Source organism: Anser brachyrhynchus (genome assembly GCF_964034855.1).
Source record: "Anser brachyrhynchus genome assembly, chromosome: 16".
NCBI lineage: Eukaryota > Metazoa > Chordata > Aves > Anseriformes > Anatidae > Anser > Anser brachyrhynchus.
This window is the reverse complement of record NC_137734.1, coordinates 2580113-2650055: the sequence shown is the minus strand read 5'-3', so window position 1 is coordinate 2650055 and position 69943 is coordinate 2580113. Positions and strand designations below refer to the sequence as shown.

At 45.4% G+C, this 69943-nt stretch overlaps 2 protein-coding genes across 7 annotated transcripts in view; one reads left to right on the top strand and one right to left on the bottom strand.

The window, feature by feature from the left end:
* COL20A1 (collagen type XX alpha 1 chain) overlaps positions 1-34532 on the top strand; it is a 45810-nt gene extending 11278 nt beyond the window's left edge. For 5 of the 6 annotated variants that reach the window (XM_080557830.1, XM_080557827.1, XM_080557828.1 and 2 more), the window contains 34 exons: positions 1-28; positions 720-839; positions 968-1132; positions 2184-2345; positions 3505-3677; positions 4438-4567; positions 5104-5249; positions 6543-6666; positions 7113-7252; positions 7421-7550; positions 8067-8209; positions 9283-9415; positions 12053-12195; positions 12836-12965; positions 13261-13317; positions 16212-16250; positions 17942-18080; positions 19824-19966; positions 20378-20487; positions 21320-21478; positions 23492-23569; positions 24210-24296; positions 26221-26274; positions 26800-26895; positions 27406-27459; positions 27813-27866; positions 28207-28260; positions 28986-29057; positions 29515-29550; positions 30917-30983; positions 31561-31749; positions 32635-32712; positions 33482-33637; positions 34147-34532. The exon at positions 1-28 is cut by the window's left edge and continues 128 nt beyond it. In XM_080557830.1, the coding sequence (XP_080413956.1) occupies positions 1-28; positions 720-839; positions 968-1132; positions 2184-2345; positions 3505-3677; positions 4438-4567; positions 5104-5249; positions 6543-6666; positions 7113-7252; positions 7421-7550; positions 8067-8209; positions 9283-9415; positions 12053-12195; positions 12836-12965; positions 13261-13317; positions 16212-16250; positions 17942-18080; positions 19824-19966; positions 20378-20487; positions 21320-21478; positions 23492-23569; positions 24210-24296; positions 26221-26274; positions 26800-26895; positions 27406-27459; positions 27813-27866; positions 28207-28260; positions 28986-29057; positions 29515-29550; positions 30917-30983; positions 31561-31749; positions 32635-32712; positions 33482-33637; positions 34147-34160 (3603 nt within the window). In that variant the 3' untranslated portion in view covers positions 34161-34532. The remainder of the gene's footprint in view (positions 29-719; positions 840-967; positions 1133-2183; positions 2346-3504; positions 3678-4437; positions 4568-5103; positions 5250-6542; positions 6667-7112; positions 7253-7420; positions 7551-8066; positions 8210-9282; positions 9416-12052; positions 12196-12835; positions 12966-13260; positions 13318-16211; positions 16251-17941; positions 18081-19823; positions 19967-20377; positions 20488-21319; positions 21479-23491; positions 23570-24209; positions 24297-26220; positions 26275-26799; positions 26896-27405; positions 27460-27812; positions 27867-28206; positions 28261-28985; positions 29058-29514; positions 29551-30916; positions 30984-31560; positions 31750-32634; positions 32713-33481; positions 33638-34146) is intronic. The other variant, XM_080557831.1, reaches the window with a different exon arrangement.
* A 6133-nt stretch (positions 34533-40665) lies between these two features.
* On the bottom strand, positions 40666-62646 carry CHRNA4 (cholinergic receptor nicotinic alpha 4 subunit). Its single transcript, XM_080557834.1, has 6 exons — positions 61837-62646; positions 60425-60576; positions 56752-56796; positions 56551-56660; positions 47624-49004; positions 40666-41255 (listed from the first exon to the last, which is right to left on the bottom strand). The coding sequence occupies exons 1-6, from the start codon at positions 61895-61897 to the stop codon at positions 41130-41132; spliced, it is 1875 nt and encodes a 624-aa protein (XP_080413960.1). The 5' UTR covers positions 61898-62646; the 3' UTR covers positions 40666-41129.
* Between the last annotated feature and the right edge of the window lie 7297 nt (positions 62647-69943).

The following is a 69943-nucleotide window of genomic DNA, read 5'->3' as shown; positions in this document are numbered from 1 at the left end:
AGCATTGCCCAAGACAAGATAAGAGTAGGTAGGACACTTCCCTGTTTCCTGACCTTGGGAAATCCCTCCATAAATACAGTCTGTGTTTGAAGGGACCTTGCTTTCCATTCCTGTGTTATTGTGCTGCTCTGATGAGCTTTTATTCCTTTAGGCTGGGGTCCTACATGCCGCTCTTGACACTTCCCCACCCTGTAGCATGCAAGAAACAGCTGCACAGTGAGCAGAAGTGAAGTTGTATGGGCAGCACCCAGCTGGGTGCTCAGGGAGGGCTTGATGCTGAGATACATTTGGGGTTTGCTGCCCATCTCTGATGAAATGATCAGCCTACGGAGCACGGCACAGAAAGATGTGGTGGCAATGCCACGCTGGAATTGCTTTGGGCTCAGCTGATAATGGTGCCGCTTCCAGTTCTGAGGGATGCTAAACCCAGTGGATGGCACTGGCCAGGCTGTGTGTGAAACTGGTCAGCATAAATCCTTCCTACTGGCTAGTTTGACCCTGAATAACACTGAAGCCTTGCCAAATGCTTCAGAGTAGCGCCACAAGGGTAAGTACCACCGTGGAGAGAAGTGGAGCTAGTAGCCAGGTCTGCTCACCCCAGTCCAATTCATCATTTTGTGTCACTCTCCCAAGGCAAGCTGTCACCTCTTACCCAAAACAGGTCTCCTCTTGCAGCTTACCTTGACTTGCATGATGCCAATAGCTCTTGCCTTCCCCAGGGCTGTCCCAGTACAGCAGCGACCCCCGCACGGAGTGGGACCTGGGTGCTTACACCACGAGGGACCAGGTGCTGGAGGCAGTGAGGAATTTGCGGTACAAGGGTGGCAACACCTTTACAGGTAACCCCCACCTCTCAGATCTCCGCTAGACGGGATGCTAGACAAGGAAACTGAGGGCAGGGAGAAGAATAAGGGCTGGGGGTTGTCTGTCAGGCTGTGGCTCCCCATCCCTCTGTCCTCCTCCCCAGGCCTGGCGCTGACACACGTCCTGGAACAAAACCTGAAACCAGATGCTGGCGCCCGGCTGGAGGCCGAGAAATTGGTAATCCTCCTGACTGACGGAAAATCCCAGGATGATGCCAACCTGGCTGCTCAGACCTTGAAAAACATGGGCGTAGAGATATTTGCCATCGGTAAGATCACAGCCATCGATCGGCTGTAGGACAGAACCAACCTGCTTCCACTCTTCTTCATCCTGAGGGCTATGTTCCCTCAGCTTGGATAAGAGCATCCCGACACTGTAAAGGTAGTGAGCAGGACCCTGTTACGTTGTGCCTGAGAAGAAAATTAAGCCGTTTATTCAGCACAAGCAGTGTCTTCAAAGGGGATTTAGTTAGTTTAGAAAAACAAACAAAAAGTTGTTCACATGAGAGATTTTTCACCTCCCATCCGTAAAGCCTTTTGCCAGTCTCAGAAACCTGTGCCATGAGAACAATGTTCTCAGCTGTGGAATGAAATGAGAACATTGTACTGGGGAGGACAGGAGAGCTCCTTTGTAATTACTGCCTCTCAAAACTTTCCATTTCTCTGAATAATAATGTTATCTGCTCTTCACTGGCTGCCAGTAATAATGAGACAGAAAATGGTCTTGAGCAGCTCTGTCCTTGATGACTAAAGTCTGCTAAAGAGTAATATGTAGACAATAAAGTTACATAGAAAACTCTCCTAAAATTGCAATCCGCAACACTTTACGTGCTAATTTAAGTTGGGAACACAGAAGCAAGGGTTTATTATATGGGGCTATGGACCTAAATGGCTGGCACTGGGATTTCTTTCGCGGACTGAGTGTAGCTGCTGAGCCTCAGCTGTGTCGGGCAGCATGATGGATTAACAGCTGTACACCTGAAATCTCTTGGAGGTCTGGTCTTGTCTGGGCTCCGTGGTTTTCCTCTCTGGCTAGAGGAAGAAACGTTGCTTGGTCCTTAGACATCAGGACTTGAGTTATCTCAAAAGCACTGCAAGAGCAAAGAGGGGAAGGAAACTAGCAAAGCTCTAAAGGTTTGGACGCAGACAAGCAGGTGGATCCCTGGGCAATGCTCAGATGACCTTAACGCTAGCGGTGGAAGCAAAATCAACTGTCTGCTGCAGGCCTTGGTAGGCCGAGCAGGCCAATGTGCAGGCCAGAGGCAGGAGCTGCTCCCGGCTGAGGCCTGTGCTCAGCGTGGTGCTGTGCTCTGCTCGCAGGGGTGAAGAACGCGGACGAGGCCGAGCTGAAGCAGGTGGCCTCGGAGCCGCTGGAGCTCACGGTGTACAACGTGCTGGATTTCCCCCTGCTCAGCAACCTGGTCAGCAGGCTCACGCGGGTCCTGTGCGCCAGGATCAAGGAGAAGAGCAAGGAAAGCGCAGGTGAAGTGAAACCTCTCAGCGAGGGCTGAGCTTTCTCCCCCTTGCCAGCCTCGTTCCTTGCTAAATCCTCTCTCATACCTATCCATCCATGAGCTCCACCACCTTCTCAGCACCATCTAGCTCTTCTCCTCCCATGCTGATCTCCTTTCTCTGCCCTATTGCTGCCTGAAAATGGGCATGCCGTGTCAGCATGTTGGCCATTGTCTTTTACAAGACCCTCTGGGTGCAGCTCTTCCAATAACTAGCACTGCAGGGAACAGGGGGCTTCTGTTCAGTTCCAGTTATCCTTTTATGTGATAAATACGTTGTGACCATCTTCTTCCCCAAGTTTCTTCCAACTAACAGGAGGAAGAAAAGCCAAATGACTAATATTAGGGAGAGTGTACTCCCCTAAGAAAATAGGAAGAGATAGCAAAATATCTAATCATGATTTTTCCCACCCTTTACTTTAATTAATCTCCAAGACATTTTCAAGTTAAAACCAAACAGTCTGTTATTTATATATATATATATATATATATATATATATTGCTGGAGGGTAGCTTGCGTGATGAACAAAAGAGTGAAGAACTACTCCAGATGTTAGCTTAGATTCCTCAGGAGGAATATCATGTACATATTTCCATCTCTCTCTGCTCTAAGATTTGCCTAAGGAGAATGAGAAAGCCAAACTTTCAAGCATACTTTTATTTTAACACCCTGGAGATTCATAGAAATAATTTGATTTGTTCTTATTAATTTGTACTTTGATTTTTTTTTTTGAAAATATGTTTTGACATATTTTCACAGATGCAGGTTAGCCTGAAGAAAGATGTGTTGCATTAAAAAAAATAAATCAAGATAAAGTCTTATAGTTAATTTTAACGGACCTTCATAACTGAAAAGTCATCTTTTGAATACAGGCAAAAATACAGATTTCTGTTGAAAAAATATTCCCAGCTCCCAGCAAAATGCACAGCCTGTTCTCTGTGGAGTATTTATGTTCTGGGTGCCCAGTTTTAAAATATTTATTTAACAGCAGTTTGGAACAGTTTCTGTGCTCTGTAGGAAAGGGTACTGCAACTTGATTTGAAAAATGTTACTCATATTTATGAGCTAGGAAGTATGTTTGGTATGAGAAGTCTGAATATGAGAAAGTAATTGTGTTTTTAATTACTAGGTAGCACTGTGAAAGATATCCCCACAGATATGGGTCCCCAGCTGAGCCCAACTGACCTTAAAATATCAGCTGTGACCTCTAAGAGCATGCACTTGACCTGGAGTCCTCCTCTGAGACCACCAAAGAAATACCGGATTGTGTATTACCCATCGAAGGGTGGCACCCCCAAGGAGGTGAGGGGCCTTTTTGGCCATCCGAGGCTGCAGTGCCTTCCAGGCAGTGGCTGGGGGTTTAGGTAGGTGAGTAGACAGAGAGACGAGGGTAGGAGTGCAGTTATCATAGGGCATCAGCGAAAACCAGAGATGAAATTAAACAAGCACTGAATGCGTAAGTAAAAAGCTGATAGGATGGCAAGACAGAGGAGGAAATGGGATAAACATCATGTTTCTAGAACTACTGCAAACTATGTCGATGCGGAGTTTTCTCTTGCACAGTGTTATCCCCTCCCTAAAGCATCTGTTTTGACTCAGAACATATGGGAATATAGATTTATCCAAGGACGCTGATCTGCGAAGGATATAAAAATTTGGAAAAGCAAATCCAAATACTTGATGGATTTCCCTTAATAATATACTTTAACTTTTGGTTAGGCCTGATGTGATAAGACAATTGGTCTTGATTAGATTTGTAGGTCCCTTCCAGCTGAACTGTTCCATTCATTTCAGAGCATGTTTAGGGGCTTGTGCTCGGTGTTTGTACAGATCCAATCCTTAGAGGACAGGAAAGTTTACAGCCTCCTATCTTCTCATTTTGGGGAGGGCAAGAGAGCCTCCCCAGAGATATGAGCTGTCAGAAAATTCGGAGGGCAATCAGACTTCATGTTTCTGGGCACAGGTGTGCTACAGAGAAACCATGCTGGCCAAGGAAGGCTGTTCTTTTGCTAGAGGGCAGCTGACACATCCCTGTCCTGACAGCCCTCCTTTGTGCTTTCAGGTGATTTTAGATGGAGCAGTCTCCTCTCTGAGGCTTTCCAACTTGACCTCGCACACGGAGTATCTGGTGTCGGTGTTTCCTATTTATGACACCGCTGTTGGGGATGGCCTGAGAGGCGTCACCTTCACACGTAGGTCGTGAGTAGGGAGGATTACTCCAACGCATGGTTGTGATGGGTGAGCAAAGCTCTGTCTTTGCAACCACCTCAGTCTGCAGCCTGGCATTGTATTTCCCCTCCTCCCTCAAGTTCAGATGGTCCATCTACAGCTATCTCTATCCTTGGAGATGTTCAGAGCTTGACTGGACAAGGCCCTGAGCATCCTTCTGTAATCTGGCCCTGCTTTGAGCAGCAAAGTTGGGCCAGAGACCTTCAGGCGTCCCTTTCCACTCATGTCATTCTGTACCACCATTCACCTCCGCTGTACTCAGCTCACCTTGTCACAGCAGTAACACACCATGCTAAAAATGTCTTGCAACACCTTGCCCCTTTGCTGTCGCTGGGCTGCAGATGAATTAACCCTATTCCTTGCAAAGCGATCATCCCACTGTGTCAGACACGGGATGGATGTCCACCAGTTTGCAGTAGCTGTCGTAAACCCAGCTCTCCTGCGGGGTTTGAGCTGTCTCAGACCTCACGCGCTGAAGTTGTCCTTTCTTTTCCCCCAGTGCCTCTGTCTTCCCCCCGCTCCCTGCGCGTCTCTGAGCTGAGCCACAACAGTATGAGGCTGAGCTGGAAGGCAGCCCCAGGAGCCACGCAGTACCTGGTGCTCTGCTCTGCAGCCCCTGATGGAGCAGAGGACTATACGATGGAGGTAGGGCTCATGAGAATAACAACAATATTGGTTTTGCTCTGCCTGGACTCTTCTCAGTTACTTTAGGCCAAAATGAAACCCTGCCTCTATGTGGGATTTAAGTAGTGACCGTTTTATATAGAGCAGATCTGAAACACAGAAATCTTTGGGACTCCAGGGACAGAGCTCATATCTTTTCAGCTTCCAGAGTAATTTCTGTATCCTCGAGGCTATACAGAAATGCCTTTGTTTTGTTTATCTTAAAATGTTAATTGAAAATTTGTTAGGGCAATTTTCACCAACCTTTTGAGAGAGAATTATGACACCATATAAAATCAAAACAGTGCTCAAAGAGTGGAAAATCCTAAAACACTTCTAAGGTCCCTCCTGATGGCACAGTAATAGCTGAAATTAAGGCTTGTACTCTGCTTTAAATGTATATTCACATTTTTTAAAACTTTCAGAACATTTGAATAGAAAACACCATTTAAAATTTTATTTGAGCTTATAGAATATTTCTGCAGTTACCTACCTATGGGATGTCTGATAAACCAACATTAAAATGTTCCCAGCCCTGTGCAGACTCCTGTAAGTCCTCAAGGTGGATTTCTGCAGCCAGCAGGCTGTGGCTGTGCTGTGTTAGCGGCAGGTGGCAGCAACCCAGCCGCTATCGCCCTGCTTGCAGCAGGCAGCTCTTCTGCAAGCCTGGCTTTCCAGGCCCCCGAGGAAAATGGGATTCTCATCTTTCACTTAAAACCTCAACTTCTTTGCTCCGCGTCCATCCTCTCTCACTGTGTGTGACTCAGGGATGTTTGGTACCTCAGTGTCCTCTGGGCCGTGCTCTGTCCTGGGGGGTGTCACTGCAGGATGTCTACAAACAGAGAGATCTATGCTAGCTTCCTGCTATGTTGCCTTCCTTCTGGGGGAGATTTTCACTAAGAACTCACTAAGAATAGGGGTTTGTGATACTCCAAGCTTAATATTTTCAGTGATGAAAGCTGCTCTGCTTTCTACTTTCCAGTTCATTCTGATTTAGTGAATTTCCCAGGAAAATCACAGTGAGATTTTTCCTTAGAAGCAATGAATCACTTTCCGCTCACTGCAGATAACTCCAGATCCACCCAAAACAATAACACCTCTGTATAAGACATTGATACCTCTGCAGACCATGGTGGGAGAAAGTCCGAGTGTGCAGGTGTCACTAGTGATACAAAAGGGACCTTGGCCTGTGCCTCTGTAAGGTTTTGCTCTGCTGATGGTATCAGAGGGTGCCCCAGAGCTGAAGGGTGCCCCAAGGCGGCTCTCTGTTGGCAGGTGAAGGTGGCCCAGCCTGAGGTCCTGCTGGGTGGGCTGTCGCCCAGCACGGAGTACTCTGTTGCCGTGTATGCGATGTACGGGGAAGATGCAAGCGATCCTGCCAGCATCCAGGAAACCACCTGTAAGTTTAAGCTGTTATTAAATCGTTCAAGCAGGATAAATTTGTTAGATGAGGTGCTTCTCGTATTGGGCATGTGGCTTGTATGTAAACCCTGCCTTATATTAAGCAAATCTCAGTCCCTGCGGGGACCTTTAATCCCTTGGTGAGCTGTGAAAAGGAACGATTTTCCCCTGGTAAAAGAGGACTCCTGAAAGAGCTGTTCCCTGAGGTCTTTTATGGGGGGAGAAAAGGGGAATTACTTGGCTGTTTCTCCACCTAAAGCCCAGGTAGCCTTTCACTACACCCCAGAGGCACCTACAGCAGTGACATGGAGAATATTTTCCTCCGTGGTGAAAGAGTTTTTTAGTTCAAGGTGGAGTCCTCTAAGCGCAGCAGGAGGCAACCAGCGGGGTTGCCTTCGTGCAGCCTTTGAAACCCTGGGGTGCCGTCACCAACTGTTGTTGCAGTGCCCTTGAGTCCCCCCCGGTACCTGAGCTTCTCCGAGCTCAGCCATGCGTCCGTCCGCGTCAGCTGGGAGGCCGCGTCTCGGGCGGTGAAGGCCCACCACGTCACCTACGAGGCGAGCGGAGGGAGCAACACCGGGGAGGTGAGTCCCCGAGGTGGGAGGCCAGACACCGCCCTCTTCTCAGGGAGCACTGTCTGCTGGCAGGATTTTAACTCTGAAATGGGTGTTTTTTGAGGCAGTTGCCAGCTGTGTGCCCTCTGCAGCCTCCTCCACGCTTCTCTCCTAACTCCTCCTCCTCCTCCTTCACAGGTCGAGGTTCCTGGCACTGCAACATCCACGGTCCTGAGGCCTTTGTCCTCCCTTACCCAGTACTTCATCAGTGTCAGGTCCACGTATGATGAAGGCGACTCCTTTCCGATTACCGGCAACATTACCACCTGTAAGTAGGGAATGGAAATGGCTTTTGTCCTTTTTACAGATGGCAAAATTGGCTACTAAGTGTGTGTAAACTGGGATGTCTTGAAGACCTGGTCCCAGCATGTTATGACCCAAAGCCTTGCACAAAACCCAAATGTCTGTTATTCTTTATGTGTGGTACATGCCCAGCTCTGTTATGTTTAAAACGGAGCAGAAGGAATAAAAGGAGAAAGCAAATAAGGAAAAAGCACTGTGTATTGCTAACCTCCATGTCCTTTGGAGCCTTCTCCTCTTTACAGTACCAGAGCGACACATGTCCTCTCCACAAATGAAATAATCCCTCCTTAATTAGGGTTTTAAAAGTGATTTACCCTCTCTGTCCTGATGGCTGTTGTCATTTGGGTCTGAAGAAGTGAAAGACAGGCTGGGCTCGGACATCTGCTTGGTTGGTGTGCTGCTCCCCGACCATCTGCTCCCCACCTTGGCTCTGATGAGGCGCTGTCAGCGCTTCAGCTCCGTTTCCTTCTGCATCCCTCAGTAAAGGTCCCCCCGCCGCGGGCCCTGAAGGTGACCGAGCTCTCTGGGAACAGCCTCCGGCTGCAGTGGGAAGCCGTCGCTGCCTCCGACGTGGTTGTCTATCAGATCAAATGGAGCACAGCCGGTGGGGAGAAGCCTCAGGAGGTACGGACCTGCGCACAGCTGGGGAGGATGGGCTGGATTTGGGTCTGCTTGATGGCTCTGCGCTCAGCTGCAGGAGTGTCAGGGAGAGATGCAAATCTTTTCGGGTTAATGGGCTCAGGAAATTCAGCAGATCACCACCACTGCCTGTGCAGTGAAGACAGGGTCTGGCCTGGGCCCGGCTCTGTGCGGTGCAGTTGTCACCTTGAGTGCTGGAAGCAGGAGGGACAGCAGGGCGGCAGGGTTGGAGTCCTCCAGGCTCTTTGAAGATTGCAGAATTGTTCTGGAAAAAAACCTCAAGGATGAAATTGAATAGGGACAAGCAGAAAGTATTAAGCTTAGACAGGAATAATTAACTACAGGTATACAGGATGTCGAATAAATCGCTAAGAAGCAATTCTGTAGAAAAAGATCTGGGGTTGCAGAAAATCACCAGCCCACAATGTCAAGTTGTTGTGGAGAAGACAAAGATAATACTCAAGTATTTATAGTGGTGATAAGCAGTGACTGCTTTTGGGATACTGCTCCTCAAGAAGGATGAGGTCCAACTGAGGAGCTTATGGAGGAGAATGACCAGGCCCAGAGCTGATGCAGCAGGGGAGGGGGTGGACCAGGTGGCCTCTTTCATCTCAAGCCCTTATTTTCAGTATGAGTGCAAACAGCAGTTGAAGTGGATCAAATATGCATGAGTCTCCCATAAAAGGCTTCACATTTGGGCTGGAATAGGGGTATGCTGGTGCTTGTGTCCCCAATACAGCTAAAAGATGGAAGCTCAGCAGATGGATTTTGTGCTCGTGGCAGGTTGACTATCTTGTATCAGAGCACTGTGCTGTGGTACTGGTATAGCTGTTAAATATAACTGGCCAGCAATGCACGGGTATCTACTCTGCATTAATTAGGGCTGGAACTTTGCCTTTGCTTAGATTTGTACAACCCACAAGAGTTGACTTTGTCCCCAAAGCCCTGCGCTAACTCGTTTGTGCCTACAGGCAGTCTGTGAGCCAGACCTTCAGATGGCATGAACTAGACTGGGGAAGCCTGGGGATTCAACTGACTCATTTCTTGCCCTGCCGTAGCTCTCCATCGCTGGAAATGTGGCAACTGCCATCCTGCCAGGCTTGCAGAAGAACACAGACTACAAAATATCCATCTGGGCCTACTACAAAGATGGTGCTCGAAGTGACACGGTTTCTGTTCAGCACAGGACCAGTAAGTGATCAATGCTCGGTATCCACAGCCCAGGGATAACAACGAGGGCATGGGATGCCTCAGATCCAAGCACAGACCGTCAGCTCAGGTCTGTTCTTCTGCAGCTCTTAAAACCCAAACCTGAATGTCTAAAAGTGGCTAGAGATATTTAGGTTCCCATCTTAGCATTCTGAATTTCTCCTGAGGAAAAATAGGCTGGGCAAGCATGAGCTGGCTGATGCATTACTTTCCCCTTCTGTATGGTGTATTGATGCAAATGCATTGGCTTTCTGTAGGGTGCTCAGCTGAATGTGCTGCCATGCTGCCTAATGAACGTTTCCTGTTAGTAAAATATTGTCTGCTAAGGAGGGTGAGGATTTCTTTAACTACATCATTGCTGAGCTGTGCATCATCTGAGGGCACTTAAAGAATGAGAGAGAATCCTGCAGGCAGACTCTGCATGGAAGCATTATCTAAATCTCACTTTGTACAGGCTGGATATGAGGTTTAAAAAGTAGTATTCCCAGAGGTCCTCTTAATTAATATTGCCAGTATAATGGCTTTGTTGGCAGTGAATGGAATACAATTCATTCAGCAGCAGTTCTCTCCTTCATCTCTCAGCTCTCAACCTCTTTTGCAGAATAAAGTCTTTTAGGCTGGTGTTGAGCTGATGAAGCTCAGAGTAAATGGCAATACTGGAATAAGAAGCTCAGGTTTTATTAATAATGAATAACAATAGCATTTGTTTACAGAAAGCTAACCTCAGGCAAGTACCTGGGAGCTGCATGTCAACGAGAAAAAAATAATAATGAAAGCATCCCACAGCTCTATGAGAAAAAAGGGAATATTAGAGCTGTTTAGAGGCTTCAGAAAAGCGAATGACTATTTTAAAGCATAAATTGCAAAATGTTAAAGGAGCTGCCTCAGCCCACTGCAAATACCATGTAATGGTGCTCTTCTAAGAGTATTTGGGCAAGCAGTCCTTGCTTGGACCCAAGAGCGAGCAGCCCGGGATTCCTCCTGTGGAGGAGCAGGGTGCAGAGGCTCAGGAGGCAAGTGAAAGCGCAGATGGTGTCCTCTGTGCCAGAGATGCTTCCTTCCTCCTGGGCAGCTTCAGGAGCTGACCTTTCCCCTGGCTGTCAGATCCATGCCATCAGATTCTGCAGGGCCTGCGGGCTTTCCAGAATAAACCCAACTTGGAAGAGTTTACTTAACTTTCCTTTTGTTCACTTAAACAGAGCCTCCACTTACGTCAGCTGAATGAAATAGCCAATGCAGACAGCAAAGACGCAGAGGTATAGCACAGCACTAATAATAGCGCCGTTGAAGTGACTTTTCCTCCCACACTTGTTTTCTTCCCTGCTTTACCTTGTGGTGATGCACAGCAACAGCCTCCAGCCTGATTCAGCTCCCAGCAAAACTTGGTTCAGCTTCAGGAAAAGTAGGCTCATTTTGTCCAGAAAAAGGGAAGGAGGATCAATGAAGATGCAAATAATCTTCGTTCAACATGTGCTCTAAGGTCACCTCAGACTTTGCTGGGTGGGCAGAAGAGCTTGTTTGCACTGCAGGTAAAAACTGCAGAATAGGAACTTCATAGCCTGGGTGTGTGTCCTTGGCTGTCTTTAGGCCTCACCCATCATTTTTAGTCTCTTCTGGAGAAAAAAAAAAAAAAAGCTGCTTTTTCTCTTTCCAAGACTTCTTTGTCTTCATATCAGTGTGGGTTTAAGGCCAGAAGTTTGTACACACCAAGAAACTGCTTGGAAACAAACTCCTGGAGTAGGTGACCCCATGCTCTCGAGTCCCGTGTTTGAGCAGCAGATGGATTTAGCCCCCTCTGTCTTTCCCTTACTGACCCCCAGCCCCTGCCCAGAGAAATCCCTCCAGCATAATAGCCTCTGTTGCCAGATCCAGTTTGCTACACAGCGGGACCCCAGGAAAAGAAATGCATTTACATAATTAAAAGCTGCTCAGCTTTCATCTCTGGCAAACCCTGTTCTTGATGACCATGTCTCAGCCCATCACCCATTCGGGATACATCCACACATCATGGTGCAGGGCCAGGAAAAGGGGAGTAGCTCAGGCTTTGTACATGGATCCCCTCCCCAAGGCTGTGGGTGGTGGTGTGAGAAGTGCTAGGCAAAAGTGCTGTGCGCTGGATGCTTTGTGTATTTTTTATTTAGAATGATTTTAAAACAAAGGAAAAGCCAAGAAATAGTAGAAACGATGATACATGAGCTTTGATCCAGGCTTAACCAGCAATCAAGCTATTTTTACACTGTTTCCAGATCTTTGCTGAAATGGTCTTTGTGGAGGGTGTTCTTTGGTGTTAGTCCACGATACATACAAAGGATCTCTTTTCCTCATGTTTCCAGAACTCTTCTCCCCATCAAAGATTTATTTATTTATATTCTTTTTCTGGTCCTAGGCTTTGAATTTCTGAATGCCTGAGTTGTACCATGTTGTACTCAGGCAACCCTCCTTCCTCCGGGCTCTGTTTCCTCCCCTGCCTGGTCCCTGAGGTGACTGCTTCTGCTTCGAGCCCTGGTCAGCAGCAGAGCAGAGAAACATTCAGGAAGGGGTCTGGAAGCATGTGAGGCTGACCCCATTTACATGCATTGCTACCAGACTTTCACGCTGCTCACCTTTAATCCCCTGCAGATTCCCGGAGCCCACCCACCAACCTCTTCATCGACTCCGAGAGCCCCACCAGCCTCCAGGTCCATTGGAAGCCCCCCGAGGGCCGCGTACAGCACTACAAAATCACCTACAGCCCCGTTTCTGATACTGGCACTCAGCAAACAGTAAGACTCCAGCTCCTTTGCAGGGGACAGGCACCAGAGCAGAGGGACATGGGGACAGTTTCACACCCAAGGCTCACTCCAGTAGGATGTGCCCTAAGGATAAGTGGTTTGCAGGAGTACAAACCCAAATCTCTTCCCTTTAATTGCTGACATGTTGTTTTGTGAAGACTTCCAAGCTTCCTTGTGATTATGTTATTTTTTGTTCATCAAAACTGCTAATAACACGGCTTTCTCCACATGGACCAGGGGGAGCAGGGGGAATTCTCCAAGTGTTAAAGGATAAGTCTAGTGCCCCTCTGACCTGGGGATGTTATACATCAACCTTCTAAAATGTACGTTTTCTACTCTGACCCAGACAGGTTACCATGTTATAAGGATCTTTTGACCCATCTGCATGGGGAATATTGGGGTATTTACATAGGGAAATGCTCTTCCCATGGACACGATTGGTCTGATGGCAATGCATAGTCAAGCTTCTTTGGTTTACTTTTACCATTGCCTGAACAAAGTGGGGATGATGCCCTGAGCATGTCTGTTCTAGGACTCACTGCTAGAAACCCTCAGTGTAATCCCAGGGTGTGAATAAATTATAATGGGAAGCCGGCCCAAATTCTGAGCTCTTTTTTCCACTCTATTGTAGATCATGGCTTCTGGGAAAAGCAGCAGCGTGACCTTGCAGTCGCTGCTGCCTGACCGAGCCTACAAGGTGATCGTTTCGGCTGTCCACTACACGGGAGAGAGCGAGAGCACGTCTGCAACGGGTCGGACAGGTGAGTGAACCCATCAACATGTGCGTCTTCATTGCCTTTCTTCCATCAGACCTGAGGTAATCTCTACAGGGACAGCGATGTCCTCACCCTGGGCTGTGGTTAGGGCCAGGGTTTTGCTCAGCAGGGCACACTGCTAACCTGGAAAAGGGAAAATCCTGCCCCAGTTTCTGCTCTCCTCCCATGCTTTATTTGTAATTCAGGGATGAGCGAGAAGGGCTGGTGGCCGTGCAGATCCTGAGCCAAGCATCACGGTTCTGAACAACAGAGCTCACGTGTACGTTGCTTTCTCTTTCAGCTCCTGTGATGTCTAAACTGCCTTCAATACGAGGATTCGTCCCATCTAAAACAGAGGGTAAATCACCTATAAAGGCTGGCTTTGCTATTTTATTTATTTATTTATTTTCCTGTAACACACCACACAGCATGGGTCCTTCAGGACAGGCAGGAGCTGGTATGGCACTTCTTGACGGACACCCCTGGGGACTGTGAATCAGTCCAAGGAGAGATTGGAACCACATCACCTTAAAAGCAGGCTCACCCAGTAAAGAAATTGATAGAGTGTTTAAAGGATTTCTGCACAACTTGACCAAAATGGAGCAAGGAGAATGATGACATGTTTTAAATTAAAGTTCCTTGTAAAGTCCCTTATTAAATTTAATGAGCGTATGTTCTCCCTGTTGATATAAAGCAAACTATGAAGTGGACTAGTTGTTGAATTAACAAGGTTATAAAAAGCTCTTAAGAAGGAAATATTGGAATACAGATATTGTGGCATTAATGCTTTTTCCTGTCTACTTTCAAATGATTCTAAACAAAACCGCAGCTTTAAAATTTACTGAGGGAAGCCAAGAAGGGAGAATGAAGCAGATTAGATGAGTAAATTTTAGTTTGCACCCAACAAACAAAATATCAGACTTGGTTTTCAAGTGGCTTATTGAGGAACTGTGCAGGTGTTCAGATCACAGAGGAAAATGCTGTGAACTTTCAAGTAGAAAACAATTATCCCCTAATGTTGGTGTAGAATTTATTATAGCATGCATGGCTATGATCACTGAAAAGACCACAGGAGAAATACTAAATTGTGTAATTTATAAAATAATTACTCTTTGAAGAAGTGGAGATGATATGTAATAATTTTGGCAAGTATGTTGGATGTGCAGTAAAAGACTCAAACATTGATATATAACCAAGTTACTGAGAGAAATGGTCTGACATGGTGCAGGAGTGGATGATTGTTGTACAGTGACTGCATTCGGCTGGGATTTGGGGAGAAAAACAAAAAACAAAGAGAACAACAAGACAGCAGGAATCCTAGACTGGGAGTCAAGGAAAAATCTTCAAAGCAGAAGTGCACGCTATCAGTGTCAGGGTTCCTTTACCCTGACTCTGATATGCTTTTTCTGAGCCGAGCATTGCCAGATCAAAGGGCTGTGAGCAACCCAAGTGCTGGAGGGAGGTGAAGATCCCCAGGGCACCAGCGAGACGGACACTGGGGTCTGGGCGAGGGTCAGAAGGAGCTCCCTGACCCCCAGGCAAGGCAGTCAGATACCTGGTGAATGGGCAAGACCACAGCCTGTTTATATGAGTTTGGAGGGAAACTTATTTTCTTCACCTTGCTTCAATTCTGAACAATGGTTTGCATTTGGAAAGCTGTTTGGTTTCTGTAAGGGGGAGGAAAAGAGCAGATGTGTGGCTTGTAGACATGGGATCGTCCTGCATGCAGGACGTTGCTCCACAACCAGGGGCTGTTCAAGCTCAAACAGGTTGTTTTGAGACTTAAGCTTCAGTAACTGATTTCTTAATGTTTCTATAGATCCCTTTAATAGTTTTATACTCAATTCTATAGGAATTATGTTACACGTATGTAAACCTATGTGTTTGGTCAGATAATGGAGGTCTTGAGATCTTGTTAGCCTTTGTGTTTTAACTCTTGGATTCAGCAGTCCCATGACCATCAAAGTCATTGCTTTATTTTCCCTTTCTTTTTGTGTATGACTTGATTATGAATAATCACATTGAACCTCCTGTGGACTTAGGAAGCTCATGTGCCATGGGGAGAATGGGACACCACCTTTACATTTTTAGATCTTTTAAACAAAATTAGGTATGGACAATTGGAAGCCTTGCATTTCTGATGAGGTGTGAAATGACATGGATGTAAAAATAGCAATATAAAGGTTATAATGAAGCCTCAGTATAATGATCTGCTAGATTCTATTATACAGATGACCTAGAAAATCACTTATGAAATAACCCATCTTGTCAAGTGTCCTTGATTTTCAGGGATGTTTCTCATTTTGCATCAAGCATTCCCTTTGTCCCAGCTCCATCTGGCATCCATGGCCTGGGATTTAAATGGCAGCAGATAACTGAAAGTAGCATTCGTGCACTGGTTTCTAAAATGCTCCCTTACCCGAACCATTTACATGGAGAGTGCTCGTAACCGTGGTGCCTCACGTTACAGCCTGTTTTCCCCAGCGTCCTTGAATTTTGCTTTCTGTGGAATATTAGAGGATTTACCAAGTGAGTTTCTGAAAGGGGACCTGCAAAACTTTGCCAGAACTCTTCATGTTTCTCAAGCATGAAGAAGAGCAAAAAACTTGGCATACTATAAGGATCCATGTAATTGGAGTGTGCGACGACACAAAGCCATGTCTTATACCATGTCAAAGTGCATGTGCAGCACTGCATCTTTCCTCCCTTCCTGGCTATTATTAAGGCGAACAAACAAAAAGCAGGTTGATGCTTGAATTTTTGCTAAGTGTATTTTGAGCTTCAGGTATAAGATTTGGAACTGAAGGTATGTTTCTTTATTTTATAGCATCGCTAATATGCATGTTTAAGTAAAAGAACTATTAAAAAATGTGTTTTGATGTCTGTTTTTAAAAAGAAGCTTGCAGAACATAATGCTCCCTTTTATTTCATATTGCAAGGTGCTAGGTGTTTTAGTCAAAAGAAAGTGATCACGAAGATGTTTGATGATGAAAGACAATCTTTTTATTTGTTGTGATGGACAAGGCGAGGAAGAACCTTTATGTCTGCATAAACATAATTTTTCTACCTGTCTCCATATATATATATATAAAGGTTCAAGACCAGACTGTAAATTAAGTTGTGTAATATTATAATATTCACTGTTTTTTGCCTTGTTTTCCATTGCTCAGCCCAGAGGAATTGTGTTTGTTTTGCTTTAGTAATCCCCTACTATCTTTTTTTCCCTAATTTTTTTCCCTGTTATTCCCACAGCCTGCCCCACCATCAGCTCTGCTGCAGGTTCCATACGAGGTACGGTATCATACCAAGCCTACATGGTGCTGGGCTGTGAGGGTGCAAACAATATCTGGTCTTGCTTTTTGAGAAATAGGCAATAGCTAATCGGGGCAGGGGGGGGAATGGTTTTCCTGCCCTGAGGGAAAGTGGAGAAGTCTGAGAACGAAACAGGAAAACAGTCTTTATCAGGTAAGACCTGAGACCCTTCAAATGGTGACAGTGAAGACCACTTTTCAAGCTGAGGGCCAGGAAAGAGACAGATACTGCTGCAGTCTGAATGGCTGGATTATATTTATAGAATATGGAAGATGTGGGTTAAATTGCAGCTCTGCCAGGGACTTGACCCTTGTTCTCATCTGCATCCAGGGTGATTGCTCTTCCCATCAGGGTTTGGGCTATTATTTCGTGAGTCTGTCTTTCCTGCTCAAACAATCTGGCTATATATGAATAATTATTATTCATTGAGTGCAAGACAGAATTAATGTGTTGCTTAAGGCTTGTACCTGAGGCGTGGGACAGCCTGCTCATTTCCTTGCTCTAGTGAACGCACAAAGTTAAATGTATGCAGTGGGGTGGGACCAAAAGGGGTGGAGAGCAAAAAGAAATTGCTGAAATCATTACATGGCAGACTCACAATGTATTAATATGGTTATGTTACAATATGATTATAATTGTGAATTGAGTTTTGTTTTGCATCTTAACACTACTGTATTTCATGCATGTTTTAATGCAACTCTAGTGCCATGAGACCTGTATCAGAAATGAACGGCTCAAGTTTGTTTATTTTAGAAAACACCCTAGTAATATTATGGGGAAAAAAGAGCTCCCTGGACCAACTTCCAAAAACAAAATAACTCAAACCAAGCAACTGCAGACGACAGTAAATAGAGGAAGGGCGAGGGAATCCAGACCGAAAAGCTCACATTGTAATGAAGTTGTAGCCCTTCCATTTGCTAGACAATGAGCTATCTCCTTCATCCCACCCTGCTGCAAACTCAGATAAACTAAAAAAAGAATCCCAATTGCAAGATCTTGTCTTACAGAACAGAAAACTGAAATGAGAAAATGACTCAGAGCTTTAATGATGAGCCAGGGAAGTGAGATGAAGCTGCTTGAGCTGGAGAGGCGATGTCAGAGATGTCAGGGGAGAACCTCTGTAGGCTGCATAAGGCAGGTCACCCCTGGGTGCCTCATGAAAATAGAGAGAAATGGAAATGCTCGTATTTTAAAGTTCTTTCCCTTTTTCTGTGACTCTTACATATACAGCATTTCAGAGCAGAAATAATTCTCTCTTCCTGCCAGCAATTACTGGACTAGTTCCATGTCTTTTGAAGATAATATTTTTGCATCTATTTGAAATGGAGAATTTTTTTTTTTTAGAGTAATTTCTCACTTGTTTTTCATTCGGGAGATTTGGAAACAAAATTGTGGCAGTCTCCATCTTTAGTACATCCTTCTCCAAGAGGCAATTACAGCAAATGTATGCAGAGGGTACAGACACAAACTGTTTTCCTTGGCTGTCACTTGTGGAACATGCTCCAGGTTTCTAGTGAATCTGTTCAGCCTTGCTGATGTCTGCTGCTGTGGCCTTTTCTCCTGTTGCTCCATGCTAGCCAGAAGCTCATTCTACCTGCTCTACCATCATGCTTTTTTTTGGCCACTCTTCTCTAACCACTTATTTTTCTGCTTTTCTTTGTCTGTTCCAGGGTTTGATATGATGGAAGTGTTTGGCTTAGTAGAGAAGGAATATTCCTCCGTTAAAGGCGTAGCCATGGAGCCGTTCGTATTCAGCGGATCCCGCACCTTCACTCTGTTCAGGGACACTCAGCTCACCCAGAGGACCAGGTGGGAGCAGATCTGCAACCAGCATTGTGCTTGCTGTTGGGTTCATGCATACACATTAGCTGTGCTCACGGCAAGGGGAGATCACTGATCTGTGTATGAATGATGAAGCCCCACCGGCAACTTCAAAATTAAATTGTAAAGATGATGAGCTGAACTTTTCATTGTCTGAAAAGAATGTCAGATGTTTCTCCTCAATACATGAAGAAATTAACCTTGGACTTGCCTCAAGATGGGCATGGGATACATCCTGCAGACGTTAAGAGGACACAACATGGGTATTCATTATTCATTTTTGTGCAGCCAAAAATTTTCACATGTGGAGGGTTTTCCGTTTTACTGAATCACTTATTTTGCAGTGTCAGTTGCTGCGATGGACATAAGGCTTGTGTCGTGTGCAGGCACTGCACAGTTCTTTAGGCATTCTGCCCACAGCCACGCACACTTCAGTGATGGCATTTTGAGGTCAAGTTTTCATCTTCCGTCCCTCCTCCCAGCATCTCTGGTTTGCAGACAGAGCTTCACTTTAGAAAATATTTGTCTCCTGGCTGCTCTCAGTAGCTTGATCTTTACTGATGAGAAGGAATAACCACCGAGGGTTGTGGCTTGACCCTGTTTGCTGTGTACGAGGCTTCTCGGCAGGGTCCCAGGGGCCAGGCAGCTCCCATGACCTCACTCATTTTTAATGATAATAAATCAGGAATGATCTGACTCTTGACATTCAGTGCTACTTTGTTTAAAGCCTAATTACTGAGGCACTGGCTCAGCCTAATCTTAGTTAAAGAAGCAAATCTTCTTAGAGTACACAGAATGGGGGAGATTCAGAGAGCTCTTTGGTGTAAATACTTGGAAAATCATGGGCAAATGCTTTTCTTCAGCTGGTACGTATGCCTCTCCAAGGATATTACACCATCAGAAGCAGAGAGAGAATAAGAAGCTGACATTACTTATGAATCAGTCCTGAAAAGATGCTTGATGAGTTGTGTATACGTCCATGCAAATGCATCTTGTTTCAGATTACAGATGTATTTCAGGCATAACCAATTTGACCTTCTTCGCCTCCCTGCATCATCCCCCTGCAGTTCTGCCCAGCGCTCCCTGACGAGCTTGGCAGTGGCTGCAGACGAAGCCAGGCCCTGCCAGCAGCTGCTGATGGGCTTTGCTGCATGCTCAGAAGTTCCAGAGCTGAGCCCAAATTTTGCAGCTGGGACGTGGGGAGCAGAGGGCTCTTTCTGGGGGCTCTGTGCTTATCCTTCCAGGGCATTTCTATTGATTTCTGATCAGACTTAAAATTTTACCCCATGGTACGCGATAACCCTTCTTCCTTCATTTTGAAGAGGATGCTTGGGCAAGAGTTTTGGAGCTTGACAGGTTGTCTGATCTTTTGTAAGCTCTATTTTGACAAGCATTAAATCTGCACTTGCTGTGTCTTTGGCGCTCCCTGGGGCAGCTCTGGCAGTGATGGACTGACACCGACTGCTCCACCTGGGTCTCCCCGTGGCACCAGGGGAAGCTCCTCGAGAACCTCACAGCATGTGCTCAGCACTCAGCTCAGGTTTGACAGCCTGAGAGGGATGCACAAAATAGGGCCAGGCTCTCTTGTGGCATATCACGTTCCGGTCCCGTGGCTGAAGCTTTTCCAAGCTGTCCAAAGAAACGTGACGGGTGAACCCTGTCTGAAGGATGTTGTCTGCTGGCTTTTACTGCTTTATGCAACTGATGTTTCCTTGGCTTGTCTCATTTCAGCGACATCCACCTCTTTGCAATCCCACCCGAGCACACCATCAGCTTCCTCCTGCGCCTCCTGCCCGAGACCCCCAAGGAGCCCTTTGCCGTGTGGCAAATAACAGACGAGGACTTCCAGCCCCTCCTCGGTGTTAACCTTGACCGTAAGGTTTCATGTTGAATACGTTAACACCAGGTATTTGCATACGTTTCTGCAGGCAGCAGAACTCGTTTGGGTATTCACTTGGATATTTGGGGGGGTTACGGTTTATTTTATTTTATTTTTTATTTTTTATACAGCAGCAGTTTTCAGGAAGCTTCGTTGTTGCTGTCAACATCACATTTTAAATGCTTCCCTGTGCAATTAAAAGCTGTATTTTCATTTTTATTCTACTTGTAATATATTCTTTATTTTCACCTCTTATCTTTATTTTCCATTGTTTAGAAATATTTGATTATAACATATGAAGCCTTTCACAATGTTTAAGCTTATTTACTTATTTATTGTTCAGTATGTGGGTGAAATCAAATTCTCTTTTAATTCTAAGTTGTTATTTGTCCTATTTTCCCTGTAGCCAGTAAGAAATCCTTGACCTATTTCAACCATGACTACAAGGCTGACTTGCAGGAAGTCTCCTTTGACCAACAGGAAGTGAAGAAGATATTCTATGGGAGCTTTCATAAGGTCCTTATCAAAAAAGGGAGAAATGTAGCTCACTATCTCATTCCTGTCTGAGAGTATTTTGCCATCAATGTGTATTGTGCAAAGTGAGGAGCGATTATAAGCACTTTGCATCCAGATTGCTAGGGAAGCAGCAAACCTATTTGATGTGCTGAAGTTTATGATGGTAAAGAGTTTAGGTTCATCCCATGTGCAAAATGCAATTTTATTGATTGCTTCTTAAAATGCATTGCACATTGACTCATTTTTTAAATGCTAATGGGGATGGGTTAATTATAGCCACACAAAACGGCCATCATTTTTATATGCAATATATGGTAATAACATGAAATGGCATAGGAATAAAATACACAGCATGTATACTAAATTAATTCCTTGTAAAATACATACATTTGCCATTTTGGTACTTACTTGCATAGCACGTATTTTCATATATGTGCTTTAGCAAGGAGTCTGTGGAAGAGGTGTCAGAAATGCCTGAGAGGGGGCAGCCAGGGACAGTTTGAGAGCCAAGGGCAGTGATGAGCTCTGTCCAGAGGCAGGAGGGAATGAAGAGTGCTCACAGCAACCTGCAGGTGGCTGCTATTTTCAGGTTCATTGGCCACAAAATGTTTATTGTCTCTGCAGATGCTTCCGTTCTCCTAGTCCAGTGCCCATCCACCAGGGCTGCCTGTTGAAGAGGCTGCGACTTCCCATGGGGATGGCTGGCTGGTCCCTTGTTTTTACCAGGACTCTTGCTTAAATTTCCAACTCTGGGAATTGGGTGGAAGGCATTAATGTGTTTAAAAGTCTCCGTGTTACATTGCTGAAGTCCAGCCTGGCTCTTTCCACCCAGGTGCACGTGGCAGTGAGCCGCTTCAAGATCAAACTCTATCTGGACTGTAAGAAAATAGCAGAGAAACCTATCAACACCGTTGGCAGCATCTCCACTGCTGGCTTCATCATGCTGGGAAAAGTGACAAGGACCAGAGGGCCCAGGAGCGGGTCAGCATCGGTGAGTCCCAGGAGGGGCACACTGTGGAAACCGGGGGCTTAAATCTGGAGCTGGCTGGGGTAGGCAGATGGAGAGACGTGCAATCTCATGTCGTTCTGGCTCTGAACGCCTCCGAAGGCTGCTGTGACGCAGGACTGTGTCCTGATCCTGCTGATCTCTGCGATTTAATGAGCTTTCCTGGCGCAGTGTTTCTCTTCCTCTCCCCTCCTACCTCTGTTTGAGGTCTGTGAGCAGAGGCAGCAGCGCCAGCGGGTCCCCTGCTCCAATGTTACATCCTCTGGGATGGGGAAGTGCAGACCCTGCCCCAGCAGGCTGCAGCGGACAGGAGGGGCAGGAAATTGCTTCTGAAAGGGAAGGTCGTGGCATCTGTTCCCGCTGAGTGGCACTTGGCAATGCCGGTGACTGAGGGCAACAGGTCCGGAGGGGCCTCGATCTCCGTCGTGCTTGGGCTTGGGTGTCTGCATGCAAATGATGTGAAAACCATCTTCAGGATAGAGGCTCTTTGTCAGCAGCAATTTGAATTAAAACAACCCCAACACTCAGTGCCGGCCCGCAGGCATGCCCTTACTGCATTGTAGAGCCCTCAGAGAGCCCGCTCCCTACAGGAGGACAGAAGAAGGGGAAGTTTGGGCTCACTGCTGTCCCTGTGACAGCCCCGTGAATTGTCCAAAGGCAAAACCAGCCATGTGTGCCATTGCCTGGGAGTCTGTTGCCATATTTACCCTACAAAACAGCAATGTTAAACATGCAGAATTAGGGGGAACTGCTCAGTGGGACTGTAGGAAGGAAGTTACTCATGGCTGTGAAGATTTTTCTCCTTGGTTCTGCTTCTAGCTCTAGGAATCTAGGGGAAAATGGAACATCAGCTGGTCTGCAACTTCCACTGCTTCAAAGAAAAGAACAGTTTGTCCCATGTGCATCGCCACCTGCCTCCTTTCAAAGAGGGAAGCAGAGGTCTGGGATGTACCAGGGAAAAAGTGGACGTTGGAGTTGCCTGTAAGATATGGGATCAGCTATATAACAAACCAGGGGACAGTGGGATTCAAGCAGTACTTACTTATTTCCTAAACAAGTGTTAGCAGTTTAATAAGCAGTTTAGACTGATCACAAGCCTGTCAGACAGCAGCCAAGGGGGCAGGAGTCAGTGCTCTCCCTGTCCCTCCTAAATTCTCCTTGCTAACGGCTAGCTAGCGAGGTGTAGCTGACTAACGAACAGCTCCACGCCATCTCTGCTCCCGGTGCTTTTCAAGCCTGGCAAAGCTTCACATCTTCCACAGCTCTGCTGCCCTTGAGAAGACAGTGTCTCATCACTGGTTATTGTGGAACCTTGTTTTATTTAAGATATCTTTAAATGCTGCTCGATCTGTGGGGTTCACCTATCTGTATGCTGTGCGCTACACTCCCTCAGCTTGCTCGTTAAATGCATGGAGTGGAAGGAAAAACAGATGAGAAATAGTGTTAAGGAAATTAAAAAATCCTCTCTGCCTCGGTTTTTTTTTTTTTGTTGTTGTTTAGCTTTCTGCAGTGCATGCTCCTGCGTTAATCACAATGGGAAGACGTGGCAGTTGTGAGGGATGTGGTGAGAAAGACAGGACAGGGTTCCTGGGAGGGGAACACATCTCTCCTGGGAGCTGCTGCCATTGTATTCTTATGTCTATTCCCCTGAAGGGAGCGAAGAGAAGTTTGTTTTCACGTTGGCAATGCTGACACCCAATTACTTGGGGACCTGCCTGCTGCTGTGGGTTTGTGTGAAAAATCCGAGACTTGGCTTTTGCTGGTGTGAAGCTGCTTGGTGACTGGCTTAGCAGAGACCTGCAGGCTGGTAAATCGCTCAGTGGCCAGGGCTGCTACTTATGGTATTGCTTTTGGGGCACGATTACTGCTGGGACTACGTGGCAGAGTCTGTCAAACCATCACTGAAGATTATTTCTAGCACTTGGACATCGTGAAGTTTGGGGATGGATCCTGTGTGCCAATGCTACCTTCTTGTCACCTCTCTTTTCTCCCCTCCAGTTCCAGCTGCAGTCTTTGCAGATTGCGTGCAACAGCTTAGGGGCAGAGGAGGACAGATGCTGTGATCTTCCTGCACTGGTAAGACAAGAGGGGTGGCTCTGCTAGCTGAGACGAAGCTGGGGATGATGGAACACTCCTGTGGCACTGGAGTGACACTGCAAATGATAGTGGTAGACACAAGAAACAAATCACTTTTTCCTCATTTCTTGGGAATATCAACAGGATGTGTCTTGGTGGAGTGAACCAAGGTGTGTCTGCTTCAAAAAGCAAGATGACTCTGAATCCCAAAGCAGTGCACATCCCTCCTGTCCTGAGCCCATCTATGACAGCACCTTGATAATACTAAAGTTCTGCTGCCAGCCCTCAGCCCTCGGGCACAACATCCTCTGCTCTTCCCTTCAAATCCCCAGCACAGAAGGTTGCTTTGTGGGGCGTGTGAATACTTAGCAAGGAGCAAATTATCTTTCTGTATGTCATGCAAATTTCAGGCAGGGCTGGTTCATATACACATACATGTATATACATACAAAGTCTAAACGTGCTATTTGATAGGAAAATAAGGCACTTGATTTTTTACAAAAATCTCTTTGTGGTAGAGAAAATTTGTGTTTTTCTCCACTGGAAAGATTGGATTTTGAAATACTGAAAATGTTACCTGTCATCCATCCCACTTTTGCTCCATAGCTGTTCACGCCACCTCGGCTTGCTTTCCTTTCAGAGGGACGAGGAGACCTGCCCGACCTTAGCTCCTGCCTGCTCTTGCACTTCTGGCCGCCCAGGCTTGCCAGGACCTCCAGGACCCCCTGTAAGTTCACCCTTCCACGTGCTCCTCGAAAACAGCATATATTTCATGCACTGGTGTTGCTTTGTGCTGTTCAGGCACCCCAGGCATAAGGATAACATTCCTGGGGCTCAGTGAGGTCGTTATCCCAGGTAAAAGCAGAGAGTAGCTCTTTGCTGCCCAGCACAGACCCCAGAGCTTTGTTTCTCTGTGCACGTTGCAGCATTTTGGGAGTGCAACAGCTGCACTGGGAGCAGGCTGAACATTTCCCCGTGCCACATTAATCCTCTTAGGAGAGGGGGACAGGCCACCCTCGGTGCGTGTGCATGCAGAGATTTCGTGGATCACCAGCTCTGAAATTCTTTGTAAATGACAAGACAAAAAGACCAAAAAAAAAAAAAAGGCAAAAGCAACAACAACAACAAAAAACCTTTTCTGTCTGGATTCTCTGTTAAGTGGGAGCCTGATAAGTGTCTGCACTTATGGGCAGCCTAGAGAGAAAGGGGAGACTTGGCAGTCCTGCCTGTCCCCAGGGCTCGCTCTCTTCACAGTGAACATGACCTGCAAGGAAACAATGAAGAAAACTAGGAAAGTGATAAGTCTTTAAGTATGCAGTGTGTTCCAGGAAACAGTCTAAATAGATGCTAGGAAATGGTTATCAAAATAAAAATATAAATCTGCATTTTATAAGTTTCAGGGAAACTGTTTTATGTGCGCACAGCAGCCAAAACCTGTCAGCCTGCCCAGGGCACCCAATTTTGGCCACTCCAGGTGGTTTTCTCGTGGAAAGCAACCACAAAACTACTTTGGCCTCCTTGCTCACATGATGAGGCTTTAAATTGCCCCTCACATAGCTGTGGTTTCACTGTGACTTCAGCTCCATGCTTTGCAAAGAACAGCTCCTCGATGCAGAGTAATTACACGCTCATTCCAGTGGAAGTTTAATTACTCAGCACACTCCGCTATCGCAGAGTGCTTCAATATCATAAGTGCATAATTACCATCTCGCATGGCCCTGTGGTTTAAACATCTCTGCAGTACAACTCTTTAAAGAGCAGGATTCTTTTAAGCATTAGGGAAAATACAGTTTTGACACACAACCTTATTCTCACACCATCAAGCCCTTGGTAATTTGCTGCGGTTACAAGAGCACTCGCTGCTACATTTAAAACTCTTTTTGCTCAAAGCCAGCAAAGCTGTGTCCCCCCTTGTGTGTGTTGCTGTCCTTCTTTTTTTTTTTTTGATCAGACCCTGCTGACTTCTGAAATGAGCTTCTGGGTGCTTCTGAAAGCACTTCTTGCAAAGCTGCCTGCTTGTGCTCCTTAATCCAAATCCATTGTTTTTCTAGATTCAAGAATAGAAACTTTCAGATTAAGTTCACGTGTTATTTTAAGGTTCACATGGTATTGGTTCATGCCAGAAGATTAGTTTCCTGTCTGATCCAGGAGTTCTGAGGATGCAGAGCTGAGCTGGTCTCCCCAGCACCAGATATTGTCCCTGATCTTAGCATCTGTCTCTTGGGATGACGTTACAAACACCAGCCTAGTCCCGAAGGGCTGCAGGCATGAGCCCCTCTTTATTTCTTCCCCAGCACCTTCCCATGTTCATGTGTGACCCCTTCTCCATTTATTGCATGGATTTGCTGGGGGGTTGGAGGGAGGAGGTTGAAGAGGTTAAAGCTTCAGCTCTCCTCGCTGGTGGTGAGCGCAGTGCAGCCACTGCCTGGCACCCAGGGCTGTGCTGTCCTTTCTCCTCCCCTCTTCCACATTTGCTAGGTGACTCAAAATATTTTTTTCTCATCCCCATTGCATGTGAGCTCTCTGGGTCAGGAATCATCTTCCATTGTTTGTGTATAGCAAAATGAACCAACTCCCGTCCCTTAGGCTCCTGTTCACACTGCTATAAGGATTACGATATTATTAACAACAGCTTTGTGTCTTACTGGCAGGGCAGCCCTGGGAGGAGAGGACCGCAAGGGGAGCAGGGGGAGCCGGGGCCCAAGGTGAGTCCTGGAGCTCAGCACCACCACTGGCCTCCTTTGCTGCAGGGTGCATCAGAGGCAGGATGCGCGGCTGGGTGTTCTCGGTCCTGGTGTGAGCTTGATTCCCTGGGCTGGGATCTACCACACTGCAGCACAGAGACTTAGAAAGCGATGCACTGAGGAGGATGGGATCACATTATTAATTAAATGCTCAGTTGGGCTATGGAAATTGAGATGATGGGCCTGATGGTGTTGAATTAATGCAAAGTATGTGGTCAGCAATTTTCTTAGAAAGCAGCTTTGCTGGAGAATGGTCAGTTTAGTGCTGTGCTTGAGCTGCAGCTCTGTCATTTTCTCCCATGGAAGATGCACCAAAACCTTGCACCTAAAAGGCAAAGGCAGCTGAGGTTACTGGAGACTCCCTCGCTGCCCTGACTTCATCTTGAATCCTGGTTCATGCTGACTCAGGTCATGCAGCACAGCCCACGTGGAGAGCAGGAGCCAATTGTTTTCTTTCTTTCTTTGATTTCATGTCTTTGGCTTTAGGGTGAACCAGGCCCACCTGGACAAGTGGGGCCAGCGGGCCCCAGTGGACAGCAAGGTTCGCCAGGCTCCCAAGGAATCACGATTCAGGGTCCTGTGGTATGTCATCTCTTCGTCTGCTTTTTTCTGTCTCCTGCTCTTTGCAGTTAGAACAGGCCCCAGAAATCAGTGTCCCAGTAATCGTCCCCCTCTATCCCCCCCCAAACCTGGCCTATGTATTGACATCATCCTTATTAACAGCTAGACAGCTGTGCTAGAGAGAGGTGGTGATTGCTTTCTTCATGCTGATGAGGCCCTGGATTTAGTCATTCTGGCAAAAAACTGCTTCTGTCCAGACTCTCCCTAGTGTGCCTTTAATGAAAACAAGCCCAGAGCAGAATTCAGGCATTTCTCTTTGCAGCGATCGTCATCGCTTGGCAAGGAGCAGAGGTGGAGGCTGCTGCGTGCGTGTCTCGGACAGCAGAATCCCTATGAACGTGCTGTGGTTGCAAAGCTCCCCGTAGCATCACACAGGAGCAATATGGGATGTGGACATGTAGCAGCAGGATGCTGCTTCCCTTAAAGGCTGTTGCAGCATGCTTAACCATGTGCTTTTATTTTAATTCAAAGGGACCACCAGGTATAAAAGGAGAAAAAGGAGACACTGGAAGTCCTGGCATGCAGGTAATGGCAGACACCATTCCGTTTAATTGTCTCAAGGATTTGCCCATTTTCTCCATTAACTAATTAAAACAAGACTAAAAACCCATAGAGTTGTACCTGCTGTCTGCTTGAAAACTGTTTCATTGCGGAGTGTCATCAGCACTTTCCCAAGGGAAACTGAGTCAGCTGCTGGGAGAAGGAAAGACCTGTCTGGAAGCTAGAGATAATGCAATTAACGGTGGGGTGACAGTGATTGCTCTGTTTCATGAATAACTCTCTTTCTTCTTCCATCTTTTTCTTATTTCCCGTGTTACAAGATGAAGTAGGGCAATGATAACCTGATGCCAACTTTACCCAGCAATTCTGATTTACAGGGCATTCCTGGTGTGCAGGGAGCTCCAGGCAGGGATGGTCTTCAAGGTGCAAAGGTAAAATACCTCATCTTTCAGTTTTCATTCATGGGTGCCTAAAGTCCAGCTTTGAGTGTACCCCAGACATCCAGGTCTCCTAATGCACTGGTGCATAAGTGATTATTTTCACAAAGCTAGAGGGCTTGGAGTTAAAAAAAAAAGAAATACTGGGTAATGTCAGGTTTGGCCAAATTTGCATGACTGACCAGGTGCCAACACTCCTGCCTGCTTGGCAGATGTGTTTTTTACCCATTTCTGGCAAGCTCCTGGTAAAAGCATCACAGGGAGAAACCACCTCACTGCTTACTGTGTCTCTTTGAGTCCTCTTGATAATGTTTGACTGGATTTGGTTTTGTAGGGAGTGAGGGGACTAGAAGGCACTGCTGGGCCTCCGGGACCTCCTGGACCAAGGGTGAGTACATGGGACATGCAGATCTCTTTGGAATCTCTTCCCCAGCAGGTGCTTGAGGTTTCTGCTGTCCATCTGTCATCCAGGGGTGTCAGGGAAAAAACAAGGAGCTTAAACATAACAGCTGGAAAACAATAAATGAAAGTATTTCTAGTGTTTTTTTTTCCTTCTTTTTTTCTTCCCTTTATAGGCTCCAAAGAACACAAACTTCACAAAGGGATGACCAAGTGAAGTTCACTTCCCACTCTCTAAGCTGCATTTACAGTTGTAAAGATTTAAAGGAAAACACAGGTCTTAAATGGGGAAAAAAAGGAGAAAAAAAAAGAAAGGAAAAAAGCCAGCAGCATGGTATTGGCAGACTGAAGAAAAGGGTTATGCTCTAGGCTCTCTCTAAATCTGAATATGTAATGAAGGAGCTAAAGCCTGTAGGGTAAAAAACACATTGCAGTTTATTGGTAAAACTCAGCTTTGCTGGCCTGACTGTAGTTGAGATAGTAACAGGAGATGATGTGAGGATGACTCACACATGATACATTCTTAGCATTGCATTCATGGCTGGATGAGGTACTCACAAAAACCTTAAGGCTACAATGCTCTTGCTGGAGTCCTCCAAACTCAAGCTGCTGGTGCCCCTGGAGCTGTAAGGAGACATCAGCCTTGAAGAGAAAGAAAAAGAAAGTTAGGAAGTGTCTGGACTTTCATCTGCATCTTGTAATTAATGTCTGCAGGGTTTCCAAGGGGTGACAGGCTCCCGAGGCAGCAGTGGCGAGAAGGGACCTCCGGGTGATGTTGGGCCAACAGTAAGTTTCTGCTTGTGGGTCTCAGGGAAGGTCAAGTCGTGAAAACACCAAGTACAAGCGAGCTTGTACTCTTCCTATGGCAGCTCTCCCTCAGTGTCTAAAGAAGAGTTTTAATTCACACTCACCTTTCATAAGGATATGCAAAGCCCAGGCTACTTAATTATTGACAAAGCATTTAATGGACCCTACCTCCCTTTGCTCTCTGTACTTTTACAGCTACACAAAATTCAGCGTCTAACCCCTAACAGCCAGCACTGGGCTTTTAGGGGCAACCTTGTGTCTAGATGTCGGATGCTTATTCTCAGGAGTTAAAAACCACCCACTGTGTTAGGAAACCTAAGTTTGTATCTATGGAATTTCTGCATCCCCGTTGATGGTGCATGGTGCCACTGCTCCAGCTGCTTTATTTTCTTCTCCTCTTCCTAGATGTTGACTTTTCCTTTTGCTTTCCTTGTAGGGGCTGCCAGGTCCAAAAGGAGAAAGAGGAGAGAAAGTAAGTTTTTCTGCCACTGGGCAGCTACACAGCTACATCCTACACTCAAAAGAGTGGATGTGATAACCTGCTTTGTGCTTACAGCACATAAAGACCTTTTTAGTGCTGAATAGCCTAATGTACCTATAGCTTGTGGCTTTCCACTCACCTGCTCTTCTGATGGGACATAAATAATAAGCAGCTGCTTAGTGCCAATTGCAGTAGCGAAGAAGAAAAGCCAAGTGACAATCCATTTATTGCTGAGATGTTAAAACCAAAAACACTGGACTTCACTGTTTTTTTTTTTGTTTGTTTGTTTTTCTTCTGTATTGCATAAGAGAGGGTTCATTTGTCCCAAACCTCTGGCATATTCTGGCACAGAGCCTTTCAGGTCAGGAGAGCCACACTGCCTTTGAAGGTTTTTTTATTGTGAGAGGAAGCTTTGCTCATCCTGACTTATGGTTAAAAAGAAATCCTATTTCTGTCTAGGATACCAAGTCTCATTGCCAAGATTGACTTAGGTGAATTAAGCTTCAGACAGGAGCAAGCTACTTTTGACAGACAGCTTTTGTTTCAAGTTAATTCCTAAGAAATATAATTTTTAATATCATTCTCCTTCCATTCCCACCAGCTTTTCCTTTTCTGTACTTCTCCCCCCCCCCCCCCCCAGTGGAACTTTCCTTGTTACCTCCCGTGGGTGTTTTGCCAAGCTTTTAAGTCCTGGTAATTTGCACAGTAGTCCAGCCAGAGATATATATTTTAGAAATGGTTCCAGAAATTTTCAATGTGTTAACTATGAATTTTCAGAAATAGAGTCAATGTTCATTTTAAAGCAGCTTTTTACATTTTTATTGCTTTTCCCTGCATTACTAAAACTTTACAAAGAAACCATCAGATATAATTTATTCAGAATACAGGAAGAGTAAGAATCAATATTCATAAAAGATTTAGACAATGATAGGACGTTGTAATATCTGATCATGTTTAAAGTTTTACATATCACAGAATATTAAGTTAGACTGTCTTATCATTTTTGATGAAATTTGTGAGAGAAATTTACTTTCCCTCTTTTGGTACCTTCAGTTATCACTGCGATACAGTCTATGTTTTTCTGTGCTTTTCTATGTGGGAGAAAAGCAATTATTGATGCTTTCCAATCACAATTTCACGGCTTCAGAACTTTGTGATAAATAAATAAAGCCGCATTTTTTTAGCGATTAATATCTCTGTTACTCAAGCTGACAAAATAATAGGCAGAAAGCTATCCTGCGTTATGATATTGATCCTTTCTAAAGCATATTAATAAAATATATTAATACTTCGTGTGTGTGTGTGTATATACGTGTATACACACACACATATATATATATATAATGCTTCACTTTAGGGGGAACCACAGTCCTTGGCCACAATTTACCAGCTCGTCAGCCAGGCTTGTGAGCGAATGATCCAGAGTGAGTATAACCAGCCTGACTCCTGGGTTTGTCAAAGCCTCTCTGGCAGTGGTGAACAAAAGCACACTGGAACATGGCATGAAGCTATAGTGAGCTAGGGATCTCCTCTGTCCTGTGCCGTGCTGAGCACCATGCACAGCAGATGTCCCACCACAGGCTCTCAATGCTACTTTGGTTTATTGGGTGGTATTAGCACAAAGACTCATGAAATATTTTTTAGGAAAACCCTTTTCTTCCTTGCAAAGTTTCATTTTCTCTCAAAAGGCAGAGGTTCAGATATGAACGAAATGATTCTTTCAGTGATTTGTGCGGATTCCTCTTGAGATGAGTCAGTTTTGGTAAAGCTCCTGTGCTGTGATGCACAAAGAGAAGCGGTGGTTTGCCCAAGGTCAGACAGCAAAACAATGACTCAGCTGTCCATCCTCCTCCTCAGCTTCTGGCTTTCTCAGTTTGAGATGATAACATTTTCACACTAAATGGTAGTTTTAAGGAACTTTTTAGGCAACATTCTCAGATTTAGTCTCTTTTCTGAATTCCCTAGGCAAGCAAACTTTCATTTTCTGTCTTGCCTTCTCAGCTCATGTGTTGAAATTTGACTCATTCATCCATGAACATGCAAGGAAGCCAGTTCCTGTTTGGGAAGAAAGATTAAAGCCTGGAGAACCAGGACCACCAGGTCCTCCGGGTCCCCCTGGAAGCAATGGAGAAAGAGGAGAAAATGGCATCCCTGGCCAGCCAGGAAAGGATGGATATCCTGGAGAAAGAGGTATGGACAGAAGCGTTTATAAGGTTTCTGTCACAGTATGAGCAACAAAAGCCTTGTATATAACCAAAAAAGGGGATTAATATAATCTCAGGAAGGGGCACCAGCTATTGCACAAGACAGTGAACGGTGGAAATATATTTTGTTTGGATTTGCAGACATTTGCCTGTCAACATAAAATAAAAAGCCTTGGTTTCAGCAGTGACCTAACACCTCTAAGTAACTAGAGACACTGTTTCACTCCTTGGCAATATTCAGATTTAGCTGGGACCTGTGGAGCTTATCAAAATGTCACTGAATAGAAATGGGAAGTAACAACCTGCAGATGTTTCCAGCCTGCTGAGTGAAGAGATGGCAGAAGACAGATCTCACCGAGAAACAGTCTTAAGGGCAGAGCTGATCAAAATATTTTCATCTTAAAAATACCATAATAACTGTATTTTGTCAAAATGCACCTTATCTATTGAGATGTACTACTTTTGCTAGCAATTTCTTGAGAAAACAGCAAAGCAACCTGACTTACTAGCATGTGGTCAATGAGATGATTCATGAGCAATGTGAATAACATGAGTGGACCTCATACTCAGCCCAGTGCAGTAATAATAGTGTTTTGAATTTTTCTGTGAAAAATCTCCTTTTTCAGCTACTTTAGGCTGCAGATCAATGCTGGATAGAGTACTGTTTGTCATGGACAACTGTTTGCTCTGTAAAAGAGAGTAGGTGCATTGAGAAAATTCAAAGAAATGGGTATTTCTGTTTCACAAGAGGTTGTGACCTTCTTTCACTTCAACTTCTAGGAAAGAGCCCGGTGGGGAGGCTGCAGGAGCATTAACTCAGGTTGAAATGCAAAATGCAGTGAAGTGCCACTTGTCTGTTTTCTGTGATTAGGTGCCCCGGGACCTAAGGGAGAAAAAGGGATGTCTGGAGTCAACAAGGAAGGGATTCAGGGACCCAGAGGCAGAACAGGTAAATGCAACCTCTCTGTCTTGACCCCAGGGAGCCACTGCAGCTCACCGGCTGCCAGATTCAAAGCATCTTCAACCTAAGGACCACTGTGGTGGGACTGATCGACCTTCCCACCGCAGCATCCTGGCTGGTTCCTCTCTGCTAAGACATGAGACTGTTCCGGGCAGCCTCCTTCCTTTGGTACCCATTCTTATGTAATGATGTATTTTAAGGACCTGAAGCACATCCAGAGAGTTTTACTGTTACTGTCTTTATGCATGCAAGAACGGATGTTCAAGGGATAGAATCTCTTTGAAAATTCAGCTTGTGAAACACAAGGATTTCCAAGTAATCTGTTAGGATTTGGCGTGCTCCTCCGTCCTGATCCTTGTTACTTGAATTCAAGGTGGGGTTTACCACAGACTTAACAAACAGGTACCGATAAAGAAAGTGTGGCCAAACACATTCTTCTGTATTTAAACTTTTATAGTTGAGATAGAAAGTTGCAAAAACAATGACTCTGAGATGGATCTTGGAGTTAACGTGACTTTCTGCATTGACACTTAAGTGAGCTTTCTTTGGATTCTCAGAACCGGGCTCCATTTTTAGCCAAGCCGGTCACCTTTAAGGTCAAAGATAAGACCTCTAGTTACTGAGATTCAGAAGAGGCCCAACTTTTTCCCCTAAATGAGGAAACAATACTCAGAAAAGTAGGATGGGGAAAGTATAGAAGAGGTGTTATATCGAAGCAGTAGATGTGCTATGGCTTACTGTGGTTCTCCTTCTTTAGGCCCACCAGGAGAAGTTGTGCTGGGGAAACCAGGTCCAAAGGGTTACCCTGGGAACACTGGTCCTCAAGGTTTTCCTGGTGTCAGGGGACAGCCTGGCCAGTCGGGATATCCAGGGGGTTGTGATATCTCTGGATGTTATGGAGCAGGTAGAAGAGGTAAGTTTTGACTATCTAAATGCAAAAGTTACGAATTTAGAACTGATCTCTCAGGTTACTTCTCTTAACTTAAACTAGGCAGAGACCTTTGTTCATCCTTCAGGCAATGTCAGTCCTGCAAGAGCCTCCTTTGCAATCAGAATGATTCATGTGCAATTAGTCCATTAATATGGATAAAAGCCAGCTCAATCAGCTACTCCTCGGCCATCCATCATAGATTAACACATAATTGCAGTAGTAGTTGAGCAGGTGGAGTGATCTTGAGGTGTCTTCTATTCTTAATGTCCCTGACAGTGTTTCCATGTTGGATAGAGAGTAAAAAATACCTCAGTGCCTACATACATATTTCATGGAGGCTCGATTGTACAAAGTCCTGGAAAATGAATTAAACCACTGGCACTAGACAAAAGATTTACAAGGGAAAATAATTAATTCTGCACCATTCCTTCTCAGTATGTGACACTGATTTATTCTCTCACTCAGTGGCCTCATCTCGTTTCCCCATGCAGATTTCATCCCCTGATAGCTGATGCAGAGGCAGCCGAGGACAGTTCTCTTCCCTGGAAATCTCTGGGTGAAGGCGCCACATGCTCCAAGAGAAGCAGCAACCTGAACACCAAATGCCTTGTTTGTTTTTTTTAATGTCCCATCATTTCTATACGGACATGTCAATCAAACACTGCAGCCAGCAAACCAGCCTGCGTACAGATGAGTCCCAGGCATCTTGCTCTGTTTTTCAGCGCTGGACAACTGCAGTGTTCAAACTCATTGCATGTCCAACAGCAAGGCAAACACAGCCAGAGGTGCAGGCTGACAGACTTGTAAGAAAAAGAAATAATGTGTTGAATGATTCTGACTCTACAAAACGCTCAGAAATAACAGATTTTTTCCCATTTGTCTGTCTGTGGTTTATTTTTGTCACTTGTTGTTCTGGGTCCCCAGCACAGAGAAAAACAGCACCTCATGCCCGAAGATGCAAAAAATCCACTGGAGCAAAACTGAATTGAGTGTTGGTTGACAAGGTAACAAAATCTAGCACCATTTGGGCTGTTTCTGCTTTTGACAAATGGCTGATGGCTTCCTTGCAGTGGTGTTACGTGCACGAGCGCTGCAGACAGGGTGATAACCTTCCCGTTATGTGACAAACCCAAGCATTTAGCCTCATTCTCTGGAGCTTGATAACTGTCAAGCAAAGCTTTAGAACAGGCCTGCCTGTACACAGCCATGTACAGCAAGGAGCTGGAGATTAACCTGCTGGCTTTTTCCACCTCTGCCTCCTGCAATCGGAGTAGGTACTTTGCATTTTATCAGGTAGAATATTGAATAGCTCTGAGTCAGACTTTTATCTATATGACATGGAGATAATTGCAGTGTTACACCCCTTTCCTTGCATGATCCATAGTCTAATGTGGATCCCCAACAAACTGTACAGATGCTGATAGAAATGTATGTCCTTTGCACTATGTTAGGATGTGCCCAGTCCCACCACCTATGAACTGCCCCTGCTACCAAACGACTGCTCCTGAACTGGGGTCTACACATGGAGGAACATAATCTTTCATGTTTCTAAAAATAAAACTGAGCACAACATATCAGCATAATTTTTTTAAAGATACTAAGAGGCAAAATATAGAGTGTGATGCATATTCCTCTGCGCCTGATTTGGATGTGCAATTTCCGCAGCTACGTACAGCTGGGTATTCATATGGCAGTAGCCAACCTTCAAAAACTTAAACACATTTACATTTAGAAACAGAATTGTCAGATAAATACTGCCTTAAGAAAGTTTGCCTTAAGAAAATGAAGCTGTTTGGACACTGATTCCAAATGTTGTTTCTTGACATTGTGGACAAATCCTACAGAATTAAGAAATTTTGCTAAAGAAATATTTGAACATATCAGATGTGGATAGGATTTACCCTAGAACAAAAGTCATATAAAGGTACAATTACTGCATTCTGTAAGTATTTAAAGTAGTTCTTGGCTTAATTTATGTTAATTCTCTAGCAACTCCCAAGAATTAATATTTTCAGTATGACATATGGTCCCTTTGGGAAATATAGGAAAAACCAGAGAACTACCACGCTGATAGAATTAACATTTCTGTTCACTTTGGAGCTTTTCACACTTGCATTGAAATATAAAATAGAAATCTTTCCAGCTTATGCTAGATGTTACCATCAGCAAGGCTCCAGCCAGAAGGAAAAGGAGAGGTCAGAGGAACTGAAGCATACAGCGCCTTGTGAAAGCAGTGCTGCGAAGAGCTGCAGTTATTGGGATAGACACCTTGTGTGCCTGTTGTGGAGTTGTAGGTGTTTCCATTTACACAGGTCAAAGAGCTTTTGACTTGTGCTTTTCCCATTCTTTGAAAAAAAGGAAGACACTCTGAAAATAGACCTATGAAACCTACATTAAGCTGCGCGCAGAATGCTTCTGCATTCGTGTCTGGATATCAGACCTAATACCTGTGGAACTGGAAGATGCAAAACAAAAGGCAGGAAAAGCAAGGAGGCAAAAGGTGTACTCTGCATGGCAGAACCTAAACCTGGTCCCATAAAACACCCACAAACTGGAAAAAATAAGTGGTTCAGTGTGCAACATGTGCGTTTTGCAGATAATTATGCTTTTGATGTACATTAGGGCAGCCAAACTCCCAGTTCCAATCTTGTATTTCTGTCAGCTCAAACCTACTAACTGGAGGTGATTTGTCACAGGGCTCCTTTATTTTTCTTGATCAATCAGCTCTGAATGTGACTAACATCATCTCACTGGACACCTTGCCCTCCCCAAATTGCGCTTCCCTCCTCTGCCAGTGAATACAGAAACCTGCTGTTTGTGGATATTAATATTCCCTTAGCTCTTTGCTAAATACAACCTGTTGCTTTCCCTGTTGTACTGTTCCTTAGTATGCTTCAGGCTTTTCTGGCCCAATTTATCACTTTTAATGCAAGCTGCAGTTAAAAACAGTGGCATGCAGCAGCAATGAAGTATTAAAATCTCCCTTGCAGGTTTTTTTCCTAGTAGGGACTTCATTCTCAAAGCTTTTATCACTACAAATAAAAGTTTGGATATTAGTTTTTCTGGATTTAATCCTGTTTTCTGGACAACTCCGATTTAATCTCAGTGCATAAATTTAGCATGTCCCTGCAAAATCCCACCAATTCCTACTCTTTCCTCACCTTTGCAAAATAATTCCTGTTTACCTACCTTTCTGTTCTGTCCTTAAGGAAAGCTTTTGTGCTGATTTGCTCATTCTTTGTACTGCCCTTACATAACCTGTTATACAGACTTTCCACACGGTGTGTAGTGTGATATCACATCATTTGAGTTTCTTATATCTTTAAATCTTCCATCCTCCAGCCCTTAAATTAAGATACATTTGTTTTTTTGTTTTTTTTTTTTTTTTTATCCTAACTACAGCATTTGACCTGCCTGGTACAACTGGATTCTGTCAGAGGCTGAGGACCTTTCAGAGACAGATTATTTTGCCACAAGCATCATAATAAGGCATTAAGCCAGCCTCAGGGGTAGGATGCGATAAGCACAGAGGACTCCCTAGCAGTACTGCTAACAAGCAGCTCTGAGAAAGCTTTCTCCAAGACTCTGTAGCTTGGCTTGCCCAAATTTAAAGGGCTGGAGACCAAAAAGATTTTATGGGTGGAGACAAAATACCTTACAGAAAGGCATCACTGCAGTGAAACAGAGCCCATAGGGGCTATCAAGGCAGCTGGGGCTGTTACAGGAGGTTTTCCTTAGCACTGGATGTGTTTTACATCTCACAGGTGTCTGTCTCTGCACAATTGGCTTTGTTTGAGTCTAGTTTCTAGAGAAATGTCTGGAGAGAAACTTATGCAAAAGGGATGTGCTATAGGTTATGTGAATTAACTCACTGGAGAATGAGATGATATCATGGACGACAGCCCTGAAAACAGCTGGGGAAGTGGGAATTACATAGCTCATCCTGCCAGCCAGCTGCAGATAAAAGATCCTGAGTGCCTTGTGGCTGGGAAGATGATCCAGACAAAGTGAGTGTTTGGCAACCAGAAAAAAGGGGATGGAAGGGAAATCAAAAAAAAGAGGTTGTAACTGAGGTGATTGCAGACAGGTTTCTGTGCCTTTGGTCTTCTTCCTCTTGCGGTCAGTGGAGCTGTTCTGGTGGGAAGGCATGAACCACCATGGTGAGGATATGATCTCCACAAGCACAACAGCAATCAGCCTCCGTGTTTGCTTTTTGTGATATCTTTGGGGTCTTTAGTTTTGCATTTTCAGGTCCTAAAAATCAGGTATTTTGCTCCAGGTTTTGCCCAAGACAACTTTAGAGTTCCTGTTGTATCCATCTTGCTTCCTCACCCTTCTGAAGTCAGCTTGGTCAGTCAAGTCTTGGGGATTGATTCTGAACTGGAAATGTTACAAAACAGCCTGGCTACACACTATTTTTTTCCCCTGGAGCCTTTCATATGTTAAAAATCTCTTTTTTTGTTTCATGGGTTTTGAATAGCAGAATTATTCATTTTTCTACACTTACAGTCTGATTCACGTCCCAGTTTAATTCCAGTTTCTGATCATTGAATCCTATGGAGGGATACCATCCTCTTCAGTAATCTCCAAAATGAAATAATCTGTCCAAAAGGGAGAGCTGGGGCTTGGTTCTTATTTTCCTCCCTTGAATTTTACTAACAGGCACATCAGAAGCAGAAAGCAAGACTTTATTTGAACTTTAAACTGGTGGAATATTAATGCCATGTGAGAAGAAATGGAGTTACCAGTGTATGAGAAATGTTACGATGTTAGCAACACCAGCAGAAACCAGTGACCTGCATTATCCGAGCTTCTTCCCCAATGCCAGCAACATCTTTGTAACTGGTTTCAGCTGTAGCTTCTCATCTTGTTCTGTCAAACGCTGTGATCCCTCAGCGGTGCTGAGTCTTCAGAGACGCAGCCCCATCCTTATTATCCCTAATCACACCTGATATGCTGATGTGCTAATGGAGCAGGTGTGTGCAGGCAGCCCAGTGCGGCAGGGCTGTTCTGCCAGGCTCAGAGTTACGTTTTTGTGCCCTTGCCAGGCCGTCCTGCTCCTCTGCTGTCACAGTGCGGTGCTACCCTGGAGATGCTGCTGTTCGCACGGTGCGCACCGGTAATAACCAGGTTAGTTTTTCTTTGTGTTTTTTTTTTTTTTTTTTGTTTTTCAGAAAAGGTGGTGAATTGAGATGGTCCCTTTGCTGTGAACAACATGCAGCCTATGCTTTCTCCTACTGAATTTCACAATATGCCACCCTAAACATTTGGCTCTTATATCGGCCCTTAAACCTTTATCGGCTCTACTGCTACCCCCAAGCCCTTCCTCTCTGCTAGGCAGGGACACGATCGCAGCTCTTGCCATACGGCCACCATCACCCCCGCTGCCGCCCCAGCCCACCTGGGCTGGGACACAAGAGCAGAGACCCAAGCTGCTGCCCACTCTCCATCCTCTCTCAGACAGCCTGGGTGGTGTTATTGCTACAGGTGTGCGTGCACGGCCGAGCCTCCCACCTGCACCGCTGTCACTGCTGCTCGGGGGCTAGAAGAGGAGGTTGCACAGGGAGCTCTGAGCAGCCACGGTGGACACAACAGAGCCCAGGGTCAAAAATCCTCCCACTTTCCCCGATTATTTCATCCGTGCACTTGAACTGTGAGCTCAGGCCGCCTGTGCAAGAGCAGCCTGTCTGCATACAGACCGCAGCGCGTCCCCCTCCGCATGCAGCCGCCTCCACGCCGGCTGCAGCTGTGCTTGTACATGGATGCACTAGACCTTGAAGATGTTTGACTGTTTGTTTTCCTTTCCTTGCCATAAGCAAGCTCACTGACTGTGAAAAGGGATAAATTAGCATCTCCAAAGAGCGAGTCTCTTTATTCTGAAAACAAGCAAAGAGCCAGCGGGCTCGCTGGCTGCCGTACCAGCATGGCTCCTGGGGAACTTGCCCACGCCAGGGCTGGGCTGTGTTGGGATCACAAGTCGAGGATGTGAACAAGGAGGTCAGCTGCAGCTTCTGCCACAAGAAAAGCAAGCGGGGTCGGCAGGCCAAGCAGGCTGAACGCTTTGATGGCCGCTTTGATTTGTAGCTTGTACTGCTTGAACTCCGTGCAGTGTCTTGTGTTTGAAAGAGTCTCCTTAGGGCATTTTATTCCCATTCCAGTGCTTCTGTCCCAAGCTAACGCAGCTGTCTGAGTGTGAGTGAGCCTCATGTCCCACCCTCCCACGTTGGGGTGCTGTGAGCCCCCCACGCCAGGTTTGACTCGTACCAGGACCTGCAGATAGTCTGCTGCACTGGGCCTTGGGCTTGAAAAATAAAATTAATCCAGAATAAGCAGCTTCTAGGAGAGGTCAGCAGCAGGGTGAAATAGTGCCACTCTGTTAGAGCAGTCAGCCCATGCCTGCCAGTTTCTTTATGCTGTTTTATTTAACTGGCTGGTTAAAATCTGATCAGCCAATGAGACATTCAGACTGACTAACTGAATTTAAAGCCGAAATTCCTGTAATTTCTGCAAAGTGCCATTCTGAATTCCCAAGTGCCGGTGCCTGTCCTGTTCAGGTTTTCACAAGGAACAGCCCATTTCTTTGTTACACACTGTCCCGGATTTCTGCCGTGCCTTCCCCACCTCTTGTGTAACACCAACCACATTGCCTACCTACGGTAAGGATTTCACAGCCCAGGGTGATTCCCAGCTATTCAGCAGCAGCCAGAACTGGGATCCAGGAAATTTCCCGTGAAAGCACACCAAAATCCTACAAACACGGTCTGAAACTCAGCACCAAATCCTCCATTAATTTGCCTGATCCTCACTTGCTGATGATGTCCCTCATCCCCATGGCTTCTGAAGGGTGTTGGCCAAAGAAAACTCTGTCAATACGATCACTGCAACCCCTGTGTTTTGGGGGCTAATGATCCCTTTTGGTCCTAGAGAGCCTGAGCTGCAGTGAGCAATTCCTTCAGCCTGTCTGCCTGTGCCAGCTGACCCCTGAACGCACAGCACACACCCTGCACAGGTATCCCGAATTTGGAGCTTTATTTTATCAAAGGACTCGTACAGGGACACGCGGTCCTGAACCATTCAGCTGGACGGGGCAAGGTTACGAGGCAGGGCACGCGGAGAGCTCTGAAGACGAGCGGAGCTGATCTGCCAGGGGCTGCTTTGGATACACGAAGCCTCTGTTGGTGCTGCTTTAGGGAGCGAGCTCGTGGGCTTACATTGCTGAGTATATGCCAATGAATACCACCATGCTATGTACAATCTTTAATGAGAACTTTTCCCCTAAATTAGATGGAGGAGATGAAAATGGCTCGGCAAAACGATGTGACCTTGGAAAGTGTTCCCAGAGTGCTCTGGAACAACTCATGCGCAGACACGCAGTAAATTATTCAAAGGGCTGGCTCCATTTCTCTGCTCATCTCCTTCCAGGTGAACGAAAATCCACAGGGCGGGATAGATTTTCTTCTTTCTGTGGCTATGCTTAGATCATTCCTGCCAGCCACGGTGGGAGGAAGAGCCCGACAGTTCCCAGCAAACACACGATGATGAACATCCAGAGGAAGATCCTGTCAATGACCATCGCAACGTACTTCCAGTCTTCCTTCACCTGGCAGGACAGAGATGAAAGGCCGGTTATTGAGGCTTAATTGAGATTAATAGCACTTAAAGATTAATAGTGCTTTATTCCTGAAGGCAATATTTTAATTTAAGTCCTGAGATAGGAGGGAAGGATCTCACTTACATTCAATGGCCATGTACAATGGCAAAGGTTTGCTCTATCGCCTGCATGGGAGACATTCCCAGGCTGCGTGGGTGTTGCAATCGTGCGATTGCAAGCCCTGTTCAGAGCTCCCCAGGGATGACGTATGCCTGTGGATAATTCAGCTTGTCTGCACACTCACGATCCCATTTTCCATAAGCAACAGCTGTAACTGGGTGTGTAAATGAGGCTGAGATTCAAGCTGAGGGAGGAAAAGGAATTGCTCGTTTCTTCGTGCTAGTAAACAGATTTGCTTACGGATTAATGAAGCCAAACTCATTCTGTGAAGGGATTTACAGATTTGGCTGAGTAAGCAGTGAAAATGAACCAGCAAATAAAAGAAGCGGTTTTCCTCATCCTTCTTTTTCTCCACTTTTGTCTTGCTGTGGGAGGATTTTCCAGCAATTCCTCCCCGGGGAAATCTAGTACTTATTAATACCAGCAGGCAAGACCTGTTGTAAATGGATATTTCATCAAGTAAGAAACCACATACGTACGAAAACTTCTTTTATGCCTTTGCTGTTAATTAATTTCTTTCCCAGGAAGAGGACTGATTAGATGGTGAAACTTTATTTGATATGGCTGTAGCCATTATAATTCCCTACAACGTACCCCTCGGTGATTAATAGCCCTGATGGTGCCTTGAGCTCTGGGCTGAAGTTTGGCAGGCTGCCTTCCTCTTTAGGGAAAACAGCTCAGCGGGAGCTAGCTCAAACCTCTTCAGTGGTCGTTGCTGCAGAAAATCAGGAGTGTGGTGGTAAGGAGAAGGAGAGAGCAAAACCAATGTTGCACTTTGCTGGGGCTGCTTTACTGGACCCACTGTTCTGAGATCCTGAGCAAACAGAGCTTCGCTGTGCCCAAAGCTGCTGCATATATCGGGCTGTAGCGTGCATGAAAAGTGCAGTGCAATAATAATATAGCACTAATGGTGCAGGCCTTTTCATTCTCAGATCCTAGATTTGTTTTAAACACAGTTAATAAGTGAGTAGCCTAGAATACTATTATTTATTTATTTATTTATTTTGTAAGAGACCTTGTTTGAGATATATATATATATATATGTATATAAAGGAATTGCTGATAATGCTGAATGATCATTTTGGTGAAGGAAGTAGTCCAAATATCACTGAAATAGCCATTTGCAGGAGATGATATTTTCACAGGTATAGTGGCAACTTCAGGTCCTAAAATATTATGATTTTCCAGCACCAAACAAGCAAGCTCTGAGCACAGCACAGACTCTGTAAACTCACCTAAACTCACCTTGAGTTTTCCCTTTCTTCTTCAGTCACGGATGCACCACTAAAGTTTATCTTATGTCTTGTGGATGTTACACAGGAATCATGATGGGTCAGAGGGGGACAATATACAGCCCTGGCTTCTGGGACAAACGTGATGATTTGTTGTGCTAAGAAAACTAGTCTTTGCAGATAACGTATGTGAATTTTCTTCTTTTTGGCTTGCTGAGCCCTTCATAAACTCGTCATGAATCATCCAGTGTATTTGCAAAGCACCCGTCTTCACTGTGCCTCAGCAGCGACAGCACTCAGCTGAAGCAATGCCAACAGTGAGCTCTTTAACTGCTCCCTCATCACTTGCCTTGTGAACTCCCTTTAAGGATTACGGTATTGCTCTAGCTTCTTGGCTCAGTACACAGAGAAATGCTATTTTTTTCCCATAATTTTTCCTCTGAACAAAGAATCTTAAATTTCAGGAATCCCTGAACATTCTCAGAAGTGTAAGAATCAGCTAAATATTTTCATGCAATGGATAATTTTACTCACTTTAAAAATAACATCAAGTTAAGCAGGTCTTTACTATTCAACAAGCAAAGGTAAAAATAAAAATAAAAATTGAGGCTCATCCTGAAGGTAGTTATCTTCATGGGGGAAATGAGCACATCTTTCTGTCATTAGGGTAATCATAAGAAATAGTAACCCTTGAAATCAAAAGGTATTCTCTCATCCCAAGGATGGAGTCACAGTGGATAATTCCCTTTTGCTGTACCAATTTTCTGATCTATTCATCATTTGCTGGGAGTTGGAGTGAGTCCCTGATGCTTAAAATTTCTGGTGAGAAGGCCAGCTAAGCAAGCTCTGGATGACTATATTTAAAAGTTTAGCATCTCATGAAGCAGCCGGTGTGTAAGAAAAATCTGAAATTTGCCATCTGATGTCCAAATGGAAAGCTGGGTTGAGAGAAATAATTCCCCATTCTGGCAAAATAGGCTTTTTTGAATATTTGTATTTGTAGAAATAAGTGTAGATCACTTGAAGAAAAGAAATAAACTAGATTAATTTCTCTTTGAGAAAGGAACAGGGAAATGGAAGAGAAACAACTTTAAAAGTCCAACTGAAATTTGCTCTCAGATGTGGTGTATATAGAAATACTCAGCCCATCTTTAAAATGGTGCCTGGGAGCGCATCAAAAGTTTGCAAAATCAGTATCCAGCTTCAGAGCAAGAGCACAGAGGGATGGAATGAGGCGTTACAGAGGGACAATGAGAAGAAGAGGAGGAGGAAAAGCAAATGGTCTGGGTTTTGTTTTGTTTTGTGTTCTGACAGCTCTGTAGCATTTCCCTGTGACAGGAACTCTCCAGCATCCCACGTGGAGCGTGATCCACAGAGACCTCTATGGCAGCATCTATGCAGCTGCCAACATCTGCCGTCCCAACTCCTGAGCTGTGCTCTGATTAGTTTTTAAGAGGCTCACTCAAAACTGTATTCGGGAAAGGATCAGGGGCAGGAACCAGCTGACTTCTCCACCCCCAAATTCCTGCAAGATCAGGGAATTTGTGGCTCTTTCTTGGTTCAGCTGCCTACAGGTCCGAGCAGTGGGAATAAGGGCACTGGGCCCCAGGGTATGAGGGAAGGGTTGAGGTGCCCTGGGGACCCCCAAATGACATCTGATTCTCAGGAGCCAGAGCCTCTAACACAGATTAGAGCAGTCCCGAGGGGTTTTATTGTACTTTGTTAAAAATAAACCGGTGAGATTATCCTGTGTTCCCCTCCCCCTCAGCGATTTTATCTCCTATTTTATTTTTTAAGCTGTCTTCGAAGACTTCTTATTAGAGTAGTCCTGAGATGCGCACAGTCACGAGGACAATGAGGCTTTCCAGAAGGAGTGTGCTTATTTTGGCTTTTGTGTGACATGCAACTTGTTTTGCTTCTCAGCCTGCAATTAATTTCTAATGGCATTTCTATCATATGCTAGGACAATTCCATCTTGCATTTCCCCCAGCAAGCTGTTGTGCTTGTGCTGTTCGCAGATACCTTTTTGTAACAAACAACTGCCTCTTGCATTTCCCATTTTCTCTTTGCTGAAGCACTTAATTAAATGAGCTATTTACTTTTAATTTAGAAACACTGCCCCTGTGGCAATGGTGCTTTAGAAAAGAGAAAGTTTAAAAGAAGCTCTGCTCCCATTCTGCGAAGGTACATGTGTCTGAAAATATCACCCAAGAAGCACTGAGCTAGGTCTCAGGGCTCCAGCTGCATGAGAGGTGTCTGCTGAGGGGTTTGTTGGAGACCTCTGTCTCTGGTAGAAATGCCACAATTTGATTTTAAGATGATAGCAAATTTTTGAGTACTGATTTTTTTTTTCTCCTCAATAAATTCTTATTTTATTAGATCATCTCTGCTCCCTACAGTAATTTTCAACTCCATGAGAGCACATTTCCTCCAGAAAAAGAAAAAAGTCAGGGCCAGTAATTATTCCCCCAGATCTGAAAACCCAACCTCTGCCTATCACGCAGACCACATTTGCTATGAAAGAACAAAAGGCTGTGGCAGGGAGCCCACTCTTCCAGGGAGCCCGGGACGTCGACGGTGCCAGGGTGACCCTTCTCCACTCACTGCTGGTGGTTTTCATGGTGCCTTTGCTCGCAGGCTGTCCTGGCAAGAGGTCTGCTTAGAGCCCACAGAATTGCCCCTTTTCTTCTGCTTTTTATGTCTAATAGCTTCCTCCTTGGGTTAATTGCCTCAGTTCAAGAGGCAAGAGTAGTAGAAGGTGTAAGACTCTGGAGGCCGTTTTCATTTTGAAGAAAGTTGCAATGATGGATTAAAAGGAAAGAACTCAAGATATTCATCAGCCTAGTTCTTGTTGATATCAACAAGCTTAGCAGAAAGAGAATCAATCAAAAGGAGAAGTATTGTTGATGTATTAGTCTTTCATTTGCACCACGGGGAAATATGTGAGTTAAAATCAATTGACTTCCATGGGTTTACTTCTTATTATTACCAGTCGGAGAGAGCAGAGTTTAATTCCCACAGTCCTAATGTGCTTGCAGAATATTTTAGCCCACAAAAGGGAGCCGGGCTGTCATGTAATGAAGGAGGGGGTTCATAGCCCTTCTCTGCCACAAATCTTGTTCTGCGACCTTGGACAGGTCATCTCATCCCTGTGGTTTGGCTGTCACTCCTCAAAACGAGGAATAAACGGCTGCTTCCTCAAAGGGATGTTGTGGAGCGAAATACATTAAAGAGCAGAGGCCTCTCAAACTGTGGCACCAAGGAGCACATAAATGGACAGCAGCACTTAATCCTTTGTTGCTGCTGCTAAGTGCTCAGTGCTGTGAAAAATGCAAATATAAAGACACTCTTCAAGCCCAGGAAGTCTTGCGTAAAAGCACTGCGACTTGCTTTGACTGCAAATCTGGAGACAATCGAACTGTAAGAACAGCTGAAAAGGTACTGTTGCTGGCTGATACCTCTAAGAAACCCAGATAATGTCTTCTTTAGGAAAAAGCTTGTGGTTTTCCTCAGTATGACCATAATTAGCTCGCATGCTGTATCCATAGTATTGTAGGGGCAGAGCAGTGAGGTGTAATAGGATGTGGCATTTGTATGTGCATCACCATCTCCACTAAAATAAATTCTTTCAGCCTCTACTTCTATTTGTAGCCATATTTACCCCCTGAGAGTAAGCGTGAAGTTTGTCTGCCCATCTGCCCACCCACCTTCCCACAGACGGAGCCAACTGCTCCATGGAAGTCCACTAATGAGGAATCGCAGCATGCAGAGCTAAACATACCCTGCAACATCCCCACGCTACTACGCGCTTCCCGCAGCCTCAGCCTATTTTGGGAATTTGCTTTCCCAGGCTCAGTAACCACAGTCAGTGCTGAATAGAAAACCAAGTGTGAATTCCCTGTCTGTCAGAGGCTTAGCTATAAAGAAGTCTGCTACGTTCCCATCAGATCACTGCTTTTCTGTTCTCTCTCTCTCCATCTTAGCTGCTTCCTACAGATGAGGGGCTTTCTGCTCCCAAGTAGTAGTGTTGGGAAAGGGTTTTTATGCACAGCAATGTGAAGGGGCTGCTCCATTGAGGTCCTGAGTTCCCTGACTGCTCACAAGGGTCAGCGGCAGTCAACATCTCGCAGGAGACATCTCACCCTTGGTGGAGGCACAGGCCGGAGCCCGACCAGCTCAGGAAAGGTCAGCATGCACAGCTGGCTTCCAGGGAGGATTCTGTTTCTGCTCTATCTCATTATAATACAGTTTTTGTCTTTTATCTACAAAAAAACTGAAAGCATAACTCAGAGCTGTGATGTGACCCCTTGTGCTCAAAGCAGGGCTGTGAACTGCTGAACTACCAAGGCAGGGATGCTAGGGCAACGCTGTCACAACCAACGCCAAAGTGCACTCGCTGATACTGTTCTCAGGAATGGGACAACAACAAATTACGCTGGCACCTCCTCTGGCTGTTCCCTGTAGAAGAATCACGGCATGGAGCCCAATTCTGCAAGGTGCCCTCTGGCCTCAATTAAAATCACATCCTTGGCTGCAATTAGAGGTGTTTTAAAATGGTTCAGGCTTTAGAGTACTAAAGGATTTCTTTTTTTTTCTAGCTACATTTTGATCCCCTAAAAAGGAAAACAAATTAAATCCCCTCCTACGCACCCCAAAAAAAGAAGAAGGGCTGGGGGGAGGATTACTATTCTCTTTTACAACTGGTCCTACTTGACAACAACTTTACTCCTCTTTACTGCTGGAGAACCTTATTGCTCTAGAGCAGCCCGGAGCATGGTTTGGCCCACATGCCTGCCAAGACCCCAAGGACAAGCTCTCTGTTCATATCTATAGTGCCAGTGTGTCCAGGAACCATGATGATTATACTTACTGAGTATACTTTCATAGCCCTCGTGGTTAGAGGGGCTTCCTTAGCAGGGGATTTTTGGCTTACCCAAGGAGAGCAGGCTAAGTTAGCATACTCACCGAGAAATCTGCATCTTCTGCTCGCAGGTGGTCTGCAATGTAGTGAACCCCTTCCACTGCCAGCTTCAGGGCTGGGGACATCAAGACGAGATGTTCTCCTTTGTTGCTGTGAGTCTTGCTTCCTTGAGCCGGTGTGCCGGCCGCCTCGCTCTTTTTGCACTTACACTTGCACTGGTGGGGCTTGTGCTGGGGCTGCTCTTCGTTTAGGTGGCAGCGCTGGGACGCTGGCGAGGCACTGGACTGGCCGTTGGTCTGGGAAGAGTCCTCCTGCAGGTAACAGTACTGGATGCTTCGGGACCGACAGCGGATGCTCCCTTCCTCTGCCTTGTTGGGGCTGTACATCTGCTGAACACTCAGCGACCTGCCTTTGGAGATGGACGTGGTCTGGGTGTCACTCAGGAGGTGGCGTGAGGGCTGCGGAGAGGAGCAGGTCACCTGTACGGGCTCTGGGTGTAGCACGGAGTACTGCCCAGAAGGAGATTTGCAGATAGGCTGGGGTTTGGCTGGCTCCTCGAGGTGGGCACAGAAGGAAGCTGTGGGTGACGGCTCATTACTCTGGGGGCTGGGGGAAGACGAGGTAGTGAAGTTGGGCTCCATGTCGGTCTCGGACCAAAGTCTCGGTGAGTTGGTTATTTTGTGCATAGATTCAATGAGCTTCTTGCAATTGTCTTTCACCGTGGAGGGACGTTTCATGAAGAGGAGACGTGGGACTATGTCGAGGAAGATCCTCCTCACCCAGTCAGGCATCGTGTGTGTGCGCGGGGAACGATGGTGCACGTTGAGCACGAAGACGGTGATGATGATGGACAAGGTGACAAATATCATGGTGAACAGCAGGTACTCCCCAATCAGGGGGATGACCAAGGAGGTAGAAGGGATGATCTCCGTGATGAGCAGCAGGAACACAGTGAGGGACAGCAGCACGGAGATGCACAAAGTTATCTTTTCTCCACACTCAGAGGGCAGGTAGAAGACCAGGACAGTCAGGCAGGAGATAAGCAGGCAGGGGATGATCAGGTTGATTGTGTAGAACAGTGGCAGCCTCCGGATAATAAAGGAGTAAGTTATATCGGGGTAGATCTCTGTGCAGCATTCATATTTCTTGCTGTTGTAGTTGCCCACAGCATTAATGATGACCCATTCCCCACTCTCCCAGTAGTCCAGCTGGTCCACATGGCTATGCATGCTCACCAAGTCTATCTTGGCTTTGTCATACGTCCAGGAGCCAAATTTCATTGTACAGTTTTGCTGGTCAAAGGGGAAGAAGGTAACATCGATGCTGCAGGAGCTTTTGTAGATAGCAGGTGGCATCCATTTAATTCTCCCATCGTAGAAGAGGTGAGCCTTGGTCAGGTGGGTGACCGCAAAGTCACCATCAGCACTGGGGAGAAAGAGAAGAAAGAAAGAGACTACAGTTGTCTGGGACTTCTCAGTTCTAAAGAAATATGATATTTACTGCTTGGCTTCCAAAACTGTACTCAGGGCACCTGGGAGATGCATCATGCCCTAACACTGCATCCATCCACCCTACCCAGTGGTTTTTGAACTCTGTTGGCTTATGCAAGCACTGGGTTTGCATACAGATGTCAGGCCTTGCCTTGCATAAGCCATGCCCTGGAGGTAAATGCACACAAGTTTTCCTCGAAGGTCTCCCATAAATGTCCTGGAGAGGGTTGAGTTTCCTTTGCTTTAGAGGTGGGAGGAACCAGGCGGTGTGGCTGTGAGCTCTGTAGAATTAATTGTGACAGCCACTATAAATCAGAGTGTTGGGTAATCATTCAGTCTCTTACATGGAAAACAGTAAGAGTGTTATATCAATAGGAATAATAGCAGTTAATCTCTTGATTTCCCCGTCAGGGAGAGAGCTGCCATTTTTAGTGCCTTTTTACAGGGACTCTCAATTGAGGACTGTGCGCTGATATCAGATGCATGGATAACCAAACAAGATTTTATATCAGAAAACTTCAAAGTCAGAGAAAAGAAGACCGCGGAACTCTGAGGCCTGGTCCTGGCGCTGGGACCTCAGGGACAGCGCGTATCATTTGGGGAAAGATTGGCAGGATCTGGCCCTTAGTGAGCTGTCTAACACATATCCAGGCAGAGATGGAAATGCCCCTGATCCCCAGGATCACAGCCCAGGTAATTGTTTCTTGAAACAATTTTCCAGTTTGCTTGAATTCATGGAAAAATAAACCCAGAATGATTGTGTGATATGAACTAGGCTTTTTAACTCAAATCTTGCTGCTATAATAGAAAATGTTTGCTTTTTGCTGCAAGTTTTTTTTTTTTTGACAGAAAAGCTATAAATATGTACAAACCCAGACTGCTGTCCCAAAGGTGTCAAGGCAAAACCACAATTATATTTTATTCCAAATGTTGTACCATGCACCTAACTCCTTTCTTGACTCTTTTTCATATCTAATTTACACTCATGGACTGCTTTCTCTGGATGAAAACCGTCTAGTTTCCTCCTGGGTTTTGCCTGCCCTGTACAGCCAGATTGAGACACGAAACATGCACAGCAAGAGACATTCCAGCATTTGCTGTTCTTGGTGGTTTTCTTTCTAAATCTCAATAGGAATTTGGAATCCAATTCAGCATTTAATGAGATCTCAGAGGCATGATTAAATTGTTCATTAATGGAACAATATGTTTATAATTGGACTTATATTACAGCAAAGGGATAATGAACATTCACCATTGTTTCTTTCTCAGGTAGCACAGTATGTAAGTGGCTGGGTAAACAATACGGGTGCCTCTTTATCCCTTTTAAGGCTGTTGGAAAAGGGCACGAACCTCTTGCTAAAAGCGCACCCAGGAACAATAATAATTCCCCTATGTATCGTGTAGCTGGTTTGTGCAGACGTTGTGTTTCATTCCCACAATTGTCTTGTCTGGCAATTTTGCCCTCTTCCCGTGCCTACCCACACGCCTCTCTTCTGTAGGCATAGCTGTAACCAGAGGGATGCTGCAGAGCTTGTATGCCAATTATTTCAGCAACTGAGCTGCTTCTTTGAGGAGGAAGACTTTATTTTTAATTGTTTGCCCAACAGCCCAGGCTCAGCCTGGGTCCTCACCTCACACACTCCTGCAGACAACTGTGGCCCTGCTGTCCACGCTGGATTTTGCCTCCAGTGCCATGGTGCGAACGGATCCAAGACAACTGTGCCTTGCAGCTGGGAGTCAGGTAATGACTGTGAGGGGCCGTGAAACATCCTGGAATCCTCCTGCTTTTCTCTTAGCCACATAACAAGGCCGTGAAGTAATTCCTGACCTCAGATGGGTTTTACTGGGGATGTTTGGACTTCTCACTACAGTTCCGTATAGAGATACCTGAGCAATTTTTAAGAAGCTGCTGTGGATAGAGGGTATCTAAGCCAGCTATATTGTGCAAAGGTAGTGTTAGCAGTTGTCTTAACCCTTTGTGTGTATATATATATATATATATATATATATATATATATATATTTGCCTATTTTCCCAGGCTTGCCACCCACACTGGACCTTCAAGCATATGCTTACTGAGTTGGAAGCTGTGCCTGCTGGCATGCTGCCGATGCCGGGTTCTCATTCTGCTTACCTTGACGTGAGGGAAGGAGCAAACAAGGTCACCCATCTGTTGACAGTCTCCAAAAGCCTTTCCTCAATCTCTCCAAGGTATCAAGCTGTGAAAACTATCTATAAATGAAGTCTGCACTTATGAGATTGGGGAAACTCTGTTTCCTTGTGGAAAGCTTTGTCGCACCGTTCTTGGCCAAGCTGTGCCAACTTTCACTGCATAACGCGAGTGGTTCCTTAGACAGCTAGGTGGGAGATCTGCAGGGAAAATCTCCAGTCATTCCTTTGTAGAGGTAGCACATTTTCCTCATTCAGTCTACACCATTGTGTTGTGACTGTTGTCATGAAAAGCCATTTGGAAGCAGGAGTGAGCGCAAGGTAAACGTCACAACAAGAACTTGAGAATTAAGATAGTCAGGCTCTCCTGATTACCCTGACCTCACAGCTTGAAAAAATCTGTTAGTAATAAAGTGCTGGAGCTCCTGTATTTTCATGTCAAATACAACAGTGCACACCAAAAGAGAAGAGAGTTGCTTGTTCCTCTTCTGATGGAAATAGTGCTGCTGCGTTCTGCAGCCTTTGATTCCTCATTTCTGGAATAAAGGCTGCTCTTCTAAAATCTTCTGAGTTTCTAAGGGTTCAAGGATGGTATTGTTTTACTGGCAGCCATCAACCGCATTTCATTAAAAAGCTCTGCTGATGGAGATTTTTTGCCAGTTTCTATTTTCCCTGCATTTGGGAGATACATCGTCTCACAAAATTAAATGTTTTCAGAATGCATGTAAATGAGGCACACATTTATTTTAATTTCTGATGATACAATTTAAATCCAAACAGAGCTTTAAAAGCTTGAAAATTAGCTATATCCATGTATGGATATAGCTAGAATGTCCTCATTTAAAGCATTTTTCATCCAACAACAGTAACCAAGAAAAAAAGGGGTTTCGAGACCCCATTAAAATATCAACTCTGCACCCTTTTTGTAGATATTAAACAGATGCATCTGTAATGTTCACGTTAAAATGCTCCAAAGGAAAATCAAAGAATTTTTGAATGTTCAGCAATTATTTTTCACTAGCAAAATGATTGCTCTGAGCTCACAGGTTGGTAAGGGCCTCAGGAGAAGATCAAATTCCCTCATCAAAGCAGGGTTAGTTACAAGAGGGTGCCCAGGACCTTGTCCTGTTGGATTTTGAATATATCCAGGCTCTTGGCACCTTAAGTACAAAGCAGATGTGTCAATGCAGATCTTGGGTGCATAGATGGAGCTCTCTGTGCACTGATGTCAACTTCTGCAGGTCTCATCCCAACATTTGCTTGTCTCAGATGCTGGGAAATCATTGGTTACAGAAATTTCAATAATTCCTCAATAAAATAAATATCTGTCCCAGAAGTGGTTGCGCTACACTGATGAAATAGGCTCAAGTTTCTCAGAAGGCTGTAAGAGTACTGGATTTGTGCTTTTGCTTCCAATATTCCTTTTGCCAAGCATCCTTATCAGCATTTTGGAAGTAAAACTGGCTCCATCCTGAACATTATGGCAGAAGAAAGCCTTAGATGCTAACTCAGCAACAGCCCATGAGAGAGACCCCTCTCGGAGATTTTTGTCGGTTCCTGTATTACAGGAAAGAGCTCGGTGGCAAATCTCAAAGACATCTACAGAGATAATTCCTCTCTAAAAATATTTCAAACTCCCAGGAGAATCAGGAAAGCTTAAGTGTGAAGTAGCAATTATGGGCCTATTATAAGTACAATCTGGTGCAAAATGACAATATCTAGGCAAGCATGCACACAAATGAAGAAAAATGTCAAGAATGTTTCCAACATTTGTAAGGTTAGACTGGGCCACTTTTTGGCATTTTTCTTTCAAACAGCTTTGAGATGAGTCAGGAAGCCAGTGTTACTCCATAAGCCTCACTAGTTGCAAACATCATAGTACAGTTCAAAAGAACAAGCCACTACAGTGTAGTTCAAAGAACTCTTTGCTTTCTCATGATTTTCAAAAGCTGCCTGCCAGATGAACTTCTAACCCAGTACAGTAATCCTTTTTGTCCATATTATCACTGGGTGAGTTCCTGAAGATATTTCCTCCTCTTAATTATTGAAATATTTATTTGAATTCACATCATGCATGATCCTGTCTCTCTCTCTATTTATTTATTTTATTTTTTTTTTGTGACTATGGAGACTAAGGCAGGGATTTTCTTTTTGGAACAGTTAACACCAGAAAGTATTGAGAAAAAGTAAATGATGAGGTCTGAATGTTTCCAATAGCCTTTTCCCAGGTTTTACCATCACCAGGGTAGAGAAAAGAAATGTTACAATGCTATCCTGTGTGTCTACTTGAAAGTTAGCCAGTGAAGCTCACATTTCAATTTCTCTGGCTGTCCGTTAGGCTCAAGGACATGTTCTTGCGTTCCTCTTTAGCAGCTGGACCACTGGCTGCAAACCTTCTGTTTCTGGGTTTTCTCCTCTGAAATTTCAATGGTGTACTGGATTTGAATCATTCAACACAATGGTGGAGCAGTGAAAAAATCAAAATGCAGCCCCAATGGCTGATTAGACCCCCCAAAATATTTTTTTTTTTACTTCAAATATACACAGGAAAACTAAAGTATGTTTAAAGTCCGTTCATGAATGGGAAACAAATTCGATGCAGAAGATTAGATAATCCATTTGTAAATGATTTGGTGGTGTCTGAAGAGCTTTTACAGCCTCAGATAGAGAACAGCTGGCCTTCTTGGCAGAGAAGAAAAGAGGCTTTGTCATTTCACTATTAACTCACATTCTTCTGTTATACATATGTTTTGTCACATCTCGTAGAGACTATTTACAGAGTCTTGGAACTTATCTCATCAAGCCTGAAAACCCAGCAGCATATTAATTTCCCTGTAGGATATTAATTTGGTTTTAGATTCCTTATGAATGTTGACAACTACATACACTCTCTAGGCCAAACCGGCTGAGTTTACTGATTTAATTTGAGCCTCTAGAGTGGATAAATGGAAGTTTTTGATAATAATGAGCTTAGATACAAGAATAATTCACAACAAGAGGTTAGGTTTCCCTAACAATGTAAATCTCAAATCAATTTAAATTTTGCCATTTCTATATATTCCTCCACATGGAAACGGGAGAGGCATTCATGTAATCTCCTGTCCAGAAATTCTCTTTTCCAAAGGATATCATCCCAAACAGAAACATCATAGTTCTGCCAGAGTACATGGTAAGCAGTTAATAATTCACATTAAAAAGCTTGAAGAGTACAAAAAGCCAGTGTGGCCATTCTCTCTCTTCCACCAAGGTCCATGCAGACATTTCTGTTGGTGTTAGTCATACAGAATTATCTATATGACTTGAAGTTGCCTCTAAACAATATATAAAATATGTGAGGGAGGCCTTATTTGTATCACCCTTGACTATTCACCATCTTTGCAAAACCTTCCCAAAACATTTCCAGCTGAAATGAGAAACATAAACCCCACCAGCATGGTGGGGTTAAGCAGTTGGTGAGGCGCTGTGCAGAAGAATCTCACCCTGATGTTCCCTCAGGCTACATGTTTTGCCTTGCCTGCACCACATTTGTCCTGCCTTGCCCTTGCCCTGCAACCCCTAAAAACTGTGAAACCTGACCGTTAGAGTACTGCAGCTAAGATGATGACTGCAGCTTCAGATGTGTTTGGTAAGAAGCCAGATAGAAAAGTACATCCAGGGCAGAAAGCAGGCTACATAAGACGTGTTTGACACTATACGAAAGAGCATGGGCAAATATAGCAGTAAAGAGCTACAGAATTAATGGAAAAGCATTACTGACTGGCTAGTGGTTGGCGTCTACAGCCATGTTTAATTCATGGATAAAGAAAGCAATTAAAAATGTATGATAGACTCATGACAACCATCGGGAGAATGCATGGTTATTGATGATAAGTATGGATAAAGGGAGAGTTGTAGCTTCAGTTTAGGTGTCTGGGGCACTACATTTCACAGCGTGGTAGTAGGGCACCAGGACAAAAAGACTTGCTACCTACCACAGGGATGCAGCAGGATGCTGAGGTTTCCTTCTTTAGTGCTAGGGCACCCCTTGCATGGCCCATGCTCCGTCAGCCACAGTGAGCATGCTGAGCCGAGGGGGTAGGGACCATGAGGGTCCCACAGACAAGGAGATTTGTTAATCTATACCTTTGTCAGTAATCAGACAATGAGAAGGTCAAAGACTTTTTTTTCTTTTTTTCTTTTTTTTTTTTTTTGTCCATTGGAAACTGTGAACACCTTTCTTGGCTGCAACATGAGGCATTTGTCATATCGTATTCGCACTCTTTTCTGTAAGATGGGAAGGTCCAAGTGACTAGGAACTAGTAATTTCCAGTGATCTAATCTCTAGTGATTTCCAAACGTTTTGCAGTTACCACACCACTGAGGATCAGAGGCAAGCTAACAGGAAAGATAACAATTTCAATAGTCTCCAAAGCTCGCAATCCCCCAGACAGATTTCTCCTTCAGCGCTTTTTTTTTTTCTTTTTTAAACAAAAGCAAAATTATATCAGAACCAGGCAACTGCTTATTAGAAATGAGCCTGGCTTCTGTTCTGAGTGTTTTCTCTAAGTGTTAGCCATGTACAAAGATTGGTTTATTTGATGCTCGCAGCAAGTGTTTTCTCTGGAGCCCGTGCAGGGAGGCAGCCTGGGGTATCCTGCACCCTAGGAGATGGAGAACTCTGCTGTTATAAGCAAAGGAGAAATCAGTCCTGGCACTTGGACGCTCTTTCTAAGAATATCAGCAATCTGCAAAAGAAAGAAAGAAAACGACCACTTGCTCCCTGCAAGGTGTCCATGCAAGAGAGAGATTTCAAGCATTTGGGATCAGGAGAAAATACCTGTTTAGGAATAATTCTAGAATTCCATTGGGTTGACCTGAAACCTGTATTTGTAGACATGCAAGTCTGATATTTTTTGGGCATATTTGCCTTATTTAAGCCCGTCTTGGTAATTGGCTTTTCCAGTTGCTGGTGATGAATGAGGGGAGAGCTCCTTGGTGAAATGAAGCTGAAAGGGACTGAAAGCTCCTATCCAGATTAATTGTCTCTCCAACATGTGAAGAGAAAACAGTACCTGGCATCCCCCACATAACTCACTGTTAGAGAGAGCGTCATTAGGAGAACAAAGCCCTTGTGATGAATGTTAGTCATGGTATTTACGGCACATCTGGGACAGATTTTGTGAGAATGTAGGACAGATATTATGAGACTCTACTTAGACCTCAACCAAAGAGAATTAAATAAGGAGGGACAATTGGAAGAAGTTCCTTGATGCCACGGACAGAGAAAATTTGCAAGGATGGGTTTGCCTTCTGGCCACAGTGCTCACACTCACTTGTTGTAGAGGACAATGTCTGGCCTCCAGATGAGCTCCGAGGGGATTCGGATGGATGTGACATTTTCATATTCCTGGGGGTCCCAGCGCAGCTTGTAGTCATGCCACTCCTGCCAAAAACAGGGCAGTTACAAACCTGGGAGACCTCAGATTGAAAAACTGAAATGGAACATGGAAAAACACATATTTTGGTGCACCCACCTGCTTCACCCACACATTTGTGGTCATCATTTGGTTCTTCTCATCCTGAAATGCAAGATCAGATATCAGTTACAGGAGCAGGGGAAGTGCCCCAAGGAACGCATTACATTTCTCTTAATTGTACTTAATTTCTGTAATTCTAAATCACCTCTGCAATAAATGTAAGTTCCATCTTGGAAATAAAGAGCAGATGTTTCTGTCATTTAACACGCTACAGGGCACAGCTGTCTGATACCACTGAACAGCTGAGCCTGCACTGAAGCAATCCTGCAAGCAGACTGACTTGAATTTACTGGGATTTTCCTGGGTGCTGATGGGTTCAGACTAGGATGACGAGGACAGGTGGAGAGAAGAGCTCCTCCGCTCAGCTTTGTCCTGAGCACTGATGGAAGAGGATGCTGGGCATTTTTATTTTCACTCACATGTGCACATTGCTTACAATTTTCATTTTCATCGTCAAGTAGTGCTTAGTATTTCTGTGTAACATTATCAGTGAGCACAGTTCTGGAAACATGAAGCTCAGTGGTGTTTCTCCTTCTACAAAACGCACAAACTTAGAGCACCACGGATTGAATTTTGTGAACAAAACCGAGCTACTCTGCTGATACACAACCCTCGGACAGCCTTGTGTATACCCATGGTGTCAATTTGTAGGCTTTTTTCCACCTCTAAATAGATATAGCATGAGAAGGTAGAACTACGTATACACTTTTAAATAGTGTGAGGCAGACCCAATGCTGGCAGCACCATAGTAGAATTAATTATTATTTGCTTCTTGCCTTGCACACAAGTTACAAACCCTGTGTAAATAACCAGGATGAATTGTGTGGGGCAGAGTTTAGTCCGAGAGCTCAAAGCTTGTTTGTATTTTTGTTTCTTTTCTCTCTCTTTGTTCTGGCAACAAAACCAGCTCAGCTGACAGGGCTCATTTGGAAGCAAGCTGCTCATCATTAACCTTGCTCTTGTGCCAGTTCAGGATTAATCTGAACCCTAAAAGCTGGGAGATTCATGGGGCCGTGCCTCCCCCTCACTGAGCCTCCTCACCGCGGTTGTGGCACCAAGTGCAAAACCCAACAGGAGATATCCTCATCCAGGGGCTGGGGACCAGGAGCATGAGGAGAAAGGAGGAATACAAAAAAACATTCAGGTGAGCAACAAAGGAAGGAAAATTTCAGATACTTCCTTGGGTGGGAGATCAGGATTGCCGCTGGTGGGGGCTGCCATGCCCTGCTCTGGACCACCCTGCTTCTCCTACCACTGCAAGCCAGGTGCCCAAGGGTCTCCACCACGTTCCTTGTTACTGTCTGGGTGCTGATCCTTGTGGCAATTCCTGCCTGTTTTCCACGTCCAGACTGCACCCAAGGGCTCTGCCATCCTGACCCCAGAGAAGGGTGGCTCTAGTCCCTTGCAGGGTTCCTCTTGCAGGGAGTTGCAGGGTGCAGTGGCCTGGCCTTTTTCCTCAGGGTGAACACAGCACACAAAGCCCCACAGAGATAAGATCTGAGGAGCCCAGGTGTGTTTTTCAGTGGTTGCCCCCAGACAAGTGCTCGATCCCCTACCACCTCATCTCAGAAAACCCCCAGCACAATGGGGTGACCTGAGGACATGTGGGGCTGTCAAGTTTCACATTGATTTTCGTTTCCATCCCAGCTTTTGTCAGCAGGAGCTGGCATTTGAATACAGCTCTGATTTCTCTTTCAGACTTCTCGTTGTTGGGAGCTGCACTCCGGGTCTAACAATTGCACCGGGGTTTGCACCAGAAGGGGCACAGACCGTCAAAGTGCTGAGGTGGCAGGGGTGTCACTTGTCCCCAGCGTCGGAGGGAATGAGACCTCTCCTCTCAGCAGCCCTGGCACAAGCCTGCCTGGTGGTTGCACTTCTAACCACTGACGTGATTTTAAGAAGATTAATTCTCCTCCAGTAGGCTGGGAAAAGCACCACGAAGCAGGTGTATCGATCCCACCCCTCCGCGATTCTGCAGCTGCATAATGGAAAGTCTCTCATGCCTTCACAGTCACTAATGTCTCATCTTCACCCTTATCAATTATTCAGATGAGAGCCGAACAACTTCAACATTAGCAACTGCAAACAGCTCCGGATCCCTCAGGCTGACGTAAGGGAGGGGAGGACCGCAGGGCCCTTTCTGTGCTGCAGAGCTGGAAGCTGGTGTCTTGTGCATGAGGACATGCAACTCTCCAGCAACTGGTGGCTTCGATTTCCCACCTCCCACACCAGTTTAGCTGCATTTCTTTTGCATTTAAGGTCTCTAAAGCTCTGCAACCGGGGCTTGTTGCATTTTTCATTTATTGCTTGCTCTGGCACTTGGCTGCCTGTTGTGTTTGGACTAGTTCTCACAGAGATGTAGCGGCCTCAAGTTCTTCTTTCCCTTGTAAAAATCTGTTTATTTTTTCCCATAAAACTACAATGCTGTAAGCCTCTATGGACCAATGACTATATTCAGCCTGAATACTTTGGGATTCATTGAGAATGAAGGTCGTAATGCCACACCATTGAGAAAGAGGCTTTGACTGTCTCAGGAGGGCTCCTGTGGCCGGGAGGAAATGGGCAGGCTCCAGCAGCACTAAGTATGGAAAAAGTATTGAGGATGATTTAAGATTTCTGTTTATTGCCTTGGCTATTTCAGCCATTCATGGATGAGATCTAGATACTAAAAAATCTCATCTTCTTTACAAGAACTTCTAAAAGTTTTTTTTCTCCACTTTAATGACTCCTATCTAAAAAGACAAAGTGTAGAGAGTCATCTGCTGTGATCGGCCTGCACCAGCAATGTCCTTAACTTGCATCATACTTTCCTTTGTCACCGCCTTTTCATCTGCCATAGGAGTACAGTAAAAAGTGACAGAGAGAAACCTCCAAAGGCATGACCAACACCTGTGCAAGAGATGTTCAAGGGCACCAACAGAATTGTTGTGCCAACTGTGTGCAGACAAGGACTGAGAGAAGCACACGGGAGCAAGACGTGCACAAGCTAGATGTGTGTGTGCATGCTTCCCTCGTCCTGCAGGGATCGCCTCTATTTACGACACTTGATCCCAACACACTGTAAGAGATTAATCCTTTAAATACCATTTCAATACATATCAGCTCAGAGTGCAGACCACACCGTTTTGTACACAGCACACACAGTTTGTACGTGTGACTTCTATTTAAGCAAACATTCAGGAATAATTTTTGTAAATATCTGCCAGAGCAGCTAACAACCCTCAAAACTTCCATCTGCAGAAAGCTCCTCAGGCCAGCTATCTTCCAGAGATGTATAAAATACTATTCCTCTTAGCTTGTGTCAATTAGTGTTAACAATTATGGCTTAAATTCTAAATCAGCTGATTGTTTTCTCTTTAGCCAGGACCCTCTGGCACTTATACCAGCAGCTCCACTGCTGTGCTGTGATCAGTCCTACTGGTTTTGGTAAGGAATTTGGGATTTTGGCTCCAGTCAATGAAGAACAAAGGATCCAGTTTGATGACCAGCTACTCTCACAAGTCACCTCATTCCACCAGAGCTCTCTGTGTGATAACTTTCCTTCTGAGAGCAAAGGCTTCCCAACCTGACCATGAAACAACCTGCAAAACCAACATGCACCTTGAGCATCCCCCCAGAGCCCCGACCCCGTTGATCCCGTCTGCTCATTGCACAAATGGGTTGCACTTACGACATCGATGAGCTGGGCGATGGACAAGCCGAAGCGAACCAGGACCACGTCGGAAATGTTGGCGACGGGGCGGGACCACTTGTTATACCCGGAGAAGAGTTTCTTCAGGAGACGCTCCTCCGCGTGGGCTCGGGTTTCCACGTGGCCGAAGGCTGCGGGGATGGCACGGGCAGGGCAGGGTGAGGCACGGGAGCTGCTGTGCATCCCAGGGTGAGGTGCAGGATCACCCCAGCCCACCCCCAGTCACAGCAGGGAGCAGAGCCTTCTCCTACCAGGACCCCGGGGATGTCCCCAAGGAGGGACACACGGGAGGGTGATGCCACCCTGGGGACCTGCCTACCCACTCCCCCAGGCATTGCCGTGTATTTCTCCCTCCATTCATCCACCGTGGCCAAATCCTGTGGGGCATCACTGAAATGACTTTAAAACCACCACATGGGTCATTTTCCCCTGAAGCTGGTTTAGTTTTTAGGGCCACTTTGTGGTAAGCTTCTAGCAGTGAAGTCTGCAAGCAGTAAAGGGGGATACGTGAAGGGTAAGACAAAAAGGAGAAAGCAGCCTTGTTAGTCTAACACTGCTGGGGGATAGGGACCTTGGAACAGATTTACACATAAAAATTGGCATCCAATGCATCAGAAAAAAAAAATAAAAATAAAGGAGAGGTTGAAATTCAGCTCTTCAAACTGAGCTTCATAGCTGGTGTTTCACAAAAGCAGTGGGTGAAGGAAGAGGAAGGGGGAGAGCAGAAATTGCACAAAAGTGCAGTTTCCCTCAATAATACTTTAAAAGTTGGATGCTGCAAGGAACAGCCCTGACCGTGCACGTTCACTACAGGAGCTGTCGGCGGTGCCTGCTGGTAACTAAAAATGAAATCTTCCCTTCTTCAGGGGGCTGCCGGGGGCTGTGCCCCTGTGCGGGATGCATGCACATGCATCCTCCACCAAGGACAGAGGGGAGAGGGAGCGGGGTCTCTCCCCACGTCCCTTGTGGAATATGGCTCCTACTTAGTCTTTAGCCTGCCCTGGATTATACAAAGGGAAGCATTAGCTGAGAGCTGGCTGCGCTCTCCCCAGCCACAGCTATCGCCCCGAGACACATTAACACACTTCACCCAGGGAGAAAAGCCCAGGCAAGAAGCAGAGGCTGAGCCCCTCTGTGTCCTCCCCCCGTCCCCTTCCACACTGAGCTTTAACCCTTTTCCCATCTGTTCCGGCAAGGAGCAGAAAATAAAAGCAAAGCGCTGCTCAGCAGAGCAATATTTTTAGGCGAACTGCTACAACAGGGCAGGGGGATGCAGGAGCGGGGGAAATTCCTCGCTGAAAGGGACCGGGCTTTGCACCATGCCTCTGAGAGGGTTAAGGGAGAAAAGAGCTAAAGAGCAGAGCAGGGGAAGAAAAGCCTCTCAAACTTACCGGGGAAGGTGCTGGCACACAGCAGGAGGAGGAGGTTTCCCTTAGCCACAAGAAATCCCATTGTGGAGCGAAGCTCAGGCTCTAGCACGCAGAGGCTCCCGTCAGGGCAACTTTTCCTCTCTGAGTCTCCGGATCCTCCAGCTTCATCCCCCTGAACTCCTTCCTCTCCCTCTCTCACCTCTCTCCGGGAGGCAGTAATAGCTGATTTACATCCCTCCCATTCTCTTCTGCCTGATTTCCAGCTCTCGCTCCTAGAAAGACGCTTTTCCCTGGGATGCAGACGGACACGTGCTCGCAAGGGATGCGTGAGGGCTGCAGAAAGCTCCTGTAAAGAAGCACAAAATGCTCACCCTGCCTGGGCTCTCCTCTCCCTTCTGCTACAGGGTGCTTTGCCTGCTCCGTTTGCTCATTGCTGCTGCTGCTGCTTTCTCCCTTCCCCCAGCCCTTTCGGCAGCCTTCGCTCAGCTTCTGCTGCTGCTGGACCACCGATGCCAACGCCGGCACTTGATGAAGCAAAGAAGGAGCACGATGTGTTTGTATATTTAATGTGCTTAGACCTGCCCACCTCCCGCCGAGGAGGAGGAGGGAGTCTGTGCACTCCAGCAAACGGGCTGCAGGGAAGGAAAACTTTCAGCACGAGAAATAAAAAGGGAGATCCAGACCTGGCTGCAGCCAGAAGTGGTGGACTTGGGGCCATCTGGGACCTTTATAGCACCTGAACCCCAAACAGTTCTTAATTAATAATAGCTATTCATTTCATTTTGCCCAAGTGCTTTTCAAAATTGCTCCTGTAGATTAACAGGGTAATTAGCCTGACAGGTATTTCTGGCCCTGCATGTAGCTTTGCTGTCGACAGTTATTGAGCCCAATGAATCTGCCCATGAGCATGGGTCTCTGCTGTGCTTGGTGCTGTACGAAGACAGAGCAAAAATACAAACATTACCCTTTGTCCAGAAGCAACATGCAAATCAAAGGTGAGGCTGAGGCAGGGACTTGCTTGAACTTACCTGTATATGTGACTGCACCTTAAATATACCACAAATAGCCCTGCTGAAGTCTTGAACAATATCTGTGGAGGAAAATGTTGGCAAGGAATTAGCACTCAGCCCTTCATCATGCAGCCCTGATTCCTCGCACGGAAGGCACGGAGTGGAGCCCTCTTCATTTCATTTTAAAACCAGCTTTGATATTAACACAATTACTTCCACACGGACAGTAAATGGATTTCTTTTTCAGGCAGGGGTAATTTTGCCAGCTGCAAAATTAATCAAAGTCTGTTCTAATGATACTAGCTACATATTTTATGTATAATAATTTCCCTACTCTGAAAGCATCTCAAGTATCTTCCAATATAATAGATTGCTGGCTGAAAGTGGGGAGGATTAAAGCAACAAGAGAAATTAAGTCTGTAGTGTTATTATAAATAATATCAACATAGTACCAAACTCATTTTTTTTGTTCCTTCTTGTCCCATCTTTTCCTTAACAGTTGTCAACCTTTCAGGATGAGAAAACCCCACCATTTTTTCTGCTGGGTGCGTAAACTCCTGCATGGTTTGCCTTCCTTCCTTTTGGTGGCCTGCCCCTCACTGCAGCACCTGAGCACCGGTGACGTGCTATAAAAACCCACAGTGCTCGTTCCAGGGAACCATCCAGCATTAATTCAATAAACAGCAGATGCAAGACCAAATTAGCTTAAAGTCGCCCTGCAGGTTGCATCCCGGCAGCCAGGTCCTGTGCGGCACTGAGCACCCCTTTGCCCCGTCCATCGCTGGGGGAGCAGATGGGCACTCACTCCTCCCCAGGGTAAGAACGGGGTCGCTCAGTCTTGTGTTGTACGCTGCACGTCGCCTCGAGCATCGCGTGTCAGCGCGGCAGCACCGCCGTGTGCCTGCAGCAGCTCATCGGGGCTGCAGACAGAGCCAGTGAGGAGCCCTTCTGCCAACACCACGGACTTTCTGCAGTGGGATCAGTCCACAGGGACACGGGTAGGGGCAGAAGAGGACCTGGAGGCTGCGGCTTCCCAGGCTCTGGCTGAGCTGTGCCAGGGCTTCAGGGCTTGGGTAGTGGAGACAAGTCTTCCCAGGCTCCTTGACCATTTCTCAGCCAAAATACTGTTGTTGGTCCTTGAAAAGGCAGTGAGTCTTCCTGGAGGAGGTGTAGGCTGAGGCACAGGGTAACTACAGATTCCCAGACACCCACGCGGTACCAGGAAAACCCATTCCCTTACACCCCTTTGCTCTATGAAAGCCGGAGGGAGAGGGATGTCACCTGAGTTTCCACACTCCTCTGCTTCTCTCTGGGTCCAACACTGTGCATTTTGTGCCAACAGCATTAACAGGTGAAATTGTAGGATCACAGAAACCTCTAGGTGGAAGAGACCTTCAGGATCATCAAGTCCAACCATCACCCTGACCTTCCCAGTCCCGTCACTAAGCCACGTCCCGTGTCCTTGTTTTCAGCCCTTCCAGTTCCAACAATAAGCACCAGAAAAGACAAGTCTTAGAAATTCCCAAAGGGGCACAGTGGGAAATGGCATTTGCGAAGACCATTTTTCAAGGGGCTGCTCCTCTGCACAGGTCACACATTGGATGACTGAGCCCAAGGGATCCAAGATGAGTTTTTTCCTTTTGAAGATCTTGGCCATAAATAATACAGGTATCCTTGACTACAGGCCTTCCTGCACAGAGCTGATTCAAATCCCATGGACATACCCCATCCGTCTTCTCCTTGCCTTGTTTTCTGTGCTGGTGAATAAGGAAGCTGGCTAGCAAATACTGCCTTTAGACTAACCCTATAAATAATTTTGATTAAAAAAGAATTTCCTTCTTTTGGAAATTAATCATAAATCATCATTTTCAATAAATGAAAGGTTTATCCCTTACCTCCCTGGCTCTGCTTTTATATGATGTGGAGGAAGAACATATTTCACAGAGGTTTCTGTGCCTTGAAGTGACCTTGTTAAATCTCACTGCTGGTTTCTTTCTGCATCATTGGGCCATAACAAAATTTCCATCAGCTCCTGTATGTAGTTGGAAGGCAATGTTTTCCACTGGTACTTGTGCAAGGGACTCAGTCTGACTTGGACAAAAGATGCCATTTAAGGGCCTTAATGATTTTTTATTGTGGGAGAAAGCTGTAACTCCGGCCTCATTCCTAGGCACCCAGCTCTGAGCCTCCTCATTATTATTATCTTCCTTTGTCTGAAAAAGATGTGAGTAATTTGGGTAATCCAGATGTTCACAAAAACTGCATGCAAACATCCCAGCCACTGAAGACTGCAGACTTAACATAATTAAGGCAGTGTTTCCTCCAAAGTTTTCAATGAAATCTCAGACTTGTCCTTGAAATAAGGACAAACCAGTAATGGACACTTGAGCTCAAGTGCTGGGACATTTTGTAGAATTCCATGAATTTGCAAGGACTCAATAACTCCTGAATCCACTATCTTGTTATCTACAGTCCTGTAAATATCTCCCTCCTTTTAGCACTTTCTAAAACTGTTTTTAGCCTGTAAAAGGCACTGAAGGGTAGGGGCTGGAGGTCCCTGTGAGTTGGGTACTTGCTTATAAACTGTGCCTGAGACCCCCCCCTCCTGCCATCACTGGTTTAATACAGAAAAATTTCAACTGCCCAAGGAACGGGGGCATGCTGCATGAACAGGGAATCCTAGGATTAGCTGTTTGCTTTGAATGTGCCCAGTCTCCCTTGGATGTCACTGTCAGCTCCCCAGGGCAAGCCCTTTGCCTCTGTTCATTTTGTAAAATGTCATCTGCTTGTTTAAATGTTCAGAGATTTAATAATAATAATAATACCTCTGTATTCTTTCCCTGTTTGAGCTTCACACAGCGGATGAAGCCAGTTAATGGGATGCTTGAGAAATATCACCTTTGTGTTCAAAGCTGATATGAATTATTTTCCTTGTCTCTATTTCTTCAGTAAAGAAGATTTCCCTCTCCCTTTCCTTACTGGCTTGTCATCAAACACAGGCTTCAGGTGAAACAAAAGCAGTTGAAAGAAACTCAACACTAAAAGGCTGAGAGATCCTTTTTTTTCAGTGAACTGCACAGTGAAATGAGCTGAGCAGGGAGACGTGCGAAGCTGTTTCTCAGAAGAACAGGCTCAATCTGCCTCTGGGGAAATCTGCAAGGTACTGCTGGCCTCACAGGAGTGACTCTGACTTATCCAGATTTATTTCAGATTCGCTATGAAGCGCCAGAAGACTTTGAAAGACATTTTGAACTAAATCAAACATGTTTACTGCATAAGAGACTTTCGGCCATGCAGTCAAGCTAAGGCACCTGAAGGGAGTAAAAACAACAGAGAAAAAGCAAGCGTAGTAATGTTTATTTCCAACGCATTAAATAGGAGTATGAAGCTCAGGCTTCTCCCAGGTTTATTCCATTTTTACAAGCTGGTTGTGGAGTAGGTTGGTTTCCAATCCTATAATACTTCTGGAACTTCTTACTTCCACCAGCATCCTCATGGCAGTGATCAGACTCTAGGGACCAGGGCTGTGTCGCGGCTGTACAACCACAACCACAGCGAGAAAACAGCCTTCCACTGGTGACAAGCAGTGCCTCTGATGTGAGGTGCTCCAGAGCTGCCTCACCCACGTGATTCCTTTCTAGACGTGTTTCCATCACAGAGTCCACGCAGGGAGCAAGCAGAACTGGCAGCCCCTTGCCCTGGAGCCCAGCCGCGGGTGCTCGGGGCCACCGCAGGCTCCGGTCCTGACGAGAGCAGCGCTGACCCCAGCAGCCCCAGGGTCCCAGCCATGCGGAGATGCTCAATGGGGCATGCAGCAGATAATAAATACACTTCACAGCACGGCATGATTGCTAATGCAACCTCTCTCCCTCCTCTCTGCAAGCTGATTAAGATTTGAATCCAAGCGCACGAGCCCTAATGCAGTAACCTATTGTGTTCCCTTAAAATGCTGATGTTTTACTGAGCTGGGAGTTACAGGAGCTCGGTGCCCTGAAGGATTAGCTCTGTAACGAAGTTTTGGGAGGCATCCTGTTGTACTTACCTCTGGACCCCTGGGGAGCATCCAGTTATATTTACCTCTAGGCAGGCTGTGCTGGTGGAGAGCAGGGGGAATTTTCTCACCACCTTTGTCTCCTGGCTGGTTCCCACCTCGCACTCCTCCACAGCTGTGTAACACGCTGCTGATCTTTGTCTCTGACCAGTGAGTACCAGTGACAACAAAAGGCACTAATCTAGACATCTCATCCTTTCAGTTCTCCTCCTCCAGTCACTCAGATATACCTTGGGAATTCCCAAAGTTCATTATTAACAAAGCAACTGGGGGATCTGTGATTCTGTCTGTGCTAAAACAAACCAATGAGCAAAGCGAGCCAACCACTGAAAATGGAAAGGCAGCAACACAGCAGATCATGGCCTCATTAAGGTCTCCAGCTCTCCAGCTATTAGAGAACTCTTGTAGCAGATCAGATGAACCTCAACATCTTATTTGTAAATGCCACACTTCGTTGTAAGGGACCTATAGGCAGTGTTAGCTTCTCTTGAGATTCAAGAAGATGGGTTTTTAAATTAGAGAACAGAAGCATGTCTCTCTGGACAAGTTTGTTCTCTAAGAATAGCTTTGGTTTCACTCCCTAGCCTTGTAGATCTAAATTAGGATCTTGTCCTTCCCCACCAAAGGGCAAAAACTGCCTGATTTATTCACTAAAGAAATCTCGAGTTGACCGATTGAAGAATCCTTTCCCTTTTCTCCCCATAATCAGCACTAGCTACAGACCTCATCTTCCCAGTCAGTACAAGCCTGTCCGAGGGCCTCAGTGCATGCTAAAAACAAGGCAGGACCTGATCCGAGCCACAGGATAATTAGCCAGACGCTGTGGCTGAAGAAATTACAACCTCCCTCAAGCTCCTGGCCTGATGTCTCAGCAAGAAGTGAGATAAATCTGTGTGACCCCCCCCCAGGCTGTGAGTGCCAGGGGCTCAGGGGTGCATGCAGCGACTGGCCAGCTGGAGAGCAGGAGCTGGGAGCTTCTCCAGCCCCCCATAGGGAACTGGTGGAGATAGGAGGTGCCACCCCCATCTGAAGCCTTCAGTCTTGGTGCACAGACTCAGTCCAGAACAGCACTCATGCCTGAGCAGAGGGCATTTTAGCCAGGCACGGAGAGCGGAGCAGAGCAATTCAGGTCTTTTGGTGTCTACTTCAGGTGCCCCCACTGAGGCTGCAGTGAAGACAAGGATGAGATTTTGCAGGGACAGACCTTCACCCTGCTCCAGGCTCTCCTTGGTGGCTCCAGGCTTTGGCTTCACGATCACATCAGCATGGAGGTGATCTGTGTCCTCTGTGCAAAAATCAGCACTAAAAAATGCTACAAACTTGGTCATAAATATTGTGCTTGGCACAAAGCTCTGGCCATAAATATTTCCTTGGTTAACCAATAGGAAATGATAGCTCTTAAGTCTCAATTACAGTTGAGTAGCAACTGGCTCGCGCTCGTTGGCACTGGGGCTCTGCCTTGCTTGGGCAGGAAATAAGGGCAGCTTTCCTGCAGCTTCTTTGCCTCTTACAGGCAACTCTGAAATGCTGATTTCTGGTGATTCCTGGAATTCAACAGCATTTTCTCCTTCTTGAGTTTAGAATGGATAGGGTGAAATATTTATATAAATATATTTCATCATCTTTTTGTGGCTGCCAGATGAGCTGTGGCCACGCGTGTCACGCAGGCACCAGATACGAGTGCTGCTTCTCTCCAGTGTGCACCTAAGCAGGGGGAAAGCAGGAGCTCATCACCCAGAAAAAATACCACAATAATCTCAATTAGGGTCAAAGATCCTTTACAGACCCCAGCACATCTCTTTCTGAGCAACAGATAAAGAAGTCTTTCAATAACCAGGGAAGGTAGCACCTGTTTTTTTTGCATCCCTCTCCCACATTACTGGTACCTTCAGGCTCACATCTTCTTTCTTCTCATTAAAACACAGGCGTGTATTATTTTGTTGCTGACTGGCCTACATGAAAAGAAACATCAGCCATCTGTTACACCCACTGTTTTCTGGATCACAAGGGTTTCGTTGATTAAGGAGGAAGTTTTTTAAAAAGGCAACCATCTCCCACTGATTTCCAAAAACTTTACTATCCTTCCCTAAAATTACAGCTTCTTTTCCTGCTTTTGAAGCAGAAGCTCTGCATATTAATAACACCCAGGCCTTTACTTGCGTCCAGATTCACATACAGTGTGTGTTTTTGCACCACAGTTATTTACAGCACTACTCACTGTTCTGTCTGGGTAGAGGAACGCAAACACTTGACTTCAAGTGCCTGAATATCTTTGGGTATCTGGACTGTGACTATTCAAGTATTGTCTGCAAACCACAGAAATCTCTTGCTACATAAGAGCTCAGTTATTTTTTTCCACTTCTATACAAAAATATTTTATCTTGATGTCTTTAAGTCTCATCCTGCCACTCTAAATATCAAAAATGTCGGTATATTTATACCTGTGCTGCTCCTGATTTTGCCAACAAAGAAGCTGAGGCTGGAATGACGACAATAAGTCCCCTCCCATCACGTCGACTATAGAGCTTGAAAATAGGCTAAAGATACTTTGATGTATTTAATTCCTGATGCAATTCTTCTCCATTTGGCATGGACTAACGTCCCATATGGCCTATTGTTGGACCCTGCACCAGCTGAAGGGAAAGCATGTTTGATTGACACTTGAAAATACCAAGTTGTGCCTTTGGGCTGGCTCAGGCTGAAAATGCTCTTGGCAAATGGAAATAGGCATGTCATTTTTATTCCAGTGTTCAAAAGGAAGAAGACTTTTTCTACATTGAGCAATAGACATAAAAGTTTTTTCTCTAAGGGGATAAAATAGTCCTCTTTTGATCTGCTCTACTATACCTCCAACTGGGAACGGGTTTCCAGTCAGCCATTCAGCTCTGAATTGAACCTGGAGATGGAAATCAATTCCCACCTCTGAGCTCCAGATGTAAAAATTAAATGTTTCCTTTACAGAACCATCCCCTTAGCCACAACAGGAGTTTGAAACCCTTGGGGATATCCACACCCAAAGTACACAAGATCTAGCACCTTCTGTCATCACAGATGATGGAAATTCAAC

What these genes read in the sequence shown, in the direction of transcription:
- CHRNA4 (XM_080557834.1), bottom strand. Translation starts at nt 61,897, where the DNA reads ATGGGATTTCTTGTGGCTAAGGGAAACCTCCTCCTCCTGCTGTGTGCC. An exon ending in GACATTGTCCTCTACAACAA is followed by an intron (nt 49,005 to 56,550) that starts GTGAGTGTGAGC and finishes CTTTCTCCCCAG; the next exon opens with TGCTGATGGTGACTTTGCGG. An exon ending in CAGAAGATGCAGATTTCTCG is followed by an intron (nt 41,256 to 47,623) that starts GTGAGTATGCTA and finishes CTGTCCTGCCAG; the next exon opens with GTGAAGGAAGACTGGAAGTA.